Source organism: Vipera ursinii, assembly GCF_947247035.1.
Source record: "Vipera ursinii genome assembly, chromosome: 2".
NCBI classification, from domain to species: Eukaryota; Metazoa; Chordata; class Lepidosauria; order Squamata; family Viperidae; genus Vipera; species Vipera ursinii.
Window position 1 is genome coordinate 237,363,001 of NC_139513.1, and position 72,089 is coordinate 237,435,089.

General features: G+C 39.2%; 1 protein-coding gene and 1 long non-coding RNA gene across 3 annotated transcripts; one reads left to right on the forward strand and one right to left on the reverse strand.

Moving 5' to 3' along the window:
* Nucleotides 1–2,503: 2,503 nt before the first annotated feature.
* Nucleotides 2,504–24,253, reverse strand: NFIL3 (nuclear factor, interleukin 3 regulated). 2 transcript variants are annotated; one of them, XM_083355114.1, is made up of 2 exons: nucleotides 23,896–24,253; nucleotides 2,504–4,526 (listed from the first exon to the last, which is right to left on the reverse strand). In XM_083355114.1, exon 2 carries the CDS (start codon nucleotides 4,330–4,332, stop codon nucleotides 2,944–2,946), a length of 1,389 nt encoding a protein of 462 aa, XP_083211240.1. In that variant the 5' UTR covers nucleotides 4,333–4,526; nucleotides 23,896–24,253; the 3' UTR covers nucleotides 2,504–2,943. The 2 variants fall into 2 exon arrangements, with proteins under 2 accessions (XP_083211240.1, XP_083211241.1); XM_083355115.1 differs by lacking the exon at nucleotides 23,896–24,253 and adding an exon at nucleotides 22,053–22,241.
* Nucleotides 24,254–24,590: 337 nt separating this feature from the next.
* On the forward strand, nucleotides 24,591–44,694 carry LOC310633956. Its single transcript, XR_014491125.1, has 3 exons — nucleotides 24,591–24,622; nucleotides 36,227–36,311; nucleotides 44,578–44,694. It is a non-coding gene; the product is annotated as an uncharacterized lncRNA (long non-coding RNA).
* The last annotated feature ends 27,395 nt before the right edge of the window (nucleotides 44,695–72,089 follow it).

Genomic DNA, 72,089 nt, shown 5'->3' on the forward strand with positions numbered 1-72,089 from the left:
CGAACCTTGACTTGATACTTGTAATGCATGTTAAAACCAGCTGTGCAGTGGAGTGATTGCCTTCTGCTTTAGCAAAACATTTGCCATTGTCCATACAGCCCTTCAGAAGTCAATTTCAACTAATTGATTCCCTAATAAATATGCATGTATGCATGCATGTATGCATGTGTTTATATGTATATGTACATATAACAGGACTGTGCAAAACATTCAACGAGGCCCCTCATCAAAATTCTGCACTGCAGCTGCTGAAAATTGTTTGCTGCTTCTTCAACACTATCCTATCAAAATACTCAACAGCAACTTCTAAAAATATCAGGAAGGCTTTTGACTATTACTGCTGCTTTAGGGAAGAAATCATGGGGTGGGGGAGGCTGGTTGAATTAATTTAAAAAGTCCTAAAAGAAGATTTAAAAGACCCATTTATATTATCTGTAACAATCCTTTTCTTATCTCTAGAACAGTTTTTAGACATAGATATATGAATACTACTAAAGAGAATGAATCAGTAATATCTGCTCATCTCTGTTAAATGTAAAACCTATTTAATCACATGATTGGAGGTCTGCAGAATGTGATTTATTCATTCTTGTGCTCCTCTATTTTCATTGCAAGCTTCCTTCAACCAAGTTTAAAATAGGTTTATCTAAAATGAACTGATTTGAGCAAAGGGCTATATAATTATTTTTAATACAAGCTTAAAACAGTTTAATAGTTCAGATCTAATGCATGCCCAGTTATGTTTACAGAGCTTGCCAGAAAAAAGACTTCTCTTTCAGCCTTTTGCTAACATATCCAGAGCTAAAAAAAACAACAAAAAACCCAGTGAAATCTAAAAACCACCCATTACAAATCCCTCTGCTCCATTTCATTGTACTCTTATTTAAATATCAATAATTAGAACCTGGACAAAAGGATCTTTCTCTAATCCAGGATACCTACAATATCCAGCAAGCAGGATGATGTAATTTATAATAACATTATTATGGCAGTTTTTGTCCTTTTTGTTTCTCTGTTCTTAGACATCAATAGGATGTAAGCCAATTTAATTCATTATTAACTAAACCCGAATTTCAGAAAGGTTTGAGTCTTATCTGTAAATTAAGCTTACTTAAATTCCTTGAGTCTGAAGGAATGTGAGGAGATAGATGTTAGGTATCACATATTCATTCATTCATTCATTCACTGATGAAAACTACATGTTATAATAGTTATCTCATAGTGAACATGGATGCAGTACCTAAAATAATCATTTCTGCAACAGGAAATGTAAATTGAGGAACAGCTGTAATCAGGGCTTTTTTTCTCATAGAACGCCCAGAACGGAGTTCTGGCACCTTTTTTGGATGGAACCTTGTAGGGTAGGCAAGGCAGGTTGTATGACATGTGTGGTAATGTGATTTTTTAGAAACACAGACATGAGCAGGGTTTTAAGAAAGAACAATTTGTTAGTGAAGGTTATTCATATATAGATCTTCAAACAATATTATATTTGGTAAAACAAAAACCTTGATAGAAAAGAATGGGAAAGTTGCTAAGATAAAATAAGTTCCAAAATGTTCAATAACCATCATTAACAGTAACAAAAAGAATTGTAAGTTTACTATAGTACTCTAGAGAATTTATAAAAACTAGAGTAGGCTCCACTGGGTATGAGATACAGAATAGAGATAGTCCTCAATGACTGTTTATTCTGTTTCAAGTTATGGCACTGAACGAATGGTACTTGTGCCTGGTCTTCAAAGTTATGACCAGTGGATACTTCTATGGCAGAGGTCCCCAACCCCCGGTCCGTGAACCGGTACCAGGCTGCGGTATGCCAGCAATTGGACTGTACTGTACAAACAAAAGCCCCATCTGCAGGATGCAGGCAGCACACAAAACCACGCCCCCTCTGGTCTGTGGAAAAACCTCTCTCCACATAACCGGTCCCTGGTTGCCCAAAGGATTGGGGACCTCTGCTCTACAGTTCAGGTTCTTGGCAGTTTGTCTGCATTTACAACTATAGGGTATGCTTCAACAACCCCCACCTGCCTATCTCCCCCTCATGTCTGCCCTTTTGGCCCTGTGGATTTATGAGACCTCATAAAGAAGGCCCAAGCTTTCTTGTCGTGGCATCCTCCCTTTGAAACATCATTCTAGACATCAGACTTGCCCTGATCCTGCTTACCTTTTGTATTGCCTTGAAAGCCTGATTTTTATTACTGAGACTGGGTCCCCAGATGTATCTGTATTTGTATCACGTGCTAATTGTTGGTGGTTGGTTTTTCTCAGCTTATCTTGCTTTTAGGTATTATGAAATGGGCATCCATAATAAATAAATAAATATTAATACACTATATTAGTCTAAAATGCAAGGGGCATAAGTCTTAAAAAATTTATTGTCTTTCACAAGTGTTGTTTTCTCATTCATCCATTAGATATTGTCATAATACCTCATTACCAATTGTGTTCCAGCATCTGGTTTTTATTTTTGTTCTTGACATGCAAATTGGTATGAAAAACAAGAAGTGATGGGGACGAGAATGGCACCCATCCCTATAATAAATATATTGTAAGAAAATGGAGATACAGTATGTCTCATAACTGTGAACTTAAAACAAAATCCTGACTGAAAGTGATTTGACAATTTACAGTTTGTGCTTGTCACCATTTTTTTATTGGAACTGGCAACTTTCACACTTTATAGTAACAGAATGACAGAAAAATAATGTTCACTATATATACAGCATGTACATAGGCATCCTCACCATACACAAGGCTAGTGATCTTGACAATCTCATCTCCACAGTCATCTGTGCACAAAAAGACATCATCCATCAGACATTATGTGAACCTTACAGTGAAATGACATTCCAAGTCCAGTGAAAATTCAGCGTAATACAAAACATACCAATCTACTGCAAATGACATCCTTTAAAATAATAATTACTCAGTAGTCATTTAGCTAGAGTCTGAAGCAGAGATGTGTTGTATAGTTATAAGTCTCTTAAGTGAAGCAACCTCTGCAGACAAATTTGCTATGCCCTGTTTCAAGTACAAGTTTTCTGTCTCAGAGACTTTGTAGGAATTGTCTTTAACATCAAGCCCTGCAGTTTTGCCACCACTCTGAGATTTTTCAGTCAGTTCTTTTTGATGGTGCCAGTGTTCTGGTTTGAGAGACCAGTCTTGGATATTAGTCACTTGAATTGAGAAAGGAGTGTGAGCATTATGTACTAAATTTTGTGCATTATGCTTTTCAAGGTCAAAATGTCTTTTAGATGACATATCAATAGGGGACAGTCGTTTCTGTGTGGCATCGTATTCATTGTCCAATGTTTCCACTTTGACTTGCATGGCCTTTGCCTTAATTCTCAGTTTATGAGGAAGTGCAGAAGAGCTTACCTCTGGAACCTTAACTATGGCATTAGTATTTTTAAGCTCAACAGGAGAATGGATTGGACCTTTAGGAACCTGCTGCTCATCTTCTCCATCTGATGACTTTCCCACAACACCCTCATCAGTTTCTGAAGTCCTTGGAGAATTGCTGGAGGAGCTGTTTGCTTGCAACAGTGGAGGGGAATGTGAATAGCCATTAAAATGGCTTCCCATGAAGCCTGGATATATTGAAGTTGTAAAGGACCCTCTTTCGTCTCGTGAGTCTCTTGCATAGTTTTCTAATTCCATAGGTTCCTGCTTTATGATTTGGAATTTATTGTCAGTATTTCTGCAATGGTTTTGTATGGGGCTTGCTTGAGTATGCTCTACTGATGACACTTCAGATACATCAGATAAAGAGCTTTGTGGTGAGTGCTTAATGACAGATATACAACTACTGCTTACAATAGTTGGCTCATGTTCATCAATGAAATTGTTAACACTTGATTTGGAATTCTGATATTCTTGAAAATAAACAACTGTTGAATTGTTGACCTTCTGAATCTCTTGGGCATATGCAGAAGAGCTTATTAAACCAAACTTTAACTTCAGTGAAAGTAACTCAGCTTTTAAAGTGGCATTTTCCTCTCCCAGTGCAATTAGCTTGTTCTCTAAAACAAGATCATTCAGTCGCCGCTTTTCCCTAGACCTTTTGGCAGCTTCGTTATTTTTTCGCCGTTTTTCCCAGTACATTGCATCTTTCTTTTCATCTGGAATGAATTCCCGCTTTCTCCTGCATGCTGAAGCCTTGTTTTTTATCATGGATCCTTCTGCAAGTAACATTTCGTCACCAGTAGCTAAGTCATCCGATACATCAGTCAGTGTAGAATTAAGAACCATAATTTTGTCCATGTTGCCACTTGTATCAGCAGATGCCTCTTCTGTTTTAATGGACTGCATTTTTCTTAGCTGCATCAGAAGCAAATTTCAGTAAATATGTAAATTAATAATATGATAAAGTAACCTTTCAGAGGTCTTGTTGAACCAGAACAATTTAATATATACAGTAATTTTAATTCCATAAGTATTATTCTGTTTATTCCATAGTCTCAGGCATCTTGGTGAAATGTTCCTCTGAGCTGATCCATCTGAGAAACTTCTTTAAAAACCTGTGGCATAAAAAAGAATAATAATTGTTTAGTTACTAATTTCAGTCCCTTTTTTTAAAAAAAGTATTTGCAACACTTTTAGTAATTGTATTTATTTTATGTAATTATCATTTATCATTTACATAAACTGACTCTGTGGTTAATTATAATGTATAAGTAAACAACCCAGTAAGAACCACAATACCCTCAGACTAACATAACATAGGTAAAAAAAAATTTTGCTCAGTCTCTAAAAACTTAAATGCCTGCTTAAAAAGGAAAATTTTCTCAGGGCAGCTTTTTTATTAGGTTTTTTTGTGCTTCGTGCACAAAAGGGTAGCTCTTTGACTACACAGTTGTGTCTTCTACCACCTTGACTTTTTAAACACCCAATCACCTACCTTCACTGATCCATTCCCCTGATATTAAAGTAACTACAGAAAAGATCTTCTTTGTGACTAGGTCTTTTTTGCTTCTTACAGTGAAAAATTCTTGAAGTGCTCTCTTGATATTTTTACATGATGAATAGAATGGTTTTAGTAAAGTGATCCCTAACATAACCTGGCACTGTGCTGACCCAAGCTTTATATTCATTTATTCATTAGGCAAATGTATAGGGCTGCCCAATTTACACACATGGTGACTCCGGGCAGCTTACAACATTAAAAACCCACAATCTAAAAGGCTTAACCCCCACCCCATTCCATCCCTATTTACAGATATTGCCTTATACATTACATTATCTACCAAGTATATTCCTGTCTTTTTACAGAGTGTTGATCAGCTATTAATAACTGCATGTTTAAAAACCAATTGAAACCCATCATAAAAAGCTAATTAATAAACACAAAAAGCATCTATACAGCAAACCATCACCATTCCTATAACTAAATGAAATCTACCTGTCTAAATACATATAGTAGATAGGACCATAAATACGTTTATTGTTTTGAACAATTTTTAAAAATCCAATAAACCATTAATACCAAGGAGAGACACTGCTTGCATTCCTCAGAAGGAATTAAAACCGAACATATGCACACACATATATATTAAGCAGACTGGGCAACATTTTCTGTCCAAGGGCTACAAATTACTCCATTTTGGAGGTTGCAGGAACATTTCTGTTGGAAGTCAAAAAGAGCAAGGTTTAAAGTTTTAAAAACCTGCAGGTCTTGGAAGCTGTGTTCTACTGTTTCCAAAATGCCATACATCAAAAACGTTTCTAACGGCCACCCCACCCCACCCCCACGGTTCATGATCTTTTTTGCCAAGAAACAGCATTTACTTCTGATTTCTGGCAAAAACACCCGAAAGCAAACAAAGGGTTCACTTAATGATTGACTCAGTATACATCTGAGTTATCTGTCAAACTAGTAAAAATTTTACGTACAGATAGTTCTCGCTTAATCCTAATTAGGACCGGAATTGCCATCATTAAGCAAAGAGCTCGTTAGCTGAAATATGCAAATACATCAATGAGCAACAGCTCTTCCAGTAGTCTGGTTGCAGTCATTAGGTGAGGACCATGCCACTGCTAGGCGAGGACCTCATATGTTTCTCCTACTCTATCACTCTTACCTTTGCTTCAATTCCGCCCATGCTTCTATTTCCCTCGATTTCTGTCCTTTGGGGGTCCTAAACTCTGCTGCCTGTACATATTCTCATCGTTGCCCCCCCCCGCTGATCATTGTCATCCTCTTTTCCCCCACTGCTGAGGAAGCGAGCCTAGCCATGGCAGCTGCTGGCCCTTTGGGAACTCTTTGCAATGCCTACCTATCTCCCCCCTTCTCCATCCTTTTGGCCACCCTATTCTCTGCCACCAAAGCCTGCCCCTGCTTCTCCCCCAGCCACCCCTAGCTGACCTTTGCCCAGCTGAGTTTTGTGGCCATGCAAAGGGCCAGCAGCTACGTCTTCTGAAGTTTTAAATCTTTTGGTGTGGTAGCCATAATAAATTTAATATTTTTCAGTAACAGCAGCAATCATATAAAGCAATCTCAGAAATTTATCCTATAAATTATGACAAAACATGTTGTAAACAATTTTACCCTATTCCAGAAAAAAATAAACATTTTATTGTTGATAATTCATTGACTTATTTTTGAAGTGCAGAAATAATGATGAAGCTGGTTTCTAAGTAATTCTAACCAAGTGGAGTGGGTGAGAAAATGATGCTTTATAAAGTCAGGGAAATTAGGAAATGCAGACATGTCTCTTACATTTGCATCTCTATTTAGTAATTGCTATATTTTTTCTCAGTTTAGCAAATGATCACTATAAATTACCCAATTTCTGACACAATTTTTCTGCTAGATCAGAGGTAGGCAAGCTTGGTTGGCTCTTTTATGACTCGTGGACTTCAACTCCCAGAATTCCTCAGCCAGCTAAGCTGGCTGAGGAATTCTGGAAGTTGAAGTCCACCAGTCATTAAAAGAGCCAAGCTTGCCTACCCCCTGTGCTAGATCAATATAGCTGCAAGGAATAACACTAGTCCACATTTTGAAGAATGCATAATTGCTATTATTAGATTTGTATGCCACCTTTACTTTGTACAATTTAGTGAAGCAATCAATAATGTTTCTAACCTCCTCTTTTCCTCTCCCACAACACTATGCACTGGGTTGGACTAAGGGAGAGTGATTGCCTTTCATGTCTAAGAAAGGCCCAGAACTCAAGTTTTTATTCCAGCACCTTAGCAAGATGGCTCATGCAATAATTTAAATAATCTTTAAAAAACAGACAATATTAATAATTTACATTATATATTTATAGCTGGGTCTATGATCTGTGGTATCAATGAAATGTTTCCAGAAACACATCCAATAGTTTTCACATCAGCAAGAATAGAAGGGCAATAACTTAGAACAAATATTTCAAAAAAGACCTCAATGCTGAAAATAGTTTTAAGGATTTAATTTTGTTTAAAAGTTTATGATAATTATTTTAATTTTCAAAAATAACTGGACTACAGCAAAAACATGATTTTTTTTTGTTAAGGTGAGGCTCCCAGTACCATTGCACTGTTTGTTGGGCCAACCAGCTCCACTACCATAACTATAGTATTATTTTATATTTGTAAAATGTAGAAATTCCCAATAGTAAGGGTACATATTATGTATTTCTTTTAACCTTGGTATAATGAATGTAACAACTAAATGTAATAACTAAGATTGGGGTACTGTACTGAAGTAGCCGTTCCACTGGTTGATTGTCCTCACTGACAGCAAGTTTCTCCTTAATTCCAGGTTGCTTCTCTCTTTGATCCATTGTTTCTCATCCTTCCCTCTGGTGCTTTGATGAACAACCTGGCCCCCTCTGCCTTGTGGCAGCCCCTCAGATACTGGAACACTGCTATCATGTCTCCCCTATTTCTTCTTTTCCTTAGACTAGTCAGACCCAAATCCCGTAGCCATTCTTCGTATGTTTTAGTTTCCAGGCCTTTGATCATCTTAGTAGCTCTTCTCTGAATTTTTTCCAAACTCTCAACATCTTTTTTGTAGTATGGGGACCAAAATTAGTTGCAGTATTCCACGTGTGGTCTCACTAGGGTATTATAAAGTGGTAGTAATATATAACATTCCACGGAATTGAGACCATGGCAGAACAGGCCTTCTTCCTCACTGGTTATTCTTGATATGGAATAACCAAGAGGGGCTCCACTGAAGAGTTCTTTGACCTCACATTTTTTAAGGCAGTATAAGTTAACACCAATATCTTAAAACTTAGTTCAATGGAAAATCAGCAGCAAGTATAGCTATTTCAACAGAGATGATATACAGCCGTGGTGAGGCATTATAAACAAAAGCCTAGCTTCCAAGGGCAGCCCTACATATTTTTAGCATTCGGTATGGCATGTTATTCATTCCTCCCAATGCAAAAAATAGTTCAATGTCAGGTATGGAGGTATGGAATAGTTAGTAATTTAGAATGAACACAATCTCATAAGCATCATTATGCTAATAAAGAAACATGTATTCCACTTCTTTCAAAAACGGAGGTTCCTTTTTGTTACAGTAAATAAATAAAATTGAACTGAATGAAGGAAATGGTAAACAAAGTACCATTTCCTCTGACAATATGAAAAGCATTCTTGTGGTTAAAATAAGATAAATCTTCTGGTAACAAATTCAATATTTACACTAACCACAAAGTTAAAGTGGGTTTTTTTCTCACATTGTGTATTTTCAAAGAGTTACTATTTTAAAAATCTACTAAAACTCTGCAAAATTCCATTAGCTTTATAGGTGTCCATATTGTATAGTTTGTTATGGCACAATATCAAAGTCAAACCTTGGATCTCTTTCAATTTCTTTGTGTATATATAAGCTAGAACTTCATATGATGATAATAGCAAATCAAGTCAATTTTACTACTGATATTTGTAATGTTACTGAAAAATATGTATGTATATATACATAAATTAGTGAACTATAATTCCACATTTCATTTCAAATTCTACCATTTCTTCTATGGTTAATTTTCACAGTTGTTTGTTTGTTTATGCAATTTATCCACTATCTCAGTCCTCATTGACCCTGAAAGTTTACAGATATTAACATAAACAAGAATAAACTCTACATTTAAAAGTTTAGATAACGAGTTTAAAAGTAACAACTACATTCAATCTATGCTCAATCCCCAAATGCCTTCCAGAACAACCATTTACTACCTAATTATAAATGCTACCTTGCATTCCTTGAAAGATATTTTTAAAGACAAAGAGCTACTAAAATTCTTTACAGTATAAGTCATTTTAACAATGTAATAATCAGCAATAACTAGCTTAATATTGAAAAGATTCATAACGCTTCATCCCTACTTTTTACCTATTCCATAGTTATAAATGATATGGTGGCTGTTTTCTTCAAAAACACAATTTCTGAAAGACTCCTATTCAGCCTGATTGTACTTTCAAGGTAAATTCTCTTTTGTGAAGAGGCAACAAAGGGGAATGTTATGCAATTTACTATTTTTATCCTACTACACCTGGAGTTTGCATCACAATGATGAAACTTAGGTATTCATTTGCAGAAGGATAAAAGGAAGCCTATGAAACAATAGAGCTGCTAGTATTCAACTAAATCTATGCAGTCGGGTTGGGAAAAGACTAAAAGCTGTATTTACCTGGTTTGGCCACTAACTACAAAAACCCTCACTGCTGAACAGTGGCATCATATTTTTATTCAAACCAATTATTTACCACTGTGATATAATCTCTGAGGGACATGGGCGGTTCAAAAGTATGAAATACAAACAAATATAAATTTGCAATGATATAACTGTAGTTGATCATCAAGCTGCCTAGCTTTGTGTTACTTTGTAGGTAAAGATTTATAGATCAGAATAAGCATTATTCTAAAACAGACATGTCAAACTCGCGACGTCACGTGACATCACGCAACGTATCGGGACGGTTTTGTCATTGCCGGCAATGGGATGGGCGTGGCTTCCAGATGACGCATCCGGCCTGCGGGCCGGCAGTTTGACACTCCTGTTCTAAAACAATAATCAGAGCATTAAAGACCAACATTGTCAGAAAAATACCTGGAATGTTTCTATTAACTTTGTAACCTTTAGTCATACTTGCAAGGCATACAAAATGCTCAGTCATGGGGCAAACTAAATATATACAGTAGTTAGTTCTAAACATAACAATTTCAGCTAAAAGGCTTGTCTAATTCTTGGTATTTTTAATAGCACATTCTACTCCTTGAAGGGCAGTGTTGTATGCATATATTTAATTATATTACTTTTACCCTTGAGCTAATGATTATTCAGCTCTTACAACGTATTTTCATTGTTCTCAACTTTCTAAAAACAAAATAAGTTTCAAGAATTCTTTCTAGGTATAAACATTATTTATATTTAGAACCAGAGTTATAAATAAATCACAATCTCATTTAAAATTACATTAAATTAGTAGACACCGAATACAACAAATACCTAAAACAATCATGTTATCAACTGTTTTGGTTATTGGCTCTGAATTAAAATCTAAACTTGAGTTTGATTTTAAAAAAACTAGAGTTGCAATCCTATTTGGGAATAAACAACTTTAAACGTAATGGATCTGATTTCTATGTAGGTTTCTGCTGTTAGTCTCAGTTGATTATCTGTAAAATGAAATTATGGCCATATCTGCCTTTAACATTTTGCTAGCTTGACTTAAAACAGCTTAAGAAAACCCTGTCTCAGCTATGATACTTTGCTTACAACTTGCAAGTTATTCAGTCCAGATAGTAGGCTATCATATACTCCCACTGGACAATTCCCATGGTGCTCTAATCTTTCTCCTCCAAGAAGGAAATTGCCATTAGCTTTCCTTCCTATGGACATATTTATATAGCTGTATTAAATTAAAGAGAGGTAAAACATAAAAATACTTGCCTCTACAAGCAAGTATATAAATTAGCAAAAAACAACCAAAAACATTTTCTGCCCTCTTATTTTTAATGTCTTTCAGACCTACGCTTACCATGAGTTATTTGATAGCAAAACAATATATCTTGCTTTATAAATAAGATCACTGATTGGAAACCCAACATAATCATTGCTTGTAATTAAATGAATAATCTCTTATTATCATTCAATGTTGATAAGGCATCCATGGGAGTTGAGTCAGAATGCAAAAGATCAGGTAACAATATAATCACAATATTATGATCCTAGCCTTGCCTCTGTTGTATGTGTGTACCACATTGACACATGTACAAAAGGGATAAGACTTAGTTTGTAACACTGTACCTGCCAGAGTACAGTTTTACCTCATTTTTTACCACTGACCACTGTCTCAATTATCTGCTGTTGAAAACATACCACTCTCTCATTTCAGATAAATGTGAAATAAAATCCCAACTATAATATCCTACCAAAAAATGGAAAGATAAATGGGAAGTGGACAATTTTCCTTTCCATATACCTATATACCCTCTCTCCTGTATGTTCTGTATGAACTATTGTTGGGTCCTGCAAAGGAAAGAAGGAAGAACAGAATATTTTATTCTAGGGACAAAAATTTGATTACTTAACTTGTGTTGTAATCCTAAGTGTTCATAGACCACAGATTCAAATCCTATAGAACTTGGGTTTTTTTAAGTATAACTTCTAAATTGTAGGCAATTATAGCACACGTATGTAAGATTATTCTTCATTTCTAACTGGGAGACTGGACTAGAAAAATAGTACAATATAATCTCAAATATAGGTAATCCTCGACTTACAACCACAATGGAGTCCAAAATTCTGTTGTTAAGTGAGACATTTGTTAAGTGAGTTTTGCCCCATTTTACAACCTTTCTTGCCACAGTTGTTAAGTGGATCACTGCAGTTGATGTTGATAACTACTGACTTTGCTTGTCAGGTCAGAAAAGGTGATCACATGATCTCAAATGAGATGGGTAAGTGGACACAGCAACAGTCATAAATATGAACCAGTTGTCAAACATCTGAATTTTGATCACGTAACTATGGGATGCTGCAAAAGTCGTAACTGTGAAAAGCGGTTTTTTCAGTGCCGTTGTAACTTTGAACGGTCACTAAATGAACTGTTGTAAGTCAAGGACAACCTGTATAGTCCCAGATGCATCATGACAGAGCCAGGAGCAGCTTCCAAACTAGCTGTGCAATCTTGGAGAAAGCTGCAGCTACTTTAACAATTCATCTGAAGCCTCCCCTTCTAAGAACTTGCATAGAAATACCTCTTTATATATCCATCTGCTCAAACAGCATAGAGGTACTTCATTGTGTTATCCTGTAGTTGCATACCTTCCCCATGAAAATGAAATTGCCTTCAGTTAAAATTCAATTTGCTTGCTGGTTCATTTCAGAATTGATTTTATTATTTCTTTAAATGTATTGCACCTGTGAGTTTTTTTTGTTCAGTCTGGTATATTGCTTTTGTTGTTAAATCTTGTAGAGGGCTCCTCTAGACTGGACTACTGCCGTGGACTCTACATGGGGTTGCCCTTGAAGATTATTCAGAAACTCCATCTGGTTCAGAGTGGAACAGTGCAGGCAGTTATGTGTGCTCCTAAAACAGTGCTTAATATCTACTGCATTGATTGCTAGTTTGCTTCTGATTTTAACTCTTAAAGCCCTTCATGATAGGGGATAAGCTATCTGAGGACTGCCTCTCCCCAATTACAGTACATCAGCCCACCCATTAGACCTTGCAGAGAAGGCATGCTGCAGGTGCAATCACCTAGGGATCTACATTTGATGGGTTCCAGAAGAGCCTTCTCTGGTGTGGTGACCGCCTTAAGGAACATCCTTCCCACCAAAATTAGTTGGCACAATTCCTTGATATTCTGAAAGGCCCTCACAATCTGGTTATTTGATCAGTTCTGGGACTCCAAGGTGACTTGTCTCTTAACTATGGTTTGTATTTATTACTTGCTTTTATATTTGTATTTACTCTTTTTATGTTTTTTGTTTTTATCTATTGTTGTGTGCCACCTTTCGATGAGATGGGTGGCTATATAAATGTTATAATAAATACCTAGATAGATACTGCCTTGGTATCATAAAATGAAGAGTCATGTTTTTGTGAGATAATTAATTAATTAATTAATTAATTAATTAATTAATTATCTCACAAAAACATGGCTTCATTTTATGATACCAAGGCAGTATCTATTAATTAATTAATTAATTAATAAAGCAAGCAAGCAAGCTGTAATGGAAAAAAATGGTACAGATTTACATTAACAAGCAAACAAGGAGAAAACTATTTCGTCTTTAAAAAAAGATTACATGCAATTTTGCAGTACAGTATTTCTGTTACTCAAATACATAGCTATAATCTATTCTACTACTTAGCTATTAAGAGTTTTACTCCTCAAAGGTAACTAACACAAATTATAATGCTGCAACTGAATAACCAGGTTTTCTGGAAGTATGCACCACCTAATTCACTTAAACTTACGTTTTAGTAATGGGATTGGACTGAAGGGTGTCATTTCACTGGTCCACCCTACTGTATCAGCAGCCTTTACCTTGTCCCTTCAACTCACTGGCATTAACTCCCTCCCAATCTGCTCTGAAATGTTGAATAAGCCTGCCTCGTGGATTTAAGCTATTGTATAACAGAAGTACAATGAAGTGTCTTGTGTGAATGGTAGCATGCTTGATTAATAGTGGGCATAGCCAATGTTACACTGGCAGCTAACATTAGTAAGTTCACCTTTGATCTTTTCCCTTTCAATTGAAAAGTCTTCAGCTTATACTGTAATTCTCTACATAGGAACAGATTCCATTCAGCTTTAAGAGGTGTTTTTTCCTGAGTAGTAATGTATAAAATTGTGCTAACTATCTATCTATGTCTGCATTAATTAATTTTAGAAAACTCGGTCATAATTAATCTAAAACGAATGTACAATAATTTGATGTTAGACCTTTAAAAAGAAAAGAAAACGAACACAAATACATCACAATGTAAAGTTTAGTATTGGCTTAAAAGGCAATTTTATATAATTTATGGAATTAGAGTTAGAATTAAAAATATATTATTTACTTTACACATGCACAGATATCAGTGTTTTTTCTGGTATTATTTTCCAATATTTATAATTATTTAACTATACATAGAATTTTATAAAATATCCTTCACAAAATTTTATAAAATGTTCAATGATAAACACTTCTCTTCTGTTTACCTCCCCTGGCCCAAGAATAGGCAAAAGGATAATAGAGTTCTGAATCTCAACTACAAATACATTTTATTACTAATTACACTAACAATGAGTATTTATTTAAATACATTTCTGTCAAGACTATGATTAAAATACTATATCAGACACTTATCTCATAATTTCAGTTATATAAAAGTAACAACTGGTAAATGATCTATAGAAGTACTGATAAATGATATCGACAAATAACAATTGATGACTGATGATCTCTCTTATTTAAATAGTAAAAATACTCTTGAGTTGAAATTGATCTTTGGTGACTGCAGCTATGAAGTTTTATTGACCTTGTTACAGAAATGGTTTGCCTCTGATTTTTCCAGTCTAACTAGTGGCCCTGGAATTTCCAAGTAGTCTCGGTCCAATTACTATCCAGGTCCAACTTGCTTACCTTCCAATATCTGGCATAGACCAGACAATTACACTGCTTTCAGTGTTGCTATATTCAAAGCTGAAGTCTTCCTTCATGCTTTATGACAAGCCTGTAACAAGACTGAGGTGTCTATTTTTGGTTCAATTTAAATACGTAAGGATATTCTTTTTTGAGAACTTCCTATGACAAAAAGCTCTATTGTTGCTATTTTTTATTTTACTACACACTTATATAGCCACCTGTGTCAGTAAAAGCAACTTATTACGTTAGCTCACAAAAAATTGCATATCTTTTTAACAATTAAAAATAATGCAATCCCCTATTTTGGTTATTGGTAACACAAATATACATCAGCATTTTTAAAATCATCTACTGATCTGATCTATAAAATGGAATAAGGCAAGTGGCAAATCTGGCTGATTCATTGTTACTTTTAGCCAAAGTCTAATTTGGAACTATTTTGGGTGAATCATACCTACAAAATGCACCTTCGAGTTCCAAGACATCAGCTCTATGAATTTTTGTGAGAACACCACTGTCTCTAAGCAAAAATCTTAATTTTATCTATATTAACGAAGTTAACTTGTGATAACAATACAGTGGGAAAATCATATTTAACAATATTTCTATACTGAATAATAAGAGTAAAATGCACAGTAGTTACTAATGAAAGCTATTAAAACAAAACTTAAGAAAGCCAACTATGATATCCTGCACTGTATGCAGACTGCTATTTATGGGAAGCAGTTAATTTAGACAGGACTTGTAGCTTTGAAAAAGCAAAGAATTTTTTACAGTAAATGAAAAACTTGTATGGCTGATTTTTCTAATGGAACCTGCTTTTAAATAGACCTGAAACTGATTGAACTTGTATGAAAAGAATTCATGTCTGAGTCAATACACTTTCCTGTTTTAAAAGTTATTTTAGCATAGATGAGACATACATCCTAATAGAAATCACACAAAGGTTTACACATTATTAGTTCCAGCAGTGTGAGTCACACTTTGGCATACTTGTTTTTCTTTGTCATGGTAGAGATTAAAGTCCTGTCCAGAGATGGAAAGTAAGTCCAAATACAGATCATAGTGAGAAAAAAATGATAAAATAACATCATCTACACGTTTATTACTTAAAATTTCCAGAAATAATTCTCTCATGCAGTTTGAGGCTATAGAGACTAAAAAATTCTACATTAAGCAAGAATGTATTCCAATTTTAATTACAATGAACATCTAGCATGAAAATTCCTTTAAAGACTACTGTAAAAAACTGTGTAAAAGGATCAGTTCAAAGGCCTGTTATATAACAGCCACACTAACCATAAATATATTGTTGATTTGGTCAATCACCAATACTGCAACAGTTTAGAAAAATAGAGATTTCTGACTATACATCATGCCTAATAAAATGGAGCAATAAAATATATAAATAATCTTTTATCTATTCTAAATTTGAATAAATATAATTTCATGAGCAAACATAGCATGTCAAATGTTTCTGCCAAACAACTCATAGAAGAGAATATTTGTAAATCTGAGTTGAACTGCAGGATCCTTGGTGCTCTCTGAGCTTTAGTTGTTTTCTTGTAGATGTCTCACTACCAAACTAGGTAATATTATCAGTGCTAGTTGTCTGTGCAGTTTTTTAGGATCTGACACTGGTAAGTAGGGCAAGCTATCATAGGCATTTGTGCAGAAAGAATAGTTGTTCCTTGGTGGAAGTGTGCCTACACACAGATTTCTCCCATTTTTACGGCACTGATGATGTTACCTAGTTTGGTAATGAAATGTCTGCAAGAAAACAACCAACTCAGAGAGTACCAAGTACTCCTCAACGTTTAAACAGATTGAAAATAATTTAGAGTTTTGCTATAATCACACAGAGCTAGTCTGTGATAAAATGCTGCATATCCTAGCAAGATCATCTACCAAGAATCTATTGTACTTATGAGTCACATCTGTTGCTTAACAATATGTAATAATCCTAAAACAAAGCAGTTTTATGTTCAGATTGTTGCATCATTCTGATATTATAATAACCAGAGATCAAGAAAGTAATAGACATGTCAAACTTGCGACGTCACGTGACATATCAGCACTGTTTTGCCATTGCTGGCAATGGGGTGGACGCAGCTTCCGCATGACACGTCCGGCCTGCAGGCCGGCAGTTTGACACCCCTAAAGTAATGCAACAAGTACCATCCAGGAAAAGGATATCATTACATAAACAAAGTTTGAACAATCTTAAGAAGAATTAGCCCAGTTTGAAACAAACTAAAGTTATGTTTTGTTTCAAGATATGAGCAACTGAAAGTGACTGACATCTTATAGAGATTGTACATTAACTGCTAGCACTGTTTTTCTTCGCAGCCAAACATAAACAGCAAGAAGCAAGAGTAGCCTCACATTACACACAGGAAGATGGTAACCTCAAAACTATTGCTTCCAAAAAAATTATAATAAAAAACTGAATCTGTAAGAACAAATGAAGATTGTAAAAACCAATTCCTTGAAGAATGGTTAAATATTTATTAATTAAAATTGAAAAGATAGAATAATTATTGAGAAAGCTGTTGACGGATTAGTCAACTTATGGAACTCACTACCACTTTGAACAATAATTTGTTGCTGTCTGGTAATCAAAGACTGCTATTGTTCCTATCTCGTAATAGATGTAAAGGTAAAGGTTCCCCCGCACATGCGTGCTAGTCGTTTCTGACTCTAGGGGCCGGTGCTCATCTCCGTTTCAAAGCAGAAGAGCCAGCGTTTGTCCGAGGACGTCTCCGTGGTCATGTGGCCGACATGACTAGACGCCAATGGCGCACGGAACGCTGTTACCTTCCCATCATAGTGGTCCCTATTTTTCTACTTGCATTTTTACGTGCTTTTGAAGTGCTAGGTTGGCAAAAGCTGGGACGAATAACAGGCGCTCACTCTGTTACGCGGCACTCGGGATTTGACCCGCCAAACTGCCGACCTTCTGATTGACAAGCTCAGCGTCCTAACCCACTGAGCCACCGCATCGCTTAATAGATGTAAAGCTGCCCTTAAACCTGGAACTGAAGTTTTTTTTCCAGTTATATATTATTGCCTGATAATTTTCTTACACACATGTGCTATGTGCAAGAACATGATAAAAATATATCAGGGCAGAATATATAATAGTATGTTTCAGGCTTGTAAATAATTTATTTACACCTGATGTCATAACTACCAATCCCTCTTGAGCAAAATAAATATTTACAATCATATTTCACCAGTAGACAACCAGTTGCTGTGACCAAATGTAAGTATTCAGAAATAAACTGAGATTTTTGAGCTGGGCAATAGAATGTTATGAACCAACAATGAAACAACAGTAATTTTAAGTTCATTTTTTAAAAGATAGAGAACTTCAGAGTAGCAGCAGAGACCCTGAAACAGAGAAGTGGGTTCAGGTATATTTTGATTAGTTTTTTTAATAAAATTGCTAAGCATGGGAAATTAGTTTTGAGTAAATAATAGCTCTGTTCTATAAAGGAAAAGAAGTTAAAGAAAAAAAGAGGTTCAAGAATGATTCAACCCTTTCCCCAACATAATGTGTTCTCAATATTCCTCCAAATGTATTGTGGTATAATTCCCATCATTATAGCCAGTTTGATTGGGAGTTATAATAATTGCAGTATAATGCATTAGAAAGGCAACAGGTTGGGGAAGAGTGATTGGAACATATATGCTACCATCAAGTTCTATGTCAGATTTGTAGCTAATATGAAAGGCATATATATGGTTATTAAAGTGTACATAACAGGACTATAACTTGTTCATGAATTATGTTTCTCAAATTCATTATCATAGAAGAAAACACAAATGTAATATAGAACTAAATAGTCTGAGTAAATCCCATTGACTGAAATATAATTAAGCATATTCAACAAATCCTCAGAAACACAATGATGCTCATGCATATCAGTAAGTTAATTGTATAAGTATTTAAAATTATGATTTAACTTGAAAGAAATTCTTTTACTATGTTGGTGATACTAGTGTAATGCAGTTATTTTTATAACGTGCACTGCTAGGTTTTTATTTTTTAATGATATATCTCGTTTGTGTTTTGTTTTTGGTTGGAGAGTTATATTTATTTTAATGCCTAAAATCTGACATGAAATAGAGTGTTGAACTATTTTAATTACAAAAATTTTCAATGGGGCTAATTATTTTAATTTCTCTATAAAATATATGGGCACATTTTCCACACTCAACTTCAGTGTCATTATTCTCAGTTCAGACTTTCAAATCCAAAGTCCTTTAGTTCAATTTGCTATTTAATCTTATGTTATGTTGCTACATTACCACACACTTTATATACATCATCCTAAACAAACCATGTCAATCAGCAAGTCAGGCAACTGATTTTACTGACTCAATGTAGTACAATAGCATTTATTTTTTCCTCTCCATATGTGGGACTACAATTGCCATCTGCTAACCATTTAAGGCAGTAGTGAGTTTTACTTCATGTAGATGTATGTAGGACTGTGCAGTCAGTTATGACTAAGAAGTATATTTAACTATATAATCTATAAGCATGGCCCATAATGCTAGATAAGTCAGTGATTAAGATTTGTCTATACATATTTGTCAAGTGATAGTATAGTGAGGATGACCAATTCTATCTGATATTCCTTTATGTTGATTCTAAATTATGTAATAAAATTTAGCAACTTTTGTGGGAGATTGTTTTCTTGATCAGCTAGTCCATTGTAAGAAAGCAGGGCAGTATAAGATATTTTCAAAGAAGAAACTATAATTTTGTACCTACTATCTCAGTGGAAACAAAAAATAAATGAAAAATAAGAGATTATGATGAGGTGTTCCTATTATCCTAAAATGTTCAAAAAGCACTGACTAGAATGTATACTGCCATTTATATGTCAAAGTCTAGGCAGGTGGGAAAGAAGTGCTCATGTGCTCCCTCTCCACCCACAATATTTATGGCACATTTGGGCCCTAAGCACCCCTTGTCTAAGGTCCTGGTTTTTTTCCCTGAACTATATTGCTTTTGTAAGAGTCCATGAAGCATTACAAAATTATAAGCCAAGGCTTTCTTGCACCAATAGAAGCAAACCTATATGATATGTTTGCTAATTGTGGAAGTTCCATATTTTTGTACATATTTGAAATACAACTATATGAGTTTATTCCTCAATCTTTTTATTTGATTTATATGGCTACCAATCTCACTTTTATGTGACTTTAGGCAGGTTACAATAAAACAAAATACATAAAATATACAATATAAAAAAATCAAGAGACACCAGAGACCCGTGCTGTGGAGAGACTGGAGGGGACATGGTTTTATGTGCTGCCTGCATCCCGTGAATGGCGTTTCACTTGTTTGCACAGCCCAATTTCTGACATGCCGCGTACTGGTGCTGGTACACAGACATCATCCACACAACCAAGAGATGGGCTCTAACCCATGACCAAGGCCTGGTCCACAAAGTCAAGTTTTCAGGCCTTATAAAAGACTAACAGGGTCAGAACAAGTCTTGGGGAATGATGTTCCAAAGGGCATGTGCATGGAATGTTGTCAGCCAACATTCCCTAGCCAATAATGCCCATAAAGCACGTCCTCAGACAGATTGAGTAGAGCAGGTAGGAGCAATTGAGGAGAATAATTCTTTGAACAATATACGAACATTAATCATGATGCTGAGAAATTTATATTTTTACCATTCCAAAACATCAAAAAAGTTTGTCCTAAAAGCTTAAGTAACATTTTGTTTAGATTGGGACTTGCACATGTGAAAATAACCTCTCAATTTCAGTGAACAGTGAGTGGATCAGAGCTAAAGGCAAATATCTCCATATCTGAAATATGTAATACGGTATCTACCGGCAGTACCAGATTTTGACAAAACTGGGAAATTCAATTTTAAAAAATTGCCAGAAATTCATATAATAAGATCCAAGAAAGTTCATCAGCAGAATGGAACCCAATCCAAATTTCCTGGACTTTGGCATCAAAATCCAGCAAGCAGGACTTGTGACCCCACACCAATTTTGGCAAGTGGAAGAAACTGACTTATAAAATAGGACTGCAGTTTGATTTACTTCTGAACAAAAATAAACTAGCTGGCAAATCTTATTTTCCTTGTAGATATTAGGAGGAAGGCAACAATTAACTCATGATTAACAAACATAAAAAAATCCTAGCACGTTTTTTTTTTTACATTCTGCACCTGGAAAAGCCAGAGCAGATAACTAAAATTGGTGGTGATTTATTCTATTCTGGAAATGTCAGTTGTATTATTCCTTTCATCACCGATCAGGCGATGGATATTCCAGGCTTTTTAAACCCTGCTTCGCTGCATCGAACGTGCAAGACCTAGCCCAGCCCACCCTTCAGCCAAAAAGGATTGCCACAGACTTCTCCCAACGTGGAGATTTCCAGAGGTACTGGACTTCCAAGGAGACTGCAGACTGCAGGGCGAGTCGGCCGAGTGCCTCGGCGACATTCCGGCAAGGCAAAAGGCACAAAGGGGGGCAGGGGTCCCTCAGGCCGGCCGGGGAGGGGAAAAGCGCGTGCTCTCGGCTGGCTTAACCCAGTTCCATTTTGCAAGGCAAGAAGGAGCCGGGAGAGGGAGGCAGGGAGGAGCTCTCCTCCGCCCACCCTCTCTCCCGCCTTTCATTCCCCGCGTTGAACAGCGCGAGTACACGCGCTACGTGACTGGAGACGCATCCCTCCCTCCGGCCAGCTTGTTCTGCTCTCGCTCCGTCCGTACAAAACAACTGTTATCCAGCTTTATTTACTCCTGCCCGAGCCAGCAGGGCTTACGTTCTCCTCTTCTCCCCCTCCCCCTCACTGGAGCGCTGCCTGCCGCCTTTATTCCCCCCTCCCGCCCCCTCCGCAGAACAAAGGAATGCGAGGCGCCGAGGCAGCGCCCTCCAGCCAGCCCCTTCCAGCGCGCGCGCGCTTCTCGCCCAGTCATAACAACCAACGCCTTAAGGACTGCTGCGAGTCCTCCGGCTCCCTTCTCCAGTCGCCGCGGCCGCCGTCGCCTCTCCGCCCCGGGGCCGCGAGAGCCAGGCTCGCCCGGGCGCCCATTCCGGCACCCAGGAAGAGAGGCCCCAGTCCAGCGCCGCCGCCTCCCTCCTCCTTTCTTCGCTAGCCTGCCTGGCGAAAGGCCAGAGCGGACCCGAACGGCCCTCCAGAGCAGCCTCGTTTTTAAAACGCGGGAGAAAGCTGGGAATGTCGGCAACGCCTCCTCCTCCTCCTCCTCCTCAACTCACTCTCTCGCGCTAAGAAGAGCCAGCAGGAAACATTTTTTAAAGGATGTTAACGTTGGATTCCACGCCCTCCCTCGGAACATTTTCAGGGTTTCTTAAAAGAATGGGCCGTTTTTAAATGTAATTGCTGCAAAAAAAATAAAAAGTCGGGAGCCTTCCCCCTTGCCTAGGAAAAAAAAAAAACTAGAGGGAGATTCTGCGAGAGCATCTTACGTTGCGGTTGCCCGGCAGGCTTCTGACCCAAGTGACATAGATCACAGCAGGCTGAAGCTAACGGCTGCCCCCCTCATCTCCCGTGTCAGCACGATCTCGTTTCTTCCAATACGAGGTGCAGGGGGGGGCAATGAGTTACGAGACAGTCACTTTTCCCGAAACACGTAATCGTCTCCTAATAGGTCTGTTTTTGCCGGGGTGGTGGTGGCGGCGGGCGAGGAGGGGTGGAAGATCATGCACGAAAGCTGACACCTACCAAACCACTTGATGTCTGTGCGAGATGCCTTCCTAAAAATACCAGTCTTATCAGAACGTCTCCGAAGGCGTGGAGTTCAAAACGCGAGCAAATGTCCTTGAACGCCTATTTGCACAGCTCTGGAGAAAAGACCAGAAATAGCCCAGGAAGCTACAATTGCTTCAGTATGATGGAGCTAAATATAGTCGTGCGCAATTCTCATTTTAAGGGACGTGGCACATATTCAACAAGCCGAGTTGTCGCTCCATTTAACCACCGATCTACTTTTCCAAAGGGGCGAGGCGGGACTTAGGGGGGTGGGTAGGAGGGGGTGGGTAGAAAAGGAATTTGGACATCTCTTAGTCTAACGCTGTCTTTAAAAAAAACCGGAGTGAATTGTTGTAGTTTCTTCACGGGAAGATTTATAAAATCACGTAATTAACTTCCCAGCCTCGCTGCCAGCACATTTTGTGGTTACATAATGCAACGTTTCCAGGAACGATCAAAGAAACGCATTGCCTGAAAACCAGTTGCCAACAGAGAGCAAACGGCAGCAGCCAATACACACACAAGCTTTAAAAAAAAAGAACCGCTTGGAAGAGAGCGATTTGTTACGTGTGTATTCCTTTTATAGTTGTTTTAAAAGTGAATTCTGGAACGTAAGGATTTTTCTTTTAAAGAATTCTCGAAGACCACAGTGGATACCTACTTGAAAGTTTCTGTATCATTTCTTACACACATTTTCTATAAAATATCCCGAAGAGATGAAATGTGTAACGAGAGACAGAATTCCACAGCGCTAAGCGAAAATTCTCCAAGCGCTGCACGTTCTCGTCCCCTGGCTTGCCAATAGTAGTTCACCATGGAGGGATTATGCAATGTATGAAATAACAAGTCGTACCAACCTCCCCTTTGGCTGTTAAGACATTCACACAGCTAAAACGTGCGCCTAGAAGAGAAGTCCAATAAAACGGAGGCAGCTTGCCGAGAGCTATTTCTCTTCTCATCACCTCCCCATCCCCCGATATCGCCGAATAGCAGCTCATTCGCGTTCAATTCTTTCACTAACCCTATTCAAACAAGCCTTCTCCAGTTCGGCCAGGATTGCTCGTTATCAGCCGGTCTCAAGCTTGCCTAACGTCTTTGCTCCTCCAAGCCACCAATTTATCTCACACAAGAGCTACATTACGCAACACCAAGACCGCCACAGAGAAAGAACAAACGAAAAAGCCCCACGGGCCATAAAGCCACGCTCCCGGTCGGAGACCGTGAACCCAGGGTCGCCTGCAAGCATCTTAAGGTGGCGAAGTCCCGCGCTGGCATGCCAAAGGCTGTAAAAAACAAAGTTGTAGGGCAGCCATAGAGACAGATGCGCACAAAGCGGAGCTGGCTATTGCCTACCGATAACGACAGGCACGTGTGCAATCGAGCTGGGCTGTGAGGTCTAAGCACGCCAAGTGTCCCAATAAAACAAGAAGACTCCTTCGTAGGGAAATATGACAAGTACACTCAGAGGAGGCTTTAGTAGATAGATAGATAGATAGATAGATAGATAGATAGATAGATAGATAGATAGATAGATAGATAGATAGATAGATAGATAGATACCTGCACATCTATATTTTAGCGGTCTCCTTTAACGCGGTGGGACAGGCTGTCCGTCACCCCAGAAGCTCCTTCTGGCATCTGATCGCTTTCTTCAGAAGTTGCCACTTTGGGGGAGCGAGCGGGCTGACTCGGCGCCCAGGCGTGAGGAGCTGGAAAGGCTCAGGGGAGACCTTCTGGAAGACCCCCTGATCAATGGGAGCGCCGCTGCCTCTGCTGGAAGCAGTCAGAAGCAGTTCGCGGGTGAGGAGGAGGAGGAGGAGGAGGAGGAGGAGGAGGAGGAGGAGGAGGAGGAGGAGGAGGGAGCGCGAGCGAGTACGTCAAGGGAGCGGTAACTGGGTCTTCTTGCCGACTCTGCGAACGCCGCCGCCGCCGCCGCTTGCTAAGAGAGAGATCTGTGTTAGTAGGTCAATACTGTACGCTCTTCACAACGTACAATTCTCCTGCCAGCCTTTGCAATGACGGGCGGTTGCGCGGTGCCAATCAGAGCTCGGCGCTTCTCGGGGAGCAGCCAATGGAGGCCTCCCGCAGGGAAGTGACAAGGGCAGGACCAGACTTGAATCGAACCCCGCCGCCCCGCCTCCCCTCCCCTCCCCTCCCTTTTTACACTTTCTCCGCCCTGTTGGAGCGGCGTGTGGGGTACAGTAAGATGTACGCGCTTGGCTATTGCATAACTTGGCGGAGCGGAGGGGGCCGAAGGAGGAAGAAAGGCAAGGCAGCTGACATTGACGTCATGGCCCAAGGGTGAGCCAGAGAGAGAGAGAGAGAGAGAGAGCTCTTTCTTCCCTGCTCCCAGAGGCTGTTCAAAAACACGCCGGGCGATGTGTAGCCGTGTTGTAGACCTGACATCACAGGCGAGCGAAGCGGCGGGGGTGGGGTTGGGGTAGAAAGGGAGGGTTGGAAAGGGAGCTGAAAATATGCCAGGCGGCCTCTTGCGCCTCCAAATACGGACGGCGGGCGGAGAATCATACACGCCTTCATCTGCTACACCAGGGGTCTTCAAACTTGGCCCTTTTATGACTTGTGGACTTCAACTCCCAGAATTCCTCAGCCAGCTTTGCTGGCTGAGGAATTCTGGGAGTTGAAGTCCACAAGTCATAAAAGGGCCAAGTTTGAAGACCCCCTGTGCTACACGAACCGCTTGCAATGGGCAGTCGCCGAGCGCGTGGGTATGGCGGTCGAGGCAGCCTGTGGTGTGTGTTTCGTACAAGAGAACCTGCTCTTGTTTTGCGTCGTGGGGAGGAAAAGTTTGCCTCGAACAGAAACAGAGCAAAACAAGATTGAGACGGGAGCTCCCGGGTCGTTTTTTTTTTTTTTTCTTCCCCTCGGCCCTGACAGCGGAAATAAAACGATCGTTAACCTTATCGTTGTTATCGCAAAAGTTGCTCGCTATCTCAAATGATAACCTGATTCAACACTTAAGCGAGACGGGTTGTATATTCTGTGTCCACTGAGTAGATCTTTTAATGCTGCTTTGGAAAATGGTATCGCCTACAATTTCTCAATTAACCTGCCACCCGGTCAGGATGTTAGTGTAATCAAATACTCCTCCAGTGAATGCTTCCCAAACTCCTTGAAAATCAGTGACTATTTGGCATTGTTGAGCCAGGTTTTTAAAATAATAATAATAATAATAATAATAATAATAATAATAATAATAATAATAATAATAATAATAATAAACCTTTTATTGTCAAAGTACAACATGTGTACATTGAGGTTAGCTGAGCCTCCCCCCCCATGCTCTCTCCCCCCAACACACAGTGACAACAAACCCTCCATCCTACCACACCATGTGAACCATGTAAAAATAGTGTTACCATCTTTCTTATGAAATAAGAATTTGTGTTCTAAGCAATTCATTTTGCAAAAACAAAAATGAAAAGTCCTTATTATATAAGCAGTTTAAAGTTGCTTTTACAGCACTCTGTAGTTTTCCTCTGAAATCACTATCTTTTGTACAGAATCCAGATAACAAAATTGTTTTGCTGTTTGTCTTATGGCTTTTAAAAATCTGATCTGTATCTTTATGCATGAATGTAAGTATTATTTTATGCAGTTGCAGTACCACTTGGTGCAGGTTAGAAAAGCAAAGCATATTGAAGCTTTTCAGGATTCCTACACTAATAAGTAAAATCTTCCTGCTTGAAAACTCAGAATTTTGGTATTGTTTAAACTAGAGCAATGGTTCTTGACCTTGCAACTTTAAGATGTGTGGTGTTTCAACTCCCCAGTTTCATGTAGATGTTGAACAGGAGCAGAGAAAGCACTGACCTCTGTAGGACCCTTGATTTGACCTCTCACTACCAAACAACACGAACTGAAAATGGTTTCAGAAGAAGGAAGTGAAGCAGGAGTGCCCCCTCTTCCAACCACTGGAGTTTCTCAAGAAGGATACCATGGTTGATGTTATTGAAAGTCGCTGAGAGGTCAAAAACTGAGAATGGATGCACTACCCTGTAATGGTACTGCCAGATATTAATATCATGGTCTCTTTCATCATTCTCAGTTCTTCTGTATACCATGAGGAAAGACACTGCTTAGGCACAAACCTATCTAAAATCACAGATACCTTCCTATTCCAAGTAGCGACTATTTTCTTGGTAGGGCTATACAGCAGGTCGTCAGTTATAATTTCCAGCTGTCTCTGAAACTCATCATGATCCATCAATCACCAGGGGCAGATCGGTCTAATAGGTGCAGAGAAGAGCAACAAAGATGATTATGGGACTGGAGGCTAAAACATACAAAGAACAGTTGCTGGAATTGGGTATGTCTAGTTTAATGAAAAGAAGGGCTAGGGGTGGCATGATAGCAGTGTTCCAATATCTAAGGGGTTGTCATAGACAAGAGGGGTCAACCTGTTCTCCAAAACATCTGAAGGCAGGATAAGAAGCAATGGATGGAAACTAATCAAGGAGAGAAACAGGCTAGAACTAAGGAAAAATTTTCTAACAGAACAATTAATCAGTGGAGCAACTTGTCTCTAGAAGTTGTTAATGCTCCAACACAGAAAGTTTTTAAGAAGAGATTGGACAACCATTTGTCTAAAATAGTCCCTTCCAACTCTATTATTCTGTTAATATGTCTCGCCTCCCTGTGAGGGATATAGTCCAGGAGAAGCTCATAGCTGTCAGCTTATGATCATGACAGGAAGATCAAGGATAGGTTGACCATTTCCAGTCAGACATATTTCTGAGAGAGACTGCACCCCAGCCCCAGCCACACGTGGGTGATAAGTGGCAGATCAGGGTGACTGGGGAATTCTGGGAGTTGAAGTCCACACATTTTAAAATTGCCAAGGTTAAGAAACAGTAGTTTAGAGGGCGAGGGACAAGATAAGATGCCTGCTGAATAGCTCCTATGTGCTCATAGAAAAACTTTGACCGTTACAGCAAAGGGAGGGGGTCTTTGATGAGTATTTTCCTTTATTTTTTCCTGTTACATAAAATCAGGAAATACCTATGTGGAAATACCATTTTAATTTTCTCTTCCAAAACCGAGTACTACTTGTACTTTAATGGACATTTACCAAAAGTGAACCAAAAGAAACTATAGTTACATTATAACTGAGACCAATGAATATGAGGCAATGTTTACTGGCGCTGCTGACTGTGAAGAAACATCAAATATTGCACAATAACCACATAGAATGCAAAAGGAAAATGTGTTTTGTTGCAATCTCTCACTTTCTCTGAAATTATAAATTTCCTATTTACTGTAGTTAAAAATATATACAGAGGGGAACATTAAAGCAAAATTAATTAGTTTTTATTTTTCTATGTTGGTAATGCGGTATCTGGCTCACAAATGTGGCATCAAAAAATATTTTCCAGACGTCTTTTTTCTTTCTTACTGGCTCTTCTAAGCATTTCCCAAGATATGAGTATTCAAATCAAATATAAGTCATATGGGGAGTATCATCAAACATGTTGGGCCAGTGTTTCCACATTCTTCCCCCCCCCCCCTCCATATTCACATTTGAGTCAAGCCTGGGAGGAAGCATGTTTTGGGTTAATATTCAGTGTGCACCATCAGAGTTATGCAGTTATGAATAACAAGGCTTTATTATGCACTCTTAGAAACCTGAAAGTACACACGCATCTACTGAACATTTTTTTAAAATAAAGGAACCTTAAATGCTCTGCATTATTTCCCAGATAACTGCTGTTATAGCATTATACTTGTGGCTTAAATACCTCCACTAGAAACATCAAATATAAAGCTTATCTGATCTTTCAAAGTCCCCTTTCATTTCTTATAATTGCAGCATGAGGCAGTGAAGTGTGATGGTTATTTGTATTATAAGCACAGCGGATACTATAACACATATGTTGATATGCGACTACAGAGCAGCTATTAGATGTGAAAAAGTCAGCACAGCAGTGAATCCAAAACATTAATAAAGCCTGTGTTCCAGTCAAAAAAAAAACAAATTTGGAAAGTACAATTGATTCTCAATAACAACCAATATCCAGTTTGCACTCAAAGCTGTTCTCCAGAACATTTTTCTTCCTTGCTATATATTTTGCATCTCATCCTTTCTTCCTCTACCTTCTTTCTGAAATCCTGGCATACTGAATGTGCCATGATTAATAAACTTACTAGGCTGCATACAAAATTACCCTTCAGATATTTATGTCAATTGACATCATGAAGTGATCAAAAGAGAGAGATGGTCAGATAGAAGCAATTATCTATGTGCTCTGCGGAGGCCCACTTCATACTGTTTATATGACAAACAAGAGCAAAAAAACAAATGAGATACATTCAGTTCCAGATAACTGAGGCTCCAAACCTTAAATATAGCAAACATACAGATATTTAAATAATAGAAGAAAACAAAGTATAGTTGTATCCTGTAATCCTGCTGGTAATTTGGAACTCTCCAAGCATTTATGCACAGCAGTGTAAACTTAGGTAATAAAATGAGAAATACAGCTCAATTAAATATGAACTGGCAAGAGAATATATGTTATCCTATTTCAACTGATTTGCAAGAGATTTAGAATAGGCTAAAGCAACTTTCCCTAATCTGTATCTCTTCAGATATGTTTGATTTCAGTTGCAATAATTCTAAGCCAGCCAGTATACTAGAAGTCTAACACGTCTGAAGAGCACTATATCATAAAAGATAGGATTAGAGAAAATATTTTTTTTTATTTAAAAAGTTTTACAATACATTTTGACTTTAATCCCCCCCTCCCCCACCCCTATCCCTCTCCCCCACTCCCTCCTCCCCCCCCACTTCCCAGAGCTAAATACAGGGCATAAAATCAAAAAACAAACATAAACACCCCTATATTATCAACAATAAAGTATAAATTCTATCTCTAGCTCATATAAAATGAATACAAACAATATTAATATTACAAATAAAGTAGAGAAGAAAAAGAGGAAAACAAAAAAAGATCTTTACTCAAAATAAATTTTCTTAATCCCAGTCCTTATTCATATTAATTTCAAAAAAAAAAGGGAAAAGAAAAAAAAAACTTTCACCTGCTATTTGCATTCTCCCACCTTTCTCTAATTTCCAAACAAATTCTCAGTTACGCACCAAAAGCGCTTATCTCTGTTAATCTTAATAATCTCCAACCAAACTAAACTATAATCTAAAATAGTTCTTGCATGTATCACGCCAAATGTCTCACAGTTCCAAATCATCCTTAAGTTCAAATAAAAGTTCAAATAAAAAGAGTATATATAAAAAAAAATTTTTTAAGCAATCTCTAAGACAACTTGTTATTAATTAGGGGATGACCAATATCTTCCATGGATTTTTAAAAAGGTTCTTCTACCAGTAGCATTACCATGATGTAATATGCAAATACAAAGTCTAGAGCAGCTGAACCAGTTAGTGAGATCCATTTTAGTGTAACAATTAAAGGCACTGACTTTTAATCAGTGAGACTTTTAAGTCCTGGCCCTACTTTAAGCATGAAGCCAGTTGTGTGTGACTGTGGGCCAGTCACTCTTTCTCAGCCCTAGGATGGAGGCTGCCACAAGCCACTTCTAAAAATGTTGCCAAGGACAAAGTTATGAAGGCAGTCTTCAGGAGTAACAACTGACTCGAAGGCACACATACGCGCGTGCACACACACACACACACACACACACACACACAAATACACACACACAAACAGCTGCTAGAGAGCATAGAGAAGAACTTTCTTTGCTAAATGATCATGATTTTGCAAAAAAAAATATGTATGCATGTAATGAGATCAACTGAGTTATCAAAGTGGAAGTAAACGTATAGGTTTAAAAACAAAATTGTTTCTCTTGTTAGAAAGAAAGTATCATCCTGTTTAATTCCATTCTTTTTACCTCCAAATGTTCTATTTGTTCCTTCCCAGTTGATTGACTCAAGCTTTAGCTGACCAATCTATTGATTATTTGCTCAGACTAGTAGTTTTTAAGAAGAAACTTATCTCTTATGCATAGAGAAGTAGAGAATTACATCTGATTTATTTTTCTGGTTGAAGAATTTTTTTTAAGGCTGTTAGGGGCTTTTGAATATCTGGCTTAACTTCAGTGCTGTCCATCAAGTGTGTTATTTGAAGATGTCAAAATATAGTCTAGTCCAATCATGGTGAACCTTTTAGAGACCGAGGGCCCAAACTGTGACCCAAACCCCACTTATGTATCGTCAGGTGCCAGGTGGGCATGGCCCATTGGAGGAAAATTCCACTTAGGGTTAGGGTTAGGTCACCATGAACTCATACAGGAAAATGGACATTGCCAACAAACTCGGAGTGCTTGGGTATGGTTAGGAGGGCACTTACTTTTCTAGGCTGCCCTATCTATGTTTTCTGGTAAAATACACCAGAAAATCCCATTGGAGGAAAATTCCAGTTAGCGTTAGGGTTACCTCACCATGAACCCATAGAGCAAAATGGACATCACCTTTTTTTTTTGTACACATTGTCAGAGGCCTAAAGTGAAAAGGTTTTATAAAACCCAGCTGAAGGCCTAGGACTGGGGCAACGCCGTGCATGCCAACAGAGAGTGCTCTGCGTCCCACCTGTAGCACGCATACCATAGGTTCACCAGCACGGGTCTAGTCCATCTAGAGTATACCATGACCAGATCTGCATGCTTCCTTTATCATCATCAATTCCTGGAATAGATGACTCATCCTCTTAAAGCGATTATCATTCAAAAATCTCCCCCCCCCTCTTTTTTCTCCTGGCCCAATACTGTTAAGATCCTTTTGTAGGGCTGCTGAGATGCTTAGTATAAAGTTACATTACAGTTTCATTTGTGCCATTGCACAGCAGCTTTTGAAAATAACTAAAAGAGATCAAGATCAGACTTGTGGGTAAGATCAGTTTTTAAATTGACTGAAGAGCTGGCAATCCACTGCAAATATATAACAGGAAGAAATAAGATTGAGTATAAATCAGTCATTATATCATTTAGCTGTATGGGGTTACACATTTTACCACCACCACCACCACAACAACAATAATAATAATAAGTTGGAAGGGACCTTGGAGATCACCTAGTCCAGCCCACTGCTCAGGCAGGAAACCCTATACCCTATACCATTTCAGACAAATGGCTGTCCAGTCTCTTCTTAAAAACGTCCAGTGTTGGAGCATTCACAGCTTCTGGAGGCAGGTTGTTCCACTGATTAATTGTTCTAACTGTCAGGAAGTTTCTCCTTAGTTCTAGGTTGCTTCTCTCCTTGACTAGTTTCCATCCGTTGCTTCTTGTCCTGCCTTCAGGTGCTTTGGAGAATAGCTTGACTCCCTCCTCTTTGTGGCAGCCCCTGAGGTATTGGAACACTGCTATCATGTCACCCCTCATCCTTCTCTTCATTAAACTAGACATACCCAATTCCAGCAACTGTGTTTTAGCCTCCAGTGCCCTGATCAACTTTGTTGCTCTTCTCTGTACTCTTTCTAGAGTCTCAACATCTTTTTTACATCATGGTGACCAAAACTGGATGCAGTATTCCAAGTGTGGCTTTACCAAGGCATTGCAAAGTGGTATTAACACTTCACATGCTCTTGTTTCTATCCCTCTGTTAATGCAGCCTATCACTGTGTTGGCTTTTTTGGCAGTTTCAGCACACTGCTGGCTCATATTTAAGTGATTGTCTACTAGTACTCCGAGATCCCTCTCACAGGGATCACCACCTATACTCTACTTCTGCATTTGGGTTTTCTTGCCTAAATGGAGAACCTTACTTTTTCACCATTGAATTTCATTTCGTTAGATAGCACCCAATGTTCAAGTCTGTCAAGATCCATCTGTATCTTAAGCCCATCTTCTGGAGTGTTGGCTATTCCTGCCAGCTTGGTGTCATCTGCAAATTTGATGAGTTCCCCATCTATCCCCTCATCCAAATCATTGATGAAGATGTTGAAGAGCACTGGGCCCAGAACAGAGTTCTGGGGCACCCCACTATACACTTTCCTCCATGTAGATGCAGTTCCTTTTAGGACCACATGCTGAGTATTGCCAATCAGCCAGCTACGAATCCATCTGGTGGTGATGCTGTCTAACCCACATTTTTCTAACTTATCATATAGTAGGTTGTGGTCTACTTTATCAATGTTTGACACTTTAGGATTTCAGAGATCCAGGACTTAGTTTTGATCTTTTCTACTTTCCCATCCCAGGTCTGTTCTAATGTGATTATACAGTAAAGCAGTGTTAACCTTGGCAAGTTTAAGATGGACTTCAACTCCCAGAATTCCTCAATAAGCATGGGGAATGGTTCCCTGCATGAGTGGCTGGGATATTCTGGGAGCTGGAATTCAACCATCTTAAACTTGCCAATGTTGAGAAACACTGCAGTAAAGCAACACACAGACAACCAGGTTACTGTGGACAGCTTATGCAAAACCCTAAATTATACAGAAAAGCAAAATGTTATCTAGGGCAGAACAAAACTGAGCAGCCCTGCTAGCTTACCACTATCTTATTTTGTCTCCCATTTATTTTGCCCCACATCAAATGTTTAAGGCAATGATTCAAAATTGTATACATTCACAAATAGAAAGTTTGACTTTTTAAAAAATAGAACCTGCAGTATCAACATATTTTTAGTGCCTCCTACCACTCTGCTGATTGCTAGGTACATGCCTCATTTTCATGTTATAAATACATAGGTGTGCTATGTTATTTATCACATGCCTTTTGACAGCTATTTTTGGAAAAGTATCAAAAAGAATGCTTCAGGCCTGGAAAGGACTATGTACAGACCCTACTTTGAGAAGCTTGTTGTAATTCAGGATTTATTATGGAAGCCATTAATTTTATGTTTGCTTTTTTCCTGCATCTGACCCACTCCTGTAAGCCACACATATCTTATTCATATGAATAATTGTTTTGGATTTGTAAATTATTATTCATTTGAGCAAAGTTTTACAGTTCTAAACTGTGGTGCTTTTGAATTTGCACCTAAGTATTTTAACTACAGTCATTACTGACCACAAATTACCTAATGACACATCTGAAGAATAATGTTTAAGATGCAGTTACATGTAGAGTTTCTTCAGAAGTCATTTAAAAGAGGAAAAAGCAAACAGGCAGTGAATCATTTGCTGAAAGCTACAAGAACAGTACAGCAGGAAATCCCCCTATAAAGCCAATTTGGTGTATTGGTTAAGGCAGTGGTCCACAACCTTTTGGGCACCAGGGACTCATTAAGTAGAAAGAGGTTTTTCCGTGGACCAGAGGGTGCATGGCTTCACGTGCTTGTTTGCAAGGCCCAGTTTCTGGCATGCTGCAGAATGGTGCTGGTCCATGGACTGCGGGTTGGGGAACCCTGGGTTAAGGCATGAGACTAGAAACCAAGATTGTGAGTTCTAATCCCGCTGTGAGCACGAAGCTGCTTGAGTGACCTTGGGCCAGTCACTTTCACTCAGTTATAGGAATGAGGCAATGGCAAACCATTCCTGAAAAACATTACCAAGAAAATTGCAGGAACTTGTCCAGGCAGTCTTTGAGAAATGGGATACATTTGAATGAAAGGCGGGGGGGATAGAAGCGCAGTATAGCAGCAAATCCTCTGAAGCAACATTTCAGGGTTTAGCTATCTCTTCTTTGGTGTTCTCTGGTAAGACTGGGATGCAATTCTCTACTTTCTTACGTCAGATTCAGGGACAGAAGAGAATTCCGTTTCAATTCTTTGTTAGCTGGTCAAAGATTAAAGGAAAAATTCACAAAGCTATTTCTACAGGCTTTGAGCAATTCCCAATTTGAGATTGGACTTTAATTCGCAACCTGTAATGATTCCATAATGTAATTGCTAAAGCAGAAGCAGGAAATATGTTACGCTTCAAATATATCACTGAACTACCGATCCTAGTAACCGTAGCCACTTAACCTGATAATAATGAAATTATGCCAGGAATTGCAATTCATGTAATTGGTGAGAAGCAGGGACACAGTTTCTCAATCGTGTTGTAAAAGGAAGTGTCATGGGAAGTCAGCCTTGAATTGTAGTAAAACAGGTTTTGCATACCTGTAGAAGATTGATTGATCTTTGGCAGTAACTTCACTAATATTCAGCATTAGCTACCGTAGGTTGCATGTCTTTATTGACTTCTATGGAATCCTTTAATGTGAATCCTGACCATGGCTCATTGATGGATGAAATTTATGTGCATGCAGTTTATACTATAAATCAAGATTATTTGCATTAAAGATAAGGAATCTGTCACTTTTATTAGTTTTGCAAATATGTCAAGTTTGAATTTTCTTCATCTTTTTTTTGCTAACATGCATGTTTTTATTTTAATGTGCCTATGCACTTATTTATTTATTTTTTTCTATCCCATCCAATTCAAAAGACTCTTGAACATTGTAATTATAAAAGCAATAATACAAATATATCAACATCATTTTAAAAAGCAAGCAGCACTAATAAATCAACCCCCCCCAAGATGGATACCAATAACTTAGCCCAGAGATATAAACTGCTCTTTAAAGATCTGTAAAAACCATGAGGGAAGTTGCTTCACAGATATCTAGGATGGGGTGGGGGTGGTAAAGAGTTCCTACATATGGGGACTTTCATACTTTTTTTTTACAATTTTGTCTAATTCAGTTTTAGTTACTTTTTTCTTCATTTAATATTTTGCAAATAATTTCATAAATATAGGAATTTCTATATATTCTTAATATACTTTTGGTATAAAACTACATTGACAACATGTCTTCAGGTTGACTGACTTCACAATCAATTTAAATAACAATCAGACAACAAGAATTTCAGTCAACATAGACTCTGAAGTACATAGATAGAAGTATATATAGAAGTATATATAGAATCAAATCCCCCATCCTTTCTCCTCTTTTTTTCCTTTGGGAAACTCTAGGAAAAGGAAGATGGACAAGAAGTGATGTGCCAGAGTGAAAAGGAGCAGAAAACTGAGATGAGTCTCCTTCAGTCCTAGTTTAAAGGTTGAAATTATCAGAAAGATGGAAAGGAAATTCAGATAAATTGAATTAGAATAGAATAATTGATTGAAGGGGGCCACTTTAGTGGAAATAGAGCTTTAGGAAAGAGCAACGTACAAATATAGTAAATAAATGTTTACTTAGGACTATATTTAGCTTCTTTGTTTTTCCATGTGTGTTTCAACCATCTTTATTTTCATGCCATAAATTAAAGACATCACATTGCATGTCAATGTGAACCAAATCTTCAAAAAAGCTATGCTATTAACCTCTCAAAAATATAAAAAAAGCTCATAGGGGATCAGCACCATCTTGTGGCTTGGCAACAATTTTATACTTACTTTTTATATTCTGTTATGTCCTTTTTCTGATTCTACTCATTTCCATTTGTAAGATTCCAAGGTTCCTGAGCAGCACTGTAATTTAGTTTTTCCAAAATTGATTCCCTGCATTCTAATAATTAAGGTTAGAGGAGGTAGTGGTGGTTAAAATGTTATCTTCCTTTCTAATAAAGTTTAATTTTGTATGTATCCTATGAGATTGATTTATTTCCAAGACTGCCGGGGGGGGGGGGTGTAATATAGCAATAAGGCCACATATCTTCATGTGCAATGGTACTGTATGTAGAAATGACCTTTGGAGGTTGTGGGGAGAGCTGTGATCAGAGCAACAGGCAACTTAGCCCCCAGCAGTGGGTGTGGGTGTGACAAACATCTTAGAAGGGAACCTTTCTAGTTTTGGGGCTGTAAGAAATGTACTTTCAGATTTATAAGATTATGTTAATGTAATAACATAAAGTAGAAACAGAATTAATTCATTAATTATTATTTTTTTTGGTCTGGACTACCACAAAGCTGACATAATGCTATGCAAAGATGAAACATTTGTAATTATTGAATTTTATTTTATTTTTCAGTTTTGCAGTATAACTGCCAGAGATTAAGGCAGAACGTGGAACCCCTATCTCTGATACACAGGTACAGTTCAGGAGAAGATGCCAGGTGACACATTTTCTGGAAGAGAAAGGTTCACGGCAAAAATTATCTACTTCATGGGGCAGGGGATTGAGGACTTTTGGGAAAAAATGGTTTGAGAATTCAATTCTTCTATTTTTTTAGCTTAAAATTCTTAGCAAGTAGCATTACAATATTTAAAATGCGTATTTCAAATAATAATTAAGATTTATTTGTGTATTTGCTGAAAATGTAAAATTCAATATATTTAGTTCACATTTGAATATAAAGTTATTTATCCACCATCCCTACAAAATTTCTCATCTCCCATAAAATATGTGCTGTGGCGACACTAGTTCATACAGACACATTTTTTTTCTTACCTTCTGAAAATATATATTTATAAAGGTAAAGGTAAAGGTTCCCCCGCACATGCGTGCTAGTCGTTTCCGACTCTAGGGGCCGGTGCTCATCTCCGTTTCAAAGCCGAAGAGCCAGCGCTTGTCCGAGGACGTCTCCGTGGTCATGTGGCCGGCATGACTAGATGCCAGAGGCGCACGGAACGCTGTTACCTTCCCACCGTAGTGGTCCCTATTTTTCTACTTGCATTTTTACGTGCTTTCGAACTGCTAGGTTGGCAGAAGCTGGGACGAGTAACAGGTGCTCACTCTGTTACGCGGCATTCGGGATTCGACCCGCCAAACTGCCGACCTTCTGATCGACAAGCTCAGCGTCCTAACCCACTGAGCCACCGCGTCCCTTTAAAGTTAAAGGTTCCCCCGCACATGCGTGCTAGTCATTTCCAACTCTAGGGGCCGGTGCTCATCTCTGTTTCAAAGCCGAAGAGCCAGCGCTTGTCTGAGGACGTCTCCGTGGTCATGTGGCCGGCATGACTAGACGCCAAAGGCGCACGGAACGCTGTTACCTTCCCACCGTAGTGGTCCCTATTTTTCTACTTGCATTTTTACGTGCTTTCGAACTGCTAGGTTGGCAGAAGCTGGGATGAGTAACAGGCGCTCACTCTGTTATGCGGCACTCGGGATTCGACCCACCAAACTGCCGACCTTCTGATCGACAAGCTCAGCGTCCTAACCCACTGAGCCACCGCATCCCTCTATATATTTATAGGAATATATAAATAGCATCTTAATACTGTAACTAAAAGGTTAGAATATGCAAGCCACCTGGATAAGGTTACCATTGCTCTTAGCCCTGAATCACTTTGCTAAGAATTAAATCAATAAAGAAGGCTATAGCGTACATTCCTAATCATTTGTGCATACATATTCTAAATTGGCGTTGGTATATTATAAAAAAATTACACTACACATGATTCTCAACTTCCCCTTCTGCTCTTGGCTATTAATGCAATTTTATCTCTTTTTTCTCCCGTCAGTGGCTTTACTAAGAGGCTTTGAATGAATGGAAGAGGAGGCAAATGGCTTATGCACTTTTCAAGGACAAGGGTGAAGTACTCATTCCTCCTGTCCCTAGTCACAGGAAGAGTTAATGGAGTCTACTCTATCTCACCCCATATTTTAAATCTATAGATTTATATAGTTTATAATATAGTTTATAGTACTAGCCAATATAAATGGGCTAGTATTAGTATTCTGATTCTATTTTGAAGTAACAGTGGAGTAGAATGTGACAAACTTTACTGGATGTCCTGGTTATTGAATGTAATGCCCAGACAATGTTTTCGGTGAGACTGTTCTGGAAACTTTCTTTTCAATGCTCAGAATGAAGTTTTGAAAGTGAAAACCAGTAATAAATTACAGATTTGTTCTTATTTCCTGTAATTTATGAATTGAATACCCATCAACCTCATACAATTATGATTAGGGAAACCTTATTTTGTGACAGAGGGCACAACTTCTGGATATAATGCTCGGTTATCTGAGAAATGAAACACAACATTTGTCTCCATACACTTTTTATTTAACACCAGTAGCCTGCTTGATAGTTTACTGTATGGGACCAAAACAAATGACCTTGTAGTTGGCAAATGAAATAAAAGTGACAGAATAAAAATGCATGGGCTAAGACAAGTCAGATGCTAATGAAAAAAATAAATAATGTATAACTAACCTACCCAGGACAGGTTTTTTTCCCCTATCTCTTCCTAAAACAGATGGGAAAGCTATAGTACTCACATTCCAAAACTGAAAGGGGCTTCATTTGATGAAGAAAAAGTTGGATACATTTTGTCCCTTTCCTTTGTTTGTCAGAACTGATTTATTTACCTTTTTTTAAAAAAATGTCTATAGTACTGGTAAGGTAGCGACATCATTTTATTTCATATGCGGCTGATAGGGAACATAAATATTTCTATTTGTTTGGGCAATAGAGATATTTCTTCAAAAATTCAGACTGATTCAAATAGAAAACTTGAAAAATGATGATGATGATGAAGGGATAGCCTTCTTTTTAGAAGACAAATAAAGCAAATTGAATGTCAGACTGACTTTTAGCTTTTAAAAAAATAGCTATTGTGAAATTTGAAATTTAAAACCCTTATAGCTGGTTTTAGGCCACATCTGGATTTGTATTATGTCTCCAGAACAAAGCCTCTAAAAATATAATGCAATTTCCCCTGTAAGCATTATCCTAATTATAACAATCTTTTTTTAAAAAAAGCTTAGATTTTAAGCATTTTATGATGTTTTATACATAAGCATTATATGCATGCTGTGAATAAAGACAGTCTTACTTTTATTTGTTTTATGTGCGTCACTTGAGAATCTCGGGAGGGTGTCAAGAGTGAGTCAGAGATGCTGTATGAATATGGGTGTATACATGAAATGTTCAAACATTTACATAAAATAAAGGACAAAATGCAGTTGGACCAAAACCATTTTTTGAAAAATTGCTAATTTAGAGGCAATACTGGAAAAATAAATAAATAACCCACTCCTGTTGACAGAGAACTTTTAAGTCCTAATTATACATCCAAGTAAATGCACTTATGGAAAGATTTCCAGTGTTTTCAAAATCGTGTTGAATGGCAAATTTAGACTAAGAATAATTGCTGCAGTGAGTGAAGTAGCAATATGTAAGTCCATTTTGATTATTACTATTATTATAAACTGTGATATTTGTCTCAGGCAGATGGGAAATCTTCAACTACATAAAGCTGTCTTTTAAGTCATGTCATGAAGTGAAATAAAGAATTCTTTATCTTTTTGTGGTAGAGATACAGAAATGGCTCAGTAATAGAGGGGAATTTCCCCCATTTCAAAGTACTACCAAATTTCATTGTTTTGTGAAATTTCCTAACTGTTCCTGATGCTCTAAACAAGCAAGATTATCATGAAGCAACTGTTTCTCCTCTTCAGGCTGGTTAGGACAAACATACATGTAAATCAGAGGCCAGATGGCAACTTTGATAGCTACAATCAGACTAAATTTGAGTGTGAAGAGATGTGAAATGTTACAAAACGATGATGCAGAGTGAAACAGTAATGGAGAGCCAGTGGATATGAATCATATATGTGTGAATTTTCTGTATTCTGAGGTTAATGCCATTTTGCTGTGTTTTTTAAAAAATATGTTAGGTCTGCTGGTGCAGTTCATATAACAAATCTGAAAGTGGGAAATTACAATGGCAACATTTTTTCAATCATTCCACCACTGAACTTTGGTGGTCAAGGGCATTGGGGCTTTGAATTTAAAATACCCCTTGTTAGATGATGTGCAGAATGCTAAAAGACTACTGAGTAATCAAGTAGAAGTTCTCAATAAAAAGAAAAGAGAGAGAGAGAGATTTTCCTTTGCCTTTTAAGTGCAGAGACTCATTGAACTAGTAGTAGACCAGGCGAGGAAACAGATGCTGGTCCATATGGGAAGACACTTATCCAGCCTCTTCCCATTTTATCTTGATGGTCAAAATAGCTCATGGATGCTATTTGCTCAACATGCTGGAGGAACAATTGAAATAATTTCCCAGTCACACCTCCTTGCATAAAATCACACAAAATACAAAAACTTTGAAACACAATTCATTTCTAGCTTAAAGAATCCATGTTTCACAATTTTAACAACAGCAATCAAGGAACAGGCCAGCCACTGATTTGTGGCATGTGAAAATTCCCACCATCGCGAACGCTAATGTTGCGTCACACACAAAATTTAATAAATAATATTTACTTTTTAAAATCACAATCACTCGCAAAACGGTTAGTGGCCTCTCATGGAACCTTGGTTGCCCTAAACCAGCAGTTCTCAAAATTTGCTCTGGGAAACTTTCAGACGGTCTGCAAAGTCAAATAATATTTTTAAACTTCTCAGTTTTACTTTCTAATATAGTAAATATCGGTAGATAGAATAAGATAAGAATCCACATAAACCAAAATTCTTTGAGATCCTCAATCATTTTTAAGAATCAAAGGGGTCCTAAGATCAAAATAAGAACTGCTGTTCTGAACTATTTTCTTGTCAAGGAAATGGCTGCTTTACTAATCAAGACAATAGCTATTTTTAACACCTAACTTGTGGAATAATTACCCAAATGCTCGTTTAAGCACAGACAATTGAAGGGCATAGATCAACAAGCATGTGCATTTATAGAATTAGCTCAAAATTGTCTTTAAAAAATCTTTAAAATGAAGTATACCTAGATTTAGCAAAGCCTGGCAGTAATACAGTAAGCCTGAAATTATAAGAAGCAGAGGAAGCTAAAGTTTGGGTGATAAATGATGGATTGCAAAAGTAAACTTTATAGAATTAAAAAGGTAGGAAATGAAACAGCAACACATTTAATTGATATTTTTTCCAAAGTAAGAATTTTCCTTTCACTTTGATCATTCAGAATTAAAAACATATATTTTGTGCAGGGTATCTTTCAGATCCAATTTTTTAAGATCAGTTTTTCAAAAAGAGAATACACTCAGTGCCCCAAACATTGCATACACATAGAGATATTCGTAACAACTGTAGAGTTTCCCTGGGCTTCAGCGTCACATCATCTTACATCTCCCTAAAGCAGGGGTAGGCAACCTCGGCTCTTTTATGACTCGTGGACTTCAACTCCCAGAATTCCTGAATCAGCATTGCTCAGGAATTCTGGGAGTTGAAGTCCACGAGTCATAAAAGAGCCGAGGTTGCCTACCCCTGCCCTAAAGGTTATAGGAAAAGCCACATCTTTACAGCCTTTACAAATATTCTCCTTTATTGGCTTCAAAAGGAGAATATTTGTAGCTCAGGGTTGAAAAGAGGGGTCCTTGATGATGTTACCTACTTTCGGTAATGAAATGTCTGCAAGAAAACAACCAAGCTCAGAACGCTCAGTCTTTTGAAGGCCAGAAAATGATGAGTGTGGCAAATCACAGAGGGAAGGGTGTCCAAAGACCAGGGGCCACTACCAAGAAAACACTGCCTGACCCTGCTGGATGTAAAAACCAAATAATATTGTTGCAAGAAAATACTTGTCTTTTAATATACTTAGAAACATAATTAATTCATCAATATAATCTTGGAAATATGCCTTCTGGAGAACAGGTGCTGTGTGCTACTGATAAACAATCTTTGCTATAGCAAAATATAACATTCTGATATTTACTCTAGAGGGTATATTGTTCCATACTACAAATGTTGAACAGACTATTTTTAACAGCAGAAATGCATTAATATTTGAACATGCACAATGTGAAGTAATATAACATCAACCATGCAGATGTGTGTATTTTCGAAGCAAGAGAAGTGATTCTGCAGTGAGACTACGAACAGTCAAGATTCAGGCCTGGACATGTGACAGAAACAGCATTGGCCATGCTTTTAGATCAGGGGTCCCCAACCTTTCTTGCTTGGTGATTTGGTGCAGGGCAGTAGAGATGCCTTTACGCGTGAGCACATGCGTGCACGAATGAAACTGCAAGTGTGTGCACGAATGGGGCCACAATTGCATGCACAATGCAAATGGGGCCACAAGGGCTCAAGCGACACTACCACCCACCCACTGCTGCAATGCTAGTGCAAGCAGGGGGAGTGTGTGCTTGCAGCAATGATAGAGCCCACACACTGCTGCGATGCTAGCACGAGTGGGGATGCGCTCATGGTGACGTTAGCTAGCGCCTGTATAACACTCATAGTATTGCTAGCACCTGTGTGCCGCCGCAATGCTAGCGCGAATGGAGGGTGTGCGTGCACACATGTGCACTGGCCAGCCACTGAGGAAGCCCAGGGGCCAACAGCCCATGGCCTAGTAGTGGACCACCACCCACAGGTTGGGGACCTCTGTTAGATGATCTCTGACAAGGTTGAGAGTGGTCAGCTGGTTCTCTTCCTTCATACCACCTGTAGCCCCTACTATGTGGGGTTCTTCAGGGTTTGGTACTCTCTCCTCTCTTGTTTAATATCTATATAAAACTGCTGGATGAGATCATTCATCACCATGAGGCAGTGTCCACTGATGATATCCATTTATACATCTCCACCTCTGGTGAATTAAACAATGCAGTTCATGTCTTGTCCCGGTACCTGGAAGTTGTGGGGGTCGAGATGGAGAACAACAGAGTTCAGCTGAACCCTGGCAAGACTGAATGGCTTTGGATCTTAGGGTTTCCTGAATATGAGACTTCACCATCTTTATGCTGGATGGGTTGGCACTGCCCCAAACAAATCCAGTGGGCAATTGAGATGTCCTTCTGGACTCTTGACTTCTGGTCAAGAAGCAGGTGGCAGTTGTGACTAGGAGTATGAGAATCTGCTCACTGTTACTTACACTCTACTTTCAAATGGACTACCATAACACTGCCCTTGAAGAATCTCTTAAAATTTTCAGCTAGTGCAAAATGCAGTTCCACCTACAGTTGTGTATACCCCTACAAACATCATACCTCTACTCTGTGAGTTGCATTAGGTTATTAATTTGCAATTCAAGCTTCTGGTTTTGACTTTTAAAGAGCTAGTTAACATGGCACCAGGTAATTGGAAAGACTGCCTCTCCCCGATTACATCTTTCTGTCCATCACATCAAGCAGGAAAGCATGTGATGTGGCCTAGGAGATGGGACTTTTCTTCCATGGCACTTACCCTTTGGAATATCATTCACCCTAATGTGAGGGAGAATCCCCCAACCCTTCTGGCTTTATGGAAAGGCCTCAAAGAGGGAGACTGTGTGTTGGTTATGCAATGTATATATTCTGATTATACCTTTCTTGCAATCTTGTTTAATTATTTAAGTATTTTAAGTGGTTTTAATTGTTGGTTTTATTGTATTCACACAAGCGCCCTTTGACCTTTTTAAAAACCAACTTGAACTGGTTTCATGTAGAATTCTAATTTGCATTGGAGGATCTTAAGCATTATTTTACTAGTATGTAGATTTAAGGATACTGTGTGACTCTTTGTACACTTTGTTAAGTCTCCTTTCTTTAGTCTTGGCATGAAGACTGAGCTCTGTCAATTTGTTGGCCACTGTGCCATTCTCCAGATTTGCTGGCATAGATTGATTAAGACCTTTACTTGTTCTTTTTCTGTTGCTTGCCATATATCTGGAGTTAGTGGTGGGATTCAGCCAGTTCACACCAGTTCGGCAGAACCAGTAGCTAATTTTTTGTTGCCCAGGCCCAGAACGGACTTTCAGAAATGGCATTCACACAGAGAACCAGTTGTTCACATATTTGAATCCCACCACTGGAGTTAGTCCATAAATTCTTGTAGCCTTCTGATTTAATAATGATCTAGAGTGCTAATCTACCTGAGTGGTGGACCTGTGGACCAGTAAAATGCAGTGGACATAGTATACTTAGATTTCAGTAAGGCATTTGACAAAGTAGACCACAACCTACTGCTTGGTAAACTAAAAAAATGTACAACAGACAGCATCACTACCAGATGGATTTGTAACTGGCTGACAAATTGCACTCAACATGTAGTCCTTAATGGAATTACATAAGGAAGTAAGCAGTGGGGTAACTACCTCAAGGTCCTGTTCTAGGCCCAATACTCTTCAATATCATCATAAATGATTTAGATGAGGTAGTAGAAGGGGAACTCATTAAATTTGCAGATGATACTAGTTGTAAGTTGAGAAATATTTGTACAAAAAAAGTAAACTCATAAGGTTAAAGTTAATAGGTCACTAAGGCCAAAGGCAGTGTCCTTCACTTGTCAATCAAGTTTGATTAAATCCTTTGATCCAGATATAGGATACCCACAGCAAGTACAGAAGTAAAACAATACACAGCATTCATGGCAATTGTGAATTGTGATTCATATCTATGTGTCATATTGTTCTGGTTCCATTGTCCCATTTCAGCTAAAGAAAGAATCTGAATTGTCTTGTAATTTCTAATGTTTTGTTTTCCTTCAGGGCATGAAGAACCAGGATATCCTACTCTAAGTTATCAACACTTAAATCTAAGATACAAGAAAGCAAAATAAATGTTCTGCATAATTTAGAAAATGTTTGCATTATATGCTTTTGGGGGGCAGGTTTTTACTTGTATTTTTAAATTGTAATGTTGTCAGCTGCCCAAAGTTAGTAGTTATATAAATAACGCATAAATAAGTTAATAATTTTCTCTTCACTGACTTTATAATGTCAAATGACTAGTTTTTATGTTTTAATAGCTGTTTCTAGATTTAGTAAAAATAATTCCCACTGTTTCATTTAGTCTAAAAAAATTATTTAAGGCTGCAGTTGTGTGCTCGCTTACAGTATCAGGGAATAAACAAATCAAAGTTATCCTGGACTGATAAATCTTCTAGCCTGCCAATGCTTAGCCTGCTAATGCTTATAGTGTACTTAAAATAATTTCTCCTCAGTGGCAACAGCAAAAGAATGTCTTTTTTCCCCTATTCAAACCCATGTTTATTTGTTTTTACCATCTTCATAATTTTTGGTTTAAACAGTAAGATCCCATTGGAAGGGGACTTTTACATTGACAACAAACCATATTAATGCTAATGCTGTAAAGTCTCTTTCGATGGTAGCAAAACAAGTTCCAGGTAAACCTGGCTTTGAAAAAGTTCAAGAGATGCACAGAACAATCATTTAGCTAAAAACAGAAAAGGTCACATCTGTAATATTCCACTTTGGGGGCAAGAACAGAGTCAAGGAATGATGACTCAGTTCTGGTGTTGGGGAGGAAGCAGCGTGCTTGGAGAATAAACTCACCACATATCTGAAATCATCTACCACTCTGTGAGTGGTTGAGCATCTGCTGCCTAGACCCAGGATTAGTTCCAAGATGTCACTGCATCCTTTTCCTTCCCTTTTCTTTCTCTTTTGAGTGGTAGCAGGGGAAGAATGACTGCTCCAAATATGAATCTAATATTATAGCATTTAATCATGCTTGTGGGCAAGCAAAGCGACTAATGTAATTTTAGCAGGCTCTTGGTCTCAGACATGCTGCCAATTCAAAGTGATTCATACCAGAATGGTGAGGCAGGGAAGAAAAGAGGCAGGGACAGCAATCAAATCCTCTTATTTACTGTGTTTCTCTTCTTATCAAGAAAGCTGCTTGCTGGCATGCTCTCAGTTCTCAATCACAGGAATAGAATCTTGGCAAAGCTGAGTTTAGAAAGCCTGATTGAAAAACCAACAAGATCATCACTATTTAAAATACATACACACAAAGAGAAAGAGACTTAAATTTAGGGCACTTCTCTTATGGCTGGGGGAACCCTCAATAACCAAAGACTATTCAAGTTCTGCAATAAAAATAAATAAAACCTTAGCCAGGATTACCCTTTGCCCCAAGGAAAAAGAACAGCACAAAAGGGACACCTCACACAAAGATGTATATATGTATTTGTTTAGCTGATTTCTGCTACTTGTGAGAAAAAAAGAGATCTGTGGTGCCTTGACATAGTACGAAGTGGGAAGAGTCATGAGATTTGAACACCCAGATACAGCCTATATCACCTGCACTTGACAACAGCCCTGACAATGCAAGCCTTTTCCCTTGACTCCCCAACATTGTCCTTATCCCATCAACAGTCCATGAGTAAACAACCTTTAGTTGTCACTAAGTATAGCAGTTTTAAAATGGTATTTCTCCCCTTAAGCCAACACACCATAGCTTTAAGCATGCAAAATCTATAAAACTTTGTCATTAGTCAATCTCTACCATAGGCATGGAGTGCCGCATAACAGTGTGAGCACCGGTTACTCGTCCCAGCTTCTGCCAACCTAGCAGTTCGAAAGCATGTAAAAAATGCAAGTAGAAAAATAGGGACCACTATGGTGGGAAGGTAACAGCGTTCCGCGCACCTTTGGCATCTAGTCAGGCCAGCCACATGACCACAGAGACGTCCTCGGACAAGCGCTGGCTCTTTGGCTTTGGAACGGAGATGAGCACCAGCCCCTAGAGTCAGAAACAACTAGCACACATGTGTGGGGGAACCTTTACGTTTACCTTTACCATAGGCATCCCTCCTCCCAGTGTTTGATCTTTCCATTGTTTCTGAGTTCCCTTCATATATATGAAGGATATATATATGTGTGTGTGTGTGTGTGTGTGTGTGTGTGTGTGTGTGTGTGTGTAAATTACTAACAAAGAATTAGTAATTTACACAAATATATGAACTGTCCGGTGTGACTACAGCCTGTTCGATGGCCTTTGAGATAAGGTTGAAAACAGGAAATAAAGATTTGCCCCATGTTTGGGGCCTAGCAAGGTAATCTAAATAGTTAACATTTGACATATATATATATATATATATATATATATATATATATATATATATATATATATATATATATATATATGTGTGTGTGTGTGTGTGTGTGTGTGTGTGTGTGTGTGTGTGTGTGTGTGTATGTGTATGTGTATGTGTATGTATATGTAGATCTAGAGTCTCGGGTTTCTTCCCGCGTTCCTTTCATCTTCAGAAAGTTGTGGCGACGTTTTGACGAAATCCCACCATCCGTCATCATCAGGCTGGTGGCTTCTGCTTTCTTCTTCTGGGAGAAGCATGTGGCTGTTTGTTCCTCTTTTTTAAACTGCCAGAGGGGGTGTGTTCTGTGGGTGGAGGTGTGCTCTGATTGGGTGGGGGAGTAAGTGTGTTCTGATTGGGTGGGAGTGTGTTTTGAATGGTGGGTGTGTTCTGATTGGGTGGGGGTGTGTTTTGAGTGGATGGGCTGGTCTCAGCTGCCAGCCTTAGACCTGAGCTGGTGAGTTGTGCTGCTTTTGTTCGGCTTTGTGTTTGTGGTGGTGCCATGTTTTTATAGTGGGTGTCAGTTTGCTTATTGTGTGGTTTGGAGGGGTTTAAAGTGGCTGATGTTGCAGCTGTAGTTAGGTTTCTGTTTTGTGGTTGTGCCTCATTATCATTGTGGGTTCGGATTTGCTTTTTGAATGGTTGTGTGGTGGTGATGTCATGTGGTGTTATCATGAGTTTGGGTCTATCCTTCTTGGTGGTTGGGACTCGTCTGTCAATCAAGGCGGGTTTCCAAATGGTTGGTAGGCGAGAGGTATCATCTCGTTTGTTTATGCTGTGGGGGCGTTTTTCTATCTCAATGGCTTCTCTGATTATTCTGTTGTTAAAATGTTCAATTTTGGCGATAGTTTTGGTTTTTTTAAAATCAATTTCATGTCCCGTGGCTTCAAAGTGTTGGACCAGGGATGAAGTTTGTTCTCCTTTTCTGAGCGAGTTTTTGTGCTCTTCAATGCATGCACTTATTCTTCTGTTGGTCTGTCCGATGTATGTGGTGGGGCAGGTGGTGCATGGGATTTCGTATACTCCTTGGTTTTCTAAGCTAATTATGTCCTTGGGGTTTCTTAGGATGGTGGATATTTTTCTGTCTGTGTAGAATGCTGTTTTGATGTTGTGTTTTTGGAGGACCTTGCTGATTCTGTCTGTGGTCCCTTTTAAGTATGGGAGGAGGGCTTTGCCATTTTCTTGTTCTCTGTCTTGGGTTTTTGTGGGTGTCTCTCTTCGGATTAAGTTGGTAATCGTGTTTCTTTGGAATCCATTGGCTGTTAGTACATTAGTGAGAGTGTGTAGTTCGGTTTTTTGGTGTTGTTCGTCAGCTAGGTGTTTTGTTCTGGAGATGAGTGTCTTGGCTACGGAGTTGATCTGTGCTGGGTGGTGGTGTGAGAGTGCGTTCAGATAGCGGTTTGTGTGTGTATTTTTATGGTAGATAGTGTGTCCTAGGGAGCCGTTGGATTTCTTGTAGACTAAGACATCAAGGAAGGGAAGTTGATTGTTAGCTTCTGTTTCCATGGTGAATTGTATTTTGGGGTGTAGGCTATTGAGGTGTGTGAGGAAATCATCCAGTTTTTCTTTGCCGTGTGGCCAGATTACGAAGGTGTCATCTACGTATCTGAGCCAGAGTTTGGGTTTGTGGTTGGATTTTTCTAGAGCGAGGGTTTCAAAGTGTTCCATGTAGAGGTTTGCGATGACAGGTGAAAGGGGTGATCCCATGGGTGCTCCTTCCATTTAGTTCTACGCGGGGAAAAACCCGAATAACCAAAGATCCACATATGAACACCCGCGAAAACCTCAGAAAACATATATATATATATATATATATATATATATATATATATATATATATATATATATATATATATATATATGTGTGTGTGTGTGTGTGTGTGTGTGTGTGTGTGTGTGTGTGTGTTTTCTGAGGTTTTCGCGGGTGCCTGTATGTGGATCCTTGGTTTTTTGGGTTTTTTCCCGTGTAGAACTAAAGGTGTAGGCGACGTTTCGACGGAATATGAGCTGCCACTGCTGTGGCTACTGCCTGTATGTGGCCTTGGGCTAGGCTGAAACAGGAAATAAGATTTGTCCCGTGTCTGGGACTAAGCAAGTGTATTCTGAATGCTTAAAAAACATTTTACACACACACACACACACACACACACACACACACACACACACACATATATATATATATATATATATATATATATATATATATATATATATATGTAAATCTTTTGGATTGCTCTGTGTTACTACAGCCTGTTGATGGCCTTGGGTTAGGCTGAAACAGGAAATAAGATTTGCCCTGTGTTTGGGGCCTAGCAAGGTATTCTAAATACTTAACAAACACTTTATATATATATATATGCCCTGATACCTCCAATTCTACGTGGGGGAAAAACCCGAATGACTATATATATATATATATTTAATCTTTTTTAAACTGGTTTTAACTTTTGTATTTTTGGTTTTTAATTCCCTGTAAACCGCCCTGAGTCCTCCGGGAAAGGGCGGTATATAAATGTAATATATATATATATATATATATATATATATATATATATATATATATATATATATATATATATGAACACTTAAACAACACAATGTACTGTATTTAATAGTAGGATGTCTTACCTTGTGTTCCCTTTATTTTTTGGATATATATATATATATATATATATATATATATATATATATATATATATAACAAATGAAGAAAACACCATATAACTTTCACTTGGATTATGGTAGGGATTGGCAATTGGAACAGGAAATGCTGGCACTGTGTTGTGCTCACTTAAGGATGGGTGGATGCTATTTTAACTCGACAATCGGGAGAGGCCCTTTCAAACTGTTGCAATGCTACAGAAGCATTCTTTACATAAATTTGGCTTAGTTTCTATACCCTGCAATCATCAACCACTCTTCTATTTATCTATCCTGCCTTTTTTCCCAGCTGCTATATTATGAGTGCTATGCATTCCTTCTCAAGAAACATAACCAGGAATTCCAATCTATGGGACATTATTAATCACTGTTTCCAAGGAGCAGCAGGAAAAGGAGCACCTATAGAGCCAAACCATGAAGAACAGACCAAAGAGATGCTCTTACTTTTGCGGCTCTTGGAACCTTTTATTTATAACAGGCTGGCAATATTACAGCTTTGGATTATTTGAGAGTGGATGAAATATTTCCCAGAGACATTCAATGGCAGCATTGAAGTTTGTGCCAAGTTCTGAACAGATCGCTTGACAACTCATGAAATATCTTATGAACCCTCATCTGCCCAGGAGTCTCTAAGTTCATTATTCTGGTATGTGATGATGGAAGGAAAGCAGAGTTGCAGAGTCTCAACTAAGCTAATTCAACACTGACCAGCTAAAGAGGTACATTCCTCTCACGATAACTTATATATGTATAATCAAAGCAAGACATCGATATATTGCATGTGTACAGCTTCTATCAGAATTTTTTTTTAAAAAAAACCACTTGAAAGTTAGCTTTTGCTACATGGTGGCAAGTTTGGACAATGAGCACAATATTTATATAGGAGGATTTTGAAGCAAGTTGCTTTTCACTTTAAACCTGAAGTTGTACTCACACATAAGTGACTAAGAGTTGTCTTTTCAATCTGCTATCATATGCTTAAAATGGTCTGGAATTACAAACTCCCCAAACTTTTAAATATAAGCATTTCCTTATTTTTCAATGATATTTGTTAGTTAAGAATTAAGAGCATGTCATTTAAACACAGATCATTCCAAGAAAGAAGTTTTCCTACCCCTCCTTAATTCTCAACATATTTCCAGGTCCTCTTTTTTCCCCCTAAATCCCTAAGGCTGGAACTTTACAGCAAATGCTAGACAATGTACCGTAGACATAATTGGCCTAGAGCTGAATGGTATTGTTTACAAAAAGCCATCTCCACTCCTTGCTTCATTTCAAAAAAGCAGAAAAACCAGATGGAGACTCTCAGAATCAAGGCCAATATTGTATTTTCGTTCGTAACTAAGTATTTATTGGTTCAGTAAAGCCATATCAAGAGAGGTGCATGATTATTTTCCCTAAAATTTTCATCTACTCCTGTCCTCTTTCCCCGTCCTTAGTTTTTTTTCCCTCCAACCACATGCTTTTCATGAAACAACTATCTGCTTCTCAAAGAAAAGCAACTATCCCAACACTCAGCAAACTCTCTACCAGAAGAGACCACATGTCTGATAGATCAATAGTAGGTCTGCATGATAAGAATTTGCACAACAAATTTCCATCATTCAAACTTTCCGTACCCAGTTTGAAAACATACTCAAGATGAACATGCTAGACTGGGACGAAAGGGTAAAAAAACATTTTTCCAAAGAGGGATCCCGAAAAGTCTCTCAGTGTGGAGAAATTCACTGACAATTTGTTTTAGTGAACTAAACAATATTGTTTGTGTAAATATGTAATACACAACAAACTATTCTTTGTTTTTAATTTTTACTGTTCTAGAGTCATCTCTGTGCCTTTATGGTAACTCTTAGTTTCCTTAGTTAATAACATCATAAAAATGTCCAGTGATCTACCTTGTAAAACAGTTATGAATGCATTAACTAAAGATGTGCATCATTGGAATAGCAGTGCACATGACTCATTGTGACAAAAGCTATCATTTAGCTTTTTGAAACTTGTTTTTAACTTATGTGGTTTACCACATTCTTTTTCACTCTTGGTATGTTATTGTTCTTAGAAGGAAAAAATGAAATCAAGAAAGTACTAATTCTATAAGGTTTGTGTGTAGCACTTAAATAATAGGCCTTTCGTATTCCTATAATCTAACTATTTGTCTTCTTTAGAGAACAGGCCAGGAGTTTCTTTATACCCTTGTCACTGATTCACCCACCATCATAGAACCATATACAAAGTTAAAATTCTTAAGAAGGGGTGGGAAACCTACAGTGACTCAGCCACACATAGCCCCTGAATCTTCTTTTTCAGCCCCAAATTGAATTAAAAAGTAAAAACTCCTAACCCTGCCTGTGAATATGATGCAATCCTGCCCACTTTCCCATCACAGCATGCTCTGTACTTCTTGAGACCTCCAAACTTTTAAGCATGGCACATGGTTACTATTAAGCATGGTACATGGTTACCTAAAGAGTGCTAAATACTTTACCAGCAGCCAATGTATGTGTTAAAATTGCTCCATTGGGCTTCTCCCCTCTTCCATGCCTGCCTAGTAGGTATTACTTGTAGAGACTGCCCCAGAGGAAGAAGTAGTAAGGATGGCTCAGAATATCTGATTTTCATTAGCAGTAGAAAGTCTACTTTAGCAGCATTTTCAAATGAAGAACAAGATTAAAACACTCATATAAATTAGAGAAAGATAACCTGCCCTGAATGCTGCAGTAAGAATAACTTCTACTAGCTACTACTACTACTACTACTACTACTACTACTATATAACTCCTAACAGCCACATACTATGTTCCCAAGGATTGAAGTTGTTGCAAATTATAGCTCAGAATAATTTGGAGGGACAATGCAGGTTCCCCTTCCCTGAAATAAACAAACATGCATTTATGTAATTGGGAAAATATAGGTTTTGTCCTACTTTATTGTTGTGCCAGATTAAGTGCTCTGTGCTCACAGTTCCTTTTAATTTTTGGTTTTATACAGGAATGCTCAGTGTAAAGTTTCTACATTTTGTTGTTTGAAGGAAAGACTTGAAAATAGTTTTGAACAAAATGAGTGCCGAGTGCAATAGATATTTTGCTCCCATGAAACAGCAGACTTGAAGGGAAAGGATTAGAACACCAACAGGTCAAACTTTGCACAATATTGGAAAAAAGATACAGTACAAACAATATATTAAAGTTAAAGTTTAACTAAATTGAAGTTAGAATGCCTTTTGGATTCATGAAGCAAGGCAAATACAGATATTTAGAGTACGATTTCTAAAGTTTATATTTATAAACAGTGTAAACCAATTAGAGTTCAAAGAAGAGAGCTCAGAAACCAAATATTTATCTATGCTATTTTTAGTAGGTTTTTTTTCTCTTGCTCTACTTCATTTTTTTTCTTCTTTTTCTTCTTTTTTTTAGCATTTACAAATAACAGCACAAGAGAGATTTTGGCACTAAGTTTCAAAATCGTATTCTTTTTCATATCATAAAAATAATTCTTTTTTAATATATAATTTTTATTAAAGATTTTTAAATGGAAGATAAAAACTAATACAAATTAATATAAAATAAGAGAAAGCAAAAAAAGCAAAGAGGAGGTAAAAGTGCAAAGAAGTTTAAAAAGTAAAAAAAAATAGAAAAGGAAGACAAAAGATACACAGAACTAGCTTTCAATGTTATTCACTGCAGTTATAAGTTATAATTATAAACATATTTCTTATTATCCGGTTACAACATGACTCTCTTCTTTCTATAATCTGTTCTATAATCTAGTGTCCATGAGGCTATGAGGGTCTAGATGCGGCACAACACGTTTCAACTGACCCCTGGCAAGACTGAGCGGCTCTGGTTTTGGGGCCCACATATTAAGCTCGACTTTGTCACACTATGGATATCCATGCCACACAAATCTCGAATTGTGTCCTTCTAACTTCAAAAAGGGACACGGTGGCTCAGTGGGTTAGGATGCTGAGCTTGTTGATCAGAAGGTCGGCAGTTTGGCGGGTCGAATCCCGAGTACCGTGTAACAGAGTGAGCGCCTGTTACTCGTCCCAGCTTCTGCCAACCTAGCAGTTCGAAAGCACGTAAAAATGCAAGTAGAAAAATAGGGACCACTACGGTGGGAAGGTAGCAGCGTTCCATGCGCCTTTGGCGTCCAGTCATGCCGGCCACATGACCACGGAGACGTCCTCGGACAAGCGCTGGCTCTTTGGCTTTGAAACAGAGATGAGCACCGGCCCCTAGAGTTGGAAACGACTAGCACGCATGTACGGGGGAACCTTTACCTTTACTTTTACTAACTTCAAAAACCTCCTCTTTCTCATAGCACCCACACTTTCAGACAAACTACGCAGCGAGCTGCAAAATACAATTTTAAATCAGGTAACCCCAATTTTCTTTTTTTTTTGCATCTTGTAACATCTTATGTTTAATTCAAGTTTTTTTTCCATGCCACACAAGTTTAGACATATTCTTCCTGCCACTGCTTAAATGGTGCCTCAATTCTCAAAGCAGGTATTGTCTGAAATAAAAACATCATTCTAGGCAAGACATTCTTTTTTTATCACACACATTTTCCCTGGCAGTGACAGTTGTGGTTTCTCCCATATTAATGTGTTTTCTAAAACTTCATTCCATGTCTTAATGTACTTATTTTGAAACAACATAAAGTTTATGTTTGTCATAATGATACCCAGATATTTTACTTTATATTCTCAATCTTAAAACCCATCTTATTCATCAATTATGTTTGATCGCCTGTGTTCATATTTTTGTTAACATTTTCATCTTGTTTATTAATCTTGAAACTTACTAATGGACCACATTCTTTTTATTTCATCAGCAATATTTCAATTCTCTTGAAAGCAGCAGCCCCCAACCTTTGGGGCATCAGGGACTGGTTCCAGTGTTGGTGGTTTTTCTGTGGAGTAGGGAAGGCTTGGTTTTGCGTGTTGCCTGGATCCCACGTATGAGTGGATGGGGCTTTGCTCGCTTGCATGGTCCGGTTCCTAGCAAGCAGTGGACTGGTGCCAATCCATGGCCCAGGTGTTGGGGACCCCTGCTCTAGAGGATCTTCCAAAGCCAGTTCCAGGTCATCTGCAAAAACCTTTAACCTATATGTTCTATTTTACTTTTTACTCCAAAATCCTCTCTCCTCTTATCTTACTGTATATGTCTATTCAGTATTTCAAGAACCAAAATAAACAAGAGAGGGCAGAGCAGATGTTCCTATCTTGTTCCTTTTTTTGGTTAGAACTCCATTAACACTAATTTGTGCTTTTGTGAAGTGTAAATCAATATTATCCATTTCATAAAGTTCTCTTCAAAATGCATATCTCCTAAAACAAGAAGGCCCAGTTCAAATTGTCAGAGGCCTTCTCTGCATCTAAGAAAATCAATGTGGCTTCTTTTTCATTATGTTGCTCCAAACATTCCTAAATGTCCAACGCATTTTTAACACTGTTCTTTATCTTTTAGGTAAAATCTCCATTGAGCCTCATGAATAAATTCTTGCAAAATTATTGTCATTCTATCATTCTAGAATGGTTGTGAACAACTTGTAGTCATTATTCAATAATAATTTTGGCTTATAGCTTCTTGTTAAAGTAAAACCTTGTCTTTTTTTAGATGGTAATGCTATATTGGCTTCTTTCCAACTCTCTGGCATCTTTCCCTCTGTAGGATAGAGTTTCTCGTGTTTTGTAAGGGTTCAAAACTTCATTCTAAAAAGTTATAATAAGAACCCAATAATCCATCTAGTCAAGGCACCTTTCGTGATTTAACTTTTCTTAGAAACTTTAAAAACTTCCCTTATTGTTATAATTCTATTCATCATCTGTCTTTGTTCCTCTGTAATCCTTGGTAGCCATACAAATAATTAAATATACTTTGTCTGGTATACCTCAATCTTTTTTAAACATTATACTGCACATTAATTGTATAACTTTAGTGATTCTTTTTGTCCACTTATTGGTATATCTTTTGTAGTGATAGCTTTGCTTTAAATAAACAAAGTATTTCCCCTAAAACACAAATCTAGATCTCAGGGATGGGATGGTTTCTCAACCCAAGTTCTGCAAGGATTAGTTGCTAAAGGCTAAAGACACAACTGCAATAGGGAAAACATTCAGTTTTCCAGAGTTTGGAATGTGATTTACACTACCTAGGTCACAGGTCTGCAACCCGCGGCTCCGGAGCCGCATGCGGCTCTTTCAGCCGTCTCCTGCGGCTCCCAGTCCTCTGCCATGTGCAGTCCCAAAAAAAAACTGGGACTAAAAAAGTTCAACCAATCAATTCAAATATGCAGGGTAGGTGCATGTACGCGCATGTATGCGCATGTGCACACATTTTTTGCGGCTCCCAGTTTTTCTTTTTCTGAGGGAACCGGTTCCGAGTGGCTCTTTCACTGTTTCAGGTTGCTGACCCCTGACCTAGGTTTATGGTGACTCTCTGAAACATTTGGTGGTTGGTGATATTCCAGAACACAATTGCACTTCTATTTTGCACCATTCTCAATGGCTTTGGTACGTTCAAAGAAATGTGGGGTTTTTTGAGTTTTACTGTCCTTTCAGATATTTTCAAAATTACAGATTCTTGTCTTGATTCATGACTATTACCATCCATGTAAAGTGAGATGCTAGCATGCAAATAAATTTAAATCTGGCTATTGTTTTACATGCAAATCAACAGACTTCATGCATTAGCGGTGAAAGAGGTCCTGGGGCAGCCAAGTTCCACCTGAAAATCTCTAAAATTCAGCCAGCTTCCCTCCAGCATGGGCTTTGATCCAATATCTCTCTCTCTCTCTCTCTCTCTCTCTCTCTCCTTCCCTCCCTCCCTCCCTCTCTCTCTCTCCACATCTCTTTTAAAAGCACTGAATAAACACTGATGCAATGCCTGCCTTCTGGCGCAGGGCTGTTATTGTTGGCTTTGATTCAAGTGTTTGCTGCTGAAGGGTTCCCAGCGTCTTCAGTGCCAGCCCTTTATCGGGAACCGTAGCCTGATAGTGAGATTTTGTAAAAGCTACATGGGTGGTTTTATGTTTTATTTTGTATTTGGGTTCACATACTGCACTAAGATGGGGTTTGCTTATTGATTGGCTGGATTTGCAGTATATTAAGCCATTAATCCTAATTAATAAACCATGCTGTGCAATCTATCAAGTCACACCCAAACAAATTGTATTATAATCCATGAACCAGTTCTGTTTGTAAGTTTGTGATATAAGGAGCAGGTTTTTTTCTAACTTCAGTCTTAACTTTCATCAGTCTGCATATTAGGGATCTCACCTTATTTATTTATTATTTATTGATGTAGAAGCGATATTTTGTCCCAATCTGTCTTGGGACAAAATGTTTTATCATAGTTACAGTGGCATGGTGGCTTAATGGTGAAGAAGCTTGCCTTCCACTTGGAAGGTAGAGAGTTCAGTACTAGGTAGTGGCAGATGTTTCTTTCTTAGGACGCAAAGAAAAAAATATCTGCTGCAAACTCTTATGTAGTCGTCAGGAAGGGCATCTGGTCAGTAAACACGCAATTCCATTCAGTCGCCCCAACTCTACCCTGAATTAAGGGACTACATATAGGACCATTAAAAAGAAGAAAAACTTGTTTTCCCCCATAGTAGAAGCTGGGATGAAAAATAATACATTTGGTGCAAGGAATTAGATTTTAGGTCTTGTATCAAGGGTATGGATTAGTTAATACTGCTTATCTTTTTATTTTTAATGCAACTTATTCAGAAACAGAGATAGAAATAGAGATCAGACTGCCTACCTGCAGTTCCCTAATAATTTACATCAGAAGCCTAAAGCTGACTAGACGCTTTGGACGTCAACGCTGCTAACATCGAATGTTCTTGCTTTGACAGCAGATAGAAATGCAGCCATTTTCTCTATTGCTTTTAGAATTAGTTGCTGCCGGGAGGGGGAATTGGGATGAGAGTCCAGCCAGTCATAACAATAAGAACTTAGTCATGGGAACCCAAGTACATTGGCCCCAGAGCTGATAGTGGGGTGAGATGGAGAGCTGGGGAGAAAACCTGCACTTAAAGCTAATTGAGGAATGTGATTTATGACTGTTTATTGGAGGAGGGAATTGCACTTTGTTACTTTGTATCCAGGGGAGGGGAATTTAGTTTCTGGTTTCAACTATATAGTGCCAATACTTTGTTTCTCAAATAAAAGATTCTTTAAGGTAAACAATGCCTTGAAGTTCTTTTGAAGAGTTTCATTTATCGGAACCATGACTTTGCCAAGCTACAAGATCATCTCATAAGTTATCTCATAAGTCATAAGAGATATAAATAATTTTGCTCGTGAATCTGTACCTTTCTCATGGCTGGTTTCTCTGAGCACTCAAAGACTGTACATGATAACTTGGTTGTAAATCTATCAATTTTGTACAGAGTCTGTGAGTTCTAGTCCTGCCTTAAGTAAGAAGCCAGATGGGTGCCCTTAAGTCAATCAGTCTGTCTCAGCCTTAGGAACAGACAATGGCAAACCTTGCCAAGAGAACTGTGGGCACTTGTTCAGGCAGTCACCAGGAGTCAACATTGGTTTAAAGGTACACACACACACACACACACACACATACACAAATAGATGCACAAAGCATCCTGGCAATTTTTGCTGGATCACCAGACACACTCCATATGATGTTTCAAAGGCTGAGAAAATAAGATATAAAATATCTCATTGGCCAGAAAAGTTTTGTAAGTAAGAGCCATTGATTTGGATCAGCCGAGTACACATTTTTAATTGTAAATTGCTATTCTAAGCATCACCATGCAAATGTTTTTAGACCAAGACAGCACTTCATTTTGAGTGGAGTGCTTGGGGTTACCGTGCAAAATATAATGGTTGAGGTCAGGCTAAAAACTAAAATCCATCTCACTGACACTTATTAACTTTAAACATAGTTATGCAAATCCACGTGTGTCATAATTGTTTTCCTTTCAGTTTTAAAAGGGGGGAAAAACAGTTATAGGAGGATTCTGAGTGCCATATAGACCCTCAGGAGATCCTGAGGCCTCGGTTTATGTTCTTGACTCTAGCAAAATTAACCTTCAAAGGGCTTCTTTAGCTTATTGGTGTCTTTATTGCAATGAATAAGGGCAACATTCCTGCACCTTCAAATATTAAAACCAAAGACCATAAGTGATCTCTTGGTCTTTTTTCTTCCATCCTTCATAACTGTCCTATATGTAAATATTTTGCTTCTACTGGCCATTTGCTCATGTTAATCAGCTGCTCCCTGGGAAAAGAGCAGAGAAGCTCCACACAACTCCATTAAGACGACATTTGAGAGGAGCTTAAAGATCTCTCTGAAGGAAGCTGATACTTGAGACCACCAAGAGTGTGTGCTATACATGGGTATCCGCAGGGTATGATTTTTAAAAAAAAGCCATGATGGCATAATCAAGGCCGTGCATATTTTCTTATGTGGGTCGCACGTATAAAAATAGATGGCCTTTCAAAAACACCATTGTGACTGCCCCCTTCACTTTCTTTACCAGATTCTGTGGACACCCCGATTTTTTGAGATATGAAACATCAGTCCACCTGGTTGGCATCCTGCTGTCCTTTCTGCCCCTTCAGCTTCTTGTTTATCCTGCTTTTTTCAAGGCCAAATTGTTCTTCATGGGTTAAGCTGTCATCCTGAATGAAACACTGTGTACCTGGAAGAGCTTATACAGCATCAAGAGCAACGTGTACTGCAAGACAGAGATAAGAATATGGTCCCTGAGATACTGAAGTTGTGAAGGAGCAGAGCCAAGGACCAATTGCAGGATTACCTAGTTTTTGTTATTGTTCCTGGGGATTGCTCACTCTTAAGCAAAAATAAAAACCAATTTGCACAGATCTCTTAGAGATAAAAAAAAGTCAGCTTGCTGCTAGATTCCCTAAGAAGATTTAATATTCTCACTGAAAAAATACTTTCAAATTCACACCCCCAGGATGGCAATCTAAACACCTATCCTCTTCTGCAATGCTTACATCTCTGACAAGGAAGCTTCAAAGAAGTGCTGAGAAGTCTGTATGCTCAAACTAGTCTAGACTGTTTTTCCCTTCTCTGCTGTTCTTAGTACACAGTGTACCAAAGTCTCTATGACAAACTGTTTATCAGCAGTCAAATATTTTCTGATTTTCTTTCCTTATTTGCAGAAAAGAAATTTCTGCCAAAGCTCACTAATGAGAACACACAGATTAGTTACTGGGGTTATAAAGGAGCCATTACCTGCTCACTCTATAGATTCATTACCCAACAGGGAGCAAACCAAACAATCAAACAAAAATTAAACAGGAAATCCAGCTGACATCCTTTAGGCTATAATTCTAAGTGTACATGCTTGGAACTGGCCTCTATAGCAATTAGTGCAGCATGTTTTCATGATGTATACTTTTAGTTGAAAATATTTGCAATAAAATAATAAAAGTAAAATAAAACAATAAAGTAAAATAAAATAAGATAAAATAAACCTGTCATTTACAGATGTTATTATAAATGATGTGAAATGGAGAAGGACATTGTGGCAGTAAGCCTGCCTGTCTTCTCCATTACATATGTGCCACAGACAAAAGACTCGGTTTGGGAGAAAAGTTTGACACCAAACTTTTTTTTTTTAACCTCTGGTAAAGATGGCCGCGGTCTGCGGCTGAGTGTTAGAGGCAGGAGGCCGATTTTTGGCCTTTGGACATTGTAGGGCTGTTGGTTGCTGTGCGGCCTTGGTGGGGGCGATGGGAGCCCCCAGGGCTGTGGCGACCTTTTTCTTGAGGCTGTTGGAAGACAGCGACGAGGTGGAAGCGTCTGGGGCCTGCAACGCTGAATGCCTGACTAACAGCTGATTGGTGGGCTGAATGCCCGACTAACAGCTGATCGGTGGGGCAACGGGAGCCCCAGGGCTGCGGCGACCTTTTTTGAGGCTGCTGGAGGACAGTGATGAGATGGTGGTAAAGCATCTGGGGCCTGCAACGCTGAACACTACAATGCCAAATGCCCGATTAACAGCTGATCAGAGAGCTGAATGCCCAACTATCAGCTGATCAGCGAGCCTTCCCCTCCGACGGAGTTTCCTGGGAGGGTGGTGGCGAGCCGACCGATGGGCCAAGGGTGAGCTCCCCCCCCGTGGAGGCCCTTTTGGGGCTGTTTGTGGAGAGTGGAGGCTCCCAACGAAGCAGCTGATGGATGGGAGGCGGAGCAAGCCGGGGTGAGCCGGGTGCATTATCACTCAAGGCGCCTAGAGCCTGAGGTGATCGAGGCCTGTGATACTGATACGGAGGTGGCTCCTATGGATTGTGGTACCTATGACTGCGGAGCCCCCTTGGGACCATATATATTTAAGATCAGAGGTGAGCCTCCTCCATCTTCAGTGATTATTTCTGTGTTCTGTGGCCTCTTACAGCCCTTGTGGTCATGATTTTTATCTATGAGTTGGTGATGGATGACTGGCCCGGACTTTGTAGCTGCCATCTGACATCTTGGAGTCTTGGAGGTGTCGGTGGTGGGGCTCGACAATGCTGGGTTCAGGGGTGCCCAGCTGTTATTGGCCGGGCTGGGAACCTGATGCCCGGGATTAATTTATATCTACTCATCGCCGGAGCTGTGGATGCCTTCACCAATATGGACTTACCATCATCCCAGTCATTGGACTTTTCCCTCCCTACGACCAGCCTGAAGCTGGATAGTGGTTCTCCCTGAAATTGGAAGATCATGGTTGCTGTGAGAGGGCGACCATGTTCGGGAGTCACTGGCTAGCTCGGTGGCTTTAATATCTTTTTTCCCGCCAATATGTTCCCTCCTGCTTTTAATCAACTTTATGTTTTACTCTGCGGGTGAACTTTTTGCCCTGAGGAAGTCCCCCCTCTCTCAGGTGTGGCCCTCTAACCTATGCTGCCGGTTCCTTAATGACGGGTCTTGGGATCCCGAGAGGTGGCATGGCACAAAAAGGAGGCTTAGGCTTTTTAAACTTTTAAACTTTTTAATGGGTTAGGGAGGGGGGAGGGACATAAGGCCCAGCAGAAAGATGGGGGGATTTTGCCGGACCTTCTTCAGTCCAGGTTGGTAGACGGTCATGGCGATGGGGGGGCGGAATGGGGGGTCTTGGGGCCCAAGGGGATGGGGTGGGGACAGCGATCCCCATGGTGATTGGGAATGGCAGCAGATGGATGAACAGAGGGCCATATCGAAATCTGGGATTGCACCCCCGCTGTCTTTGAGCGGTGGCGTGCTCCGACCCTCTGGTTTCATCCTGCTTTTCGGGGGGTGGGGGAGGACAGGTACCTGAGCTCAGGCTGGTCTATTTGAATGCCAGGTCTGTGGTGAATAAAGCTCCCCTCATCCGGGATCTGATCGAGGAGGAAGGCGCAGACTTGGCATGCATTACGGGAACTTGGTTGGGTCCAGAGGGAGGAGTCCCTTTGATTGAGTTATGCTCACCAGGTTTCCGTGTGCTTCACCAGCCTCGGGCCCAGGGTAGGGGCGGTGGGGTGGCAGTTGTTATTAAGGAGGCCCTTTGTCCGTGGGAGGCCACTGCCCCTCAGATAGGCGGATGTGAGTCCCTCCTCCTGAGGTGGGGCCCTGGGGGTCAGTTGGGCCTGTTGCTTGCGTATCTTTCTCCCAGCTGTGTGGCAACGGCCCTGCCTGGGCTACTCAAGACTCTCTCGGGGCTGGCAATTGAGTTTCCCAGACGTATGGTTCTGGGGGATTTTAACCTGCCCTCCCTGGGAGGTGCATCGGGGGTGGCCTGAGAGTTCATGGCTTCCATGATGGCCATGGGCCTGACCCAGATTATTCAGGGTCTGACTCATGAGGGGGAAAACACGCCCGACCTTATTTTTATCTCTGGGCAGTGGCTTAATGGTCTGGGTGGGGTTTCTCCAATCTCTCAACCCCTTTCATGGACAGACCATTATCTCCTGTGGCTGGGCCTCCGTTATGCCACCTCCCACTGCTGGGAGGCAGAACCGACCAGGTGGTTCCGCCCCAGGCGCCTGATGGACCCGAATAAGTTCCAGACGGCGCTTGGACTGATTCCTGCCTCCCTTTCCCACAGCCCGGTCGAGACCTTAGTTGACGCCTGGCAATGGGCTGCTTCAGAGGCTCTTGACCACATTGTGCCTTTGACCTGGTGCAGGTCCCGGTTGGCCCCTTGGTTTTCCGTGGACCTGCGGGAGATGAAGCACCGGAGGAGGGGCCTAGAGAGCATTTGGAGGTCCAGTCGGTCCGAATCTGACTGAACACAGTTAAGATCTTTTTCTAGATCTTACCTTGTGGCAATGGAGGTGGTGAAGTGTGCTCACTTCACCGCCCTCATTGCATCCGCAGATAACCGCCCGGCCACCCTGTTTAGGGTGACCCGTTCCCTTTTAAATCAGGGGACGGGGGAGGACCCCTTGTGGGGACGGGCCGAGGAGTTTAGTCAGCATCTGCTGGATAAAATCACTCAGATTCGGGCTGGTCTGGACTCTGACTGGGCAGTATCTGACAAGGGAGAAGCGATGGGTTTGGCCGATAATATTTGGGAGGAGTTTGATCCTGTGACTCCAGATGAAGTGGACAGCATCATGGGGAGATTAAGTGCTGCCACGTGTTTGTTGGACCCGTGCCCCTCCTGGCTGGTTTATGCAGCTCGGGAGGTGACACGAGGCTGGCTCCTGGCAGTTATTAATGCTTCCTTGAGTGAGGGGTGCTTCCCTGCTGCCTTGAAGGAGGCAGTGGTGAGGCTCCTCCTCAAGAAACCTGAATTAGATCCAGCTATTTTAAATAACTTTCATCCTGTCTCCAACCTTCGCTTTCTGGCGAAGGTTGTTGAGAGCGTGGTGGCACGGCAGCTCCCTTTGGTCCTGGAGGAAACTGAGTATCTGGATCCGTACCAATCGGGTTTCAGGCCTGGGTACAGCATGGAGACGGCATTGGTTGCGCTGGTGGTTGATCTCTGGTGGGCCCGGGATAGGGGTTATTCTTCTGTCCTGGTCCTATTAGATCTCTCAGCGGCTTTTGATACCATCGACCATGGTATCTTGCTACGACGTCTTGGGGGGGTTGGGAGTGGGAGGCACCGTTTTACGGTGGTTCTCCTCCTACCTCTCAGGCCGTTCGCAGACGGTGTTGGCAGGAGGGCATTTGCCCAGGTTCGCCTGGTGCGCCAGTTGTGCCCCTATCTGGACCGAGATGCTCTACATACGGTCACTCATGCACTCGTTACCTCCCATATAGATTACTGCAATGCTCTCTACATGGGGCTGCACTTGAAGACCACCTGGAGGCTCCAGCTGGTGCAGAATGCGGCTGCACAGGTTGTGTTGGGAGCATCCCGATACTCACATATTACACCCCTCCTGCGTGAGCTACATTGGTTACCGGTTGTCCTCCAGGTGAGATTTAAGGTGCTGGTTCTTACCTATAAAGCCCTACATGGCTTAGGCCTGGGATATTTGCAGGACCGTCTGCTGCCAGGAATAACCTCCCATCGCCCGGTGCGCTCACACAGGGAGGGCCTCCTCAGGGTGCCGTCAGCTAGACAATGTCGGCCGGCGACCCCCAGGGGGAGGGCCTTCTCTGTGGGAGCGCCGGCCCTGTGGAATCAACTTCCCCTTGAGCTCCGGATGGCCCCGGATCTCCGGTCCTTTCGTCGCAGCCTTAAAACATTTCTCTTCCATCAGGCTGACCTGGACTGACGATAGGGATTTTTAAATAGAATATTTTTAATATTTTATCATTTTATCATTGGGGCTTGTTAGTTTAATCTTTTTTAACATTTGTATTATTGTGTTTTATTGTTGTTAGCTGCCCTGAGTCCTTCGGGAGATAGGGCAGCATATAAGTCCCATAAATAAATAAATAAATAAATAAATAAATAAATAAATAAATAAATAAATAAATAAATAAATAAATAAATAAGCATGGCCATTTTTAAACATAAGAGAATAACCTGAGATGATGGTGAGGGTGGTAACCAAGTGTATGGAATTGTGTCAAGTTGCAAAGCAGAGTGAAAAAAAAATGACTACTGAATAGATTGTTTTGATTTATCAACTTCCTCATTTAGCAACTAACTGCCCAGAGTCAGTTGGATAGTGAGAGAAAGGTGGCATCTAAATTTGATAAACAAGCAAACAAAAAATAAGAAACTGTTTTGAGTTATGACCGGGAGATAAAAGTAACTTTGTGACTATTCCTCACATTTGTGACCTGTTCAGGTCTATAAAGCGAAGGAAAGCTGAAGTAAGGTCATAAAAACAGGTGTGATTGTACTTAGCAACTACTTTGCTGAACAACCAGGTTGTCAGTCCCAATTGTGGTTGGTAAACAAGGACTACCTATAGGTCTATTCTAGCACTTCTGCTGAGAGATCAGCTGCTCCTGAACCTCTTTTGCAGCCTCTCCATCAACCTGGAGTAGCACAGCAGAGGAAGTGAAGTATCCCTTCTGCTGAGCCACCAGCTGCTGAGGGAACTCCACACAACTAGCAATCAGCCAACAATCATTCCATCAAGCTAAGACACTGTGCTAAGGAAATATTTGCTCAAGGTCCTGCTGACGGCATTGACTTGCCCATGTAAGTTTTGGCAGTGCTTTTTTTGTAAAAGAAAAAGGTGCCGGAACTCACACATGTCATACAACCCGCCTTGCCTACCATACAAGGTTCCATCCAAAAAAGGTGCCGGAACTCTGTTCTGAGCGTTGTATGACAAAAAAAGCCCTGAGTTTTGGGAAACATTATTAAAAGGCCTGCCACTTCCTCCTTCTAGGATGTTTTCTTCAACTTCCCACTTGACCCATGGCTCTAAGATTACCTGGTTCTTGCCCATCTAAGTATTAAGCAGGTCTGATCCTGCTTAGCTTTTTTCAAAGTCAGCCAAGGTTAGCTAGATGGTGTCGCTAGCTCTCATTACAAGCCACCAAAGTTTAAGAATTAGCACTTCAATTTCCTTTCTTCTTTAACCACTGTGTCACATATTTTAGATTATAAGCCTGAGGACGGGGACTGCCTCCTTGATGTTGTTGAGCTGCTTTGGGAGCCTGTTTTGTCTAAAGAGCGGGCTAAAAAGTACAAAAACAACAAAGTGCATTTATGGAGAGAGCATTGTCGCTTCTGAGGGACTAATGTGTTACTGTGACTGATGGCACATTCTCATTCTGGCTACATTCACTCTGAAGTAGCCTTACTTACTGCTTCCTGATTATTTAGAACTCTAGAAAACCACAGTGAGAAACCACACCAATGTTGTAAGGATCTCTGCTGCAACTGCTATCTCTCAGGCTAGGTGGATGATGGTAATGGGTCTAAAAACACACATAGAATGAGTGTGTTTGTCTTTGCTTTGCCACAACTGTGTTTACTAAACCTATAGGGTGCTGAACAGGGCTATTGGCTGAAACATTGGGTGTTGCTTTTCCATGTTCCAGAGATAGCAAGAGAAAGAGGTAAGGAGAAAAATGGTTTTGCCTTTCTTACTTAAAAAGATCTCATACTTTACTTGGCCATATAACAAGTAGATTAAGTATGTCTTCATTGTCATATTTAGCAATCCAATATAGCAAGAACAATCAATCCAAGGGCAGAAAGTGGAGAAAAATAGCATGAAAATTGATGCAGCTACAGTGATGGTTTTATATAATATTTCTCTGTCTAGAGCAGATATCTGACTGCAATAAAACTTTCTGACAATTCTACTTCTATTACCCTGAAGCAAAAGTATGGAAAACACCCTGTAAGTCACATGGGGCTTAAACTGAGGCATTGCCAAGAATAAATGGCAAACTGCCAAATTACAGTGGCGTGTTTTTCCACATTAAAAAAGTTGTAAAAGAGGTTCATTATGCCTCTCGTATGTTTAACACAAATATTTTTATTTTTATTTTTAAAAAACTGCAACTTTTTATTTTTTCCAAAAAGGGAATAAACAGTGCTATTCCTGTTTCCAGATATCACTGTGACAATCCATGGCCAATCTAACCAAAAGCAATTCCTTCCCAAAGAAGGAAAAAGAAATGTACAAGTCTGTTTGCTTTTACCCTAAAGCAGTGTTTCTCAAACTTGGGAATTTTAGGCTAGATGGACCTCTACTCCCAGAATTCCCTAGTCAGTATGGCTGACTGGAGATTTCTGGGATTTGTAGTGCACTTGCCTTAAAGTTTTCAAGTTTGAAAAATCCTAATTTAAAGGAACCCTTTGATCATACAAATAGCAGAGATAATTCAGATCAGCAGAAGAAGTATTGTTTCCGGAGGAAGGGTAAGGAATAATTTATTCAGTAGACACCTATCAAAATGTGCAAGTGGGTTATTATTTCTTTCTAGCATAATAGTTGTTATCTCTGAACATATTTCTTTCTTGAGAATGAATTTCTTTTCCTTTTCAGGAAATTGAATTTCATTTTGAAGTGCCCTATCATGGCAGGAGGTAAAGTGCCAAATCATTTCTGGGTCAGTCCCGGTGATCAAACCAGATGGGATCCTGCAACACGTATATTTGCCTTCCTTCAAAAGTGCCAAATCTTTTGATTTTCAGTTGATTTGCTGTTTATTAGACAAGTTTCTCATTTCGCTTGAAAGACCAAGACTGAGACGCATGATATTCTTTTATATGTCACTGAGTCTGTGACCTTATACATCAGCCACAATTTTTGTGTAATAAAATATAAAATATTGATTTTGTTTGTAAGATCTGTCCAATTTATACCATTCTTCCACTTGCAGTCTGGAAGAAAAAAGAAATAAAGTATAGATTTTTTTTCATAATTGTGGTAAATCATTTCTATATGGAGATATAATTAGAGTACTGTAATGAGGCATCTGTCAACAATTGGAGTCCTCTTGGAATTCAGGTGGAAGAAGAAAACTGACTTACTTACTTTTAAGGGACATATCCACTATCCTATTGAAATTCAAATATCTATTTCAGTGTTCTTTCAAAAAAGGAGAAAATCCTGATTTTACTTATGTAGCATATAATTCCAGTGAGATTGAAAGGGATCTCAGCTACAGTTTATTCAAGCCTGGAGTACTGAATGGCCCAATCCACAATCACAAAATTAGAATTGATGGCCAAGCTTAGGAGAAAAGTCCTCTCTTCACCAAGACACAGGAGATAAACGGTATGAAGGAAAAAGTATGAATAATTTCTTTGCCTAGGATACTAGATTTACAGTAGACCCAACTTCCATGCAGTCAAGTATAAACACCACTGCAGGAGATACAAATTTCTATTTAAATTGAGCAAGATTCTAGCAATAACCCCAAGCAGATGCTTTGGTAAACTCAATTAACATATTGCATAAGAGTCGGGTACAGAGCTACTAGTCTCATCCCAATATACATATTTTAATTATAATTTCTACACAGAGTTTACATGAAATTGTTTTTTTTTAAATCTTCCTCAATCTGGAGCCTTCCAGATGCATTGGGAAAACAATTCCCAGAATTTGTCAATAGTATGCTGCCTGAAACTTCTGTGAATTACCATCACAACACATCTGACAGATACCAGATTGAGAAAAGTTGCGGGATTGCATAAGCTCTGCATAGCAAGTATTATTCTAAGCCCATACCCAATGAAATGCTTTGAAATGTTAACTAAACGCATAAGCTCTGCATAGCAAGTATTATTCTAAGCCCATACCCAATGAAATGCTTTGAAATGTTAACTAAACGCAAAAAGATGGGTTGGATAGGCATATCCCCAAACCTTGGTGCTCAAAATGCTCACTCCATGACTAGTGTTGCAACTTCTATGATTCCTAAGGGATCATACTATGTTTGCTTTCACACTCTTGGTATTGTTATGATATAATACCATTAAATAAAAAAAGCACATGCAGCAGTGTCACATTTTGAGGATCTAATCTAGAATAATATTAGGATCTCAAGAATGGGGCATATGGGTAGATGAATGAAGCCTCTGTTCCCTTTGGAACTTGAGTGGGAGAACAAGGCTGACTGATCTTTTAAGAGATATATCCTGACATATGATTTGCTCTGGCCTACTGAAATTCAAGTATCTCTGGCAGTGTTCTTTCCCCTCTTTTGCCCAGTCTTTGACAGGCATTCCAAAAGACTATGACCCATGGCAGCTTGATTATTCAGAGTGTGATAATACTGTCTAAACATTTCAGTTCTCAGGCTTTTGCTCCTATCTACTACACTGTTTTAACTTCGCACGGTCCACATCATCATTCAAGAGGGATTTACCTGTAATGTGGAGGTCAAGAAGCGACTGCCCTAGCAATAGGCTTCTAATTTTGCTGTAGATGTTAGGACAACATTAATAAAACCACCCATTGTATTATTACATCAGTGGTTCATAAATCCTATGGAAATTTTCCCAAACAGAGCTAAGCTGTTTTCCTCAAACATCTTATCTATTGCTGTCATTGCACAAATCCCCCAACTATTTTAAACACTTCAGGGCTTGCTGAAATGTTAAATGTTGCCTAATAATAAGCTGAAGGAGGATTTACTGAACAGCCCAAAACCAGATCATCAGTGCGGCTATTAGATAATAGCACAAAAAAAAAATCTGAGTTCTACATTCATTTTTCCAACACTGTATCTCTTGTCACGGATAATGGCTGGCCTGATTGTATGCCTGCTTCAGCATGTTGTATTTCTACAAGAATGGCCTAACTGCTGACTGACAGAAGGATCTCATTTATTATTCTTTGACACAGCAACATTTTCTGAGGTCAATGTACTCTTGCATTTTCAGGAAAAGCCACATGACAATACAGAAGGCAAATTTCTGAATGTTTAAGTCTGTAGTTTGGAAGCTTACGCTAGCTCAGGAGTGGGGAACGATGGCCCTTTTATGACTTGATGGCTCAGGAATTCTGGGAGTTGAAATCCACAAGTCATAAAAGGGCCATTGTTCTCCACCAATGCTCTAGATCAGGGCTTTTCAACTGGTGGTACATGTATCATCAGTGGTACTTTGGCATGTGGCAGGTGGTACGCAACCATCCTAGAGAAGTGTAGCAGGGGAGGGGAATGAGCTGAAGTGACTGAAGCCTGAGGGAGAGGCAGCTTTAGCTGCAGGACTGTCAGGGCTCGGCAGAAGCTCCAGGAGTGCCGGCAGGGCTCCAGCTGATTGGCTACAGCTAATTGGCACTTCCCGAAGCAGCGCAGAGCTGGAAGTGAACTGGAGAAAAAAGAGGGGGAAGGAGAGGAGAGGATATAAAAGGAGGCAGTTTTGGTGGGAAAGGGGAAAAAAAGACAACAGGGAAAGAGAAGGGGACAGAGAAGAAGCTGTGGAAGGAGAGCTCAGCAGGCAGGGAGGAAAAAGTCACAGGGAAGAAGAAGCAGCTGTTCCTGGAAGAAAAGGTCCCCTGGTTCATTTTCTCCAGCCAGGAGAATGCAATCAGCGCTGATGAAATGAAAAGCCGGGAGACGAGCATGTTGGAAAGGGGGTTGGTTTATTTTGGAAGCCAGCTGGTTCCAGATCAGCTGGCAGCTTGTATGGGTTACCATAAGGATTTTTATACAGTTTTTATAGCGTTTTGTAATCCAGAGGCTTGGTTATTGGAATCCAGAGGCTTGGTTATTGGAATATTTTAGTCTGTTTCACAAAGGCTAGCAATGAGTTCAAAGTGTTGGCTTCCATAGGTTTAATCCCTTTAAACAAATGTAATTAGTTTTACTCCCTTATCTTGAGTCTGTCTATGGCTTTTAGCAAGTTTTCTTTGTAGGTAAACAGGCTTAATTTAAAGTTATCACTTTTTGCAATAACCAGAGCCTGGTTGCTACATTGTTTAAACTGAGACAGGCCTGAGGCAGCTTAAAGAAAAAAAACGTAGTGTTTCTTTATTCTGGGAGGCTTTTGTGAGCCTTTCTTGCTTTGTGCTTGATTCCTATGTCTTTAAGGGTACAATGAAGGGACTGTGGGGGGGTGCATTCTTACTACAGTGTGGAAGGAGAGCTCAGAAGGCAGGAAGGAAGAAGGAAGAAGAAGAGAGAGGTGCAAAATATAATAAATAATATAAATAAATAAATATTAATAAATATGGATAAATTCATCATACATTTGTCAGTGCAAAGGGAAAGTGATTCAGCAAAGGAACTGCCACCAAAGAAATTAAAAGTGGTACTTTTTCCTTTTTTTCTACAGTTTGTAACATTTTATTAGATTATAGAATAAAATACAAAAATAGAAAAGCAAATAGTAGGACACAGTGGGGAGGAAACAAGGGGGGAAAAGTGAAGGGGAGAAGGGGTAAAGAACAGACTTCCTCTGTCGCAGTAGAAGGAAGCATTAACATTGAACTTCAACTTTTTACTTTTCCATAATATTATAAACTAGCCATTTCTATAACAACAAATGAATCTAATCAGTAAAACCCAAAATCCCCCTTTTTTTAGTCATCAAGTTTTTGACACCTTGCTAAGCACTGGTGGTACTCAAATATTGTCGTGTCCTAAAAGTGGTACAATCTGTGAAAAGGTTGAAAAGCCCTGCTCTAGATCACAGATGACAAAGTTGATCTCATCTTGTAATGTTTTTTGCCTTTGCGGAGCAGGATGGGCATGGCTTGTGTGCAACACATCTGGCCCACGGACCACCAGTTTGACACCCCTGCTCTAGATAATCTCAAAAAAAAATGGCTTCTCTTGGGGTAACCTTGTTCATTCATCAAATTGCTGCCATACTAGTCATAAAACAGCAATTTTCTAGAAGGTAAATCGCAGTAGATATGTGACTTCAGTGGATATTGTCTACAATTCCATCTTCCCCCTTTTATTTTTTACTACCTATTCTCCCCACCCCCCGCAAAATTGAGACATGTAAAATTTCTTTCAAGTGAAGTTTAATTCTTGAGACTTCATGGACATATCCATGTAGATTTCTTGGCAACAATTTGGAAATTTTTCTTCCAGAATATGTTTTTCATTTTCCATTCTAAATGTAAGTGAAAAAAGTCACTGCTTTGCTTTATAATCTGGATTCCAGATTATGATTAATTCCAATTTTAATTAAAAGAAATTACAGTAAAATCCCAGCTGAGCTAGAAGCTAGGCGACTGAATTCTAGTTCTACCTTAGGCATGAAATCTGGCCGGGTGACTTTGGCCCAGTCATTGCCTCTCAGCTGAACCCACCTCAGAGAGTGGTTGATATAAGGAAAATAGAAGGAGAACGGAACATTATGTATGATTTCTGCCTTGTGTTACTTATACATTTTAAAAAATAAAGTAATAAAGGTGGGATAATAATCTAATAAATAAAATCAATCAATCAATTGGGCCTCAAAGAAAGTTTCTATAAACAGATTGTTATAAACAGTTGCATAGTTGGGGACCCCAACTTTAACTATTGCTTTATAACACTTTTCCATCACTATTCTACTGAACCAGAACGTATCTTCTATATGAAAGAGCTAGAGGTAAGGTCAAGAATGTTTCTAAATAACTGAAGCTTTTACAAAGAATATTCCAAATATAAGGGAGATAACAGTGTTACATCAAACATTTACAAATTCCACAATGGAAGACGTATCCAAGGAACAGTTACT

Excerpts from the sequence above, each read along its gene's own strand:
- NFIL3 (XM_083355114.1), bottom strand. The coding sequence starts at position 4,332 with ATGCAGCTAAGAAAAATGCAGTCCATTAAAACAGAAGAGGCATCTGCT.